Source organism: Megascapheus bottae, chromosome 12 (genome assembly GCF_031878675.1).
Source record: "Megascapheus bottae isolate mThoBot1 chromosome 12, mThoBot2.hap1, whole genome shotgun sequence".
NCBI classification, from domain to species: Eukaryota; Metazoa; Chordata; class Mammalia; order Rodentia; family Geomyidae; genus Megascapheus; species Megascapheus bottae.
The window spans coordinates 7,621,664-7,693,752 of record NC_143520.1 but is presented as its reverse complement, the minus strand read 5'-3'; the positions used below and the strand labels follow the sequence as shown (position 1 = coordinate 7,693,752).

Here is a 72,089-nt window from a genome sequence, read left to right as displayed (position 1 = left end):
ACAATAAAAACATATGAAAAAAAAAGAATTTGCCTCTGTAGTGATTGAATTGGTTGAGGAGAAAAAAGGGGCCTGGATAAGCTGGTAAGAGTTGTTTTATTTTCTTCTCAACACCCCTAAACTTGTACTACAGGTTATTCGTCACTAATGGAAAAGTCCCTTAGCTAGACACTGAAGCTCCCAGAAATGTGTTTCTCCTCTGTGAGATTTAAAAGCATTGTGCCGACTGTGTTTATGTCCTCAAAGTTCCAGGATGTGAAATGCAATTTTCAGATTAGTTGCAGATGCCCCCTCCCCCATCACTTTGGTAACTGGATGTGCTTTAATTCAAAAAGAAACTTTTCAGGCCATTAAGCTTCAATACAGTTTAATGCCTTTGGGCTGTGGGGCTTGAAATCATAGAGATGCTAGAATAAATGTTTTCAAATAAAATCTGGAACACGAAGTGTGCTCTTTACTGCAAATTTGTTTTTAGCTTTGTGATTGTCTGCTTCATTCAAATAAAAAAAAAATCTTGCTCATATCCAGGCAGCAAGCACCCCAGTGGATGGCCCAGCCCATTTTAGGAATGGACCAGCCGGGTCAGCAAGGGTTTTAGTTAAAGAGAGAGAGGAGGGCAATGACCCTGCCTCTTCCTGCTTGTTGTGGTAAAGTAGTCCCAAATGACCAGTTTGCATTTTAAGCCACAGTAATTCTTTTATAGAATGAATAATATTTTCTTAAGCACTTTTTAGTTGTCATTCACAGCCTATTTTAAAAATGATTCAATGAGTTAAAAACTGGTGTTTATAAATCCCTAAGTGCATATTTCTTAGAATGGCTGAAAGAAACAGCTTTGTTTACACAGTGGCCAAGAAGATGCTGTGGTGGTCAGAAATCCCTTAAAATGATACACAGAGAAAAGGCCAATGTGCCTGGACGTTTCTGTCTTTAATTTTTTCAGATCAAGTTACTATTTATTTCTATTATCATTATTGTGTGTGTGTGTGTGTGTGTGTGTGTGTGTGTGTTGGTTTTGGAGCTTGAACTCAGGGCCTGAGTGTTGTCCTTAAGTTTTTGTGCTCAAGTCCAGTGCTTTGCCACTTGCACCAGTGGCTCCACTGTCAGATTTTTAGCCGTTCACTGGAGTTAGGAGTCTCACAGGCTTTCTTGCCTGGCCTGGCTTTGAACCATGTTCTTAGGATTACAGGCACAAACCACATGTCTCCAGTTTGAGACCATTATAGTAATTATTTTTTTTAAATAAAAGATTCACTTGAACTTGTACAGACCCTCTGCATACTTCTGATTTGGAGATGAAGTCTTGCTGATTCCACTGGCTCTGAGGACTGCTGTGACTGTGAGCTGATAAGACTCAGCACTCAGGAACATAGTAGTTATTTGGAGATCCAGCTAACATGTGAGTAAAACCTTCTTTGAAGAGTTCTGATAAGTGAGACAAGACTCTAGAGTGGAGAAAGGATTAGCCAAGCAAATTAATAATCCCAAGGAGGAAAGTTTAGTGTACATGCTATTTTAAGTCTGGCAAAGAAGCCAGTATAATTGACTTGCTAATTATGAATTATTTTACTAGTTGTCAACTGGATCTCTAAATAATCTCTTGTGAGCATGGCCTTGCTAGCTGTATGAGTTATGTGTGGTTTTAAAAAATAAAGCTACATTGATTTCATATGTCCTCTAATTCAGATTAGACTACATTATGGAGTAGTATAGTATTGCATGTCATTTGTCATGAAGCAGAAGTGCTGGCTCTTAACTGTCCTAATTTGAAAAATCAGCTTTACCTCTGAGTTTGCTGCTATCTAATCTTTTTAGGGCTCTGAATGCTTTTATTGTACAAAATTAACAACAATTCTAATCTTAAACATTGCTTTTAAAATCATTATCCAGTATAAAGAAAATCTAACTTTATTCTGGCAACACTGGGGATTGAGCTCAGGGATCCTATCTCTTTTTTCTTTCTTTCTTTCTTTCTTTCTTTCTTTCTTTCTTTCTTTCTTTCCTTCTTTCTTTCTTTCCTTCTTTCTTTTCTTTCCTTATTTCTTCTTTCTCTTTTTTGTGCCCCTGATGTTTGAATTCAGGGCCTTGTGCCGGCTAGACATGTTCTATAACGTTTGAACCACTCCTCCAGCCCTTTACTTTACTTTTAGAAAATATCTTCATGAGCTTATCCCATTAGGAACAGTGTTGGCTGAAATGAAATTTAAGTGTAAGCTAAATTAGCTACTAAAACTATCATATCTGATTTTTAAATGACAGTATTCACATTTTGTTTTCATTATAGTTGGGCTTTTAAGGAATAATACAAATCCTTTCAATGAGCTTGTGAAAAGATGTCCCATGACGTATTTTGTGTGTGTGTGTGTGTGTGTGTGTGTGTGTGTGTGTGTGTGTGTGTGTATCATGGGGCTTGAACTCCGCCAGGGCGCTGTCCCTGAGCTCTTCAGTTCAAGGCTATCACCCTACTGGCCTGGGCATTGTTCCTGAGCTCTTCAGCTCAAGGCTACTGCCCTACCCTTGAACCAAGCCCTGGGCTGGCTTTGAACTTTGATCCTCAGATCTCAGCCTCCTGAGTAGCTAGGATTACAGGCGTGAGCCACCACACTCATATGGAAACGGGATGAAGGCTACTGTGACTGAAGTGAAGAGAGGGAAAGTGTGGGAAGATGTGTGAGATGGAGTGGAGAACCAAATGGCATTGACAGGCCATGCTGATGATTTGGATCTATATTCCAAGAGCTGAACAGAATTTTTTTTGTGGGGAATGGGTCTTGACCTCGGTGTGGGCACTGTCCCTGAGCTTTTCAGCTTAAGGCTGGTGCTCTGCCACTTGAGCCACAGCACCACTTCCATTTTTTCTGGTGGTTAATTGGAGATAAGAGTCTCAGGTCCTTTTGTGCCCAGGCTGGCTTTGAACCTTGATTCTCAGAGCTCAGCCTCCTGAGTAGCTAGGATTACAATGTGAGCCACTCTGTCCAGCTTCCCTTGATATTTTTATCAGCATGGCGCTTTAGGATCCCAGAAGTCTATCACTTCTGTAAATGAAAGAACTATCTCTATATATCACAGAAAAAAAGGACCCAGTATTATTACAAGAGATTGTGGTTATCTAATAAAATTGAAAAATAATTGAGTCCTGTAAGCTCTGTCAAAATGCAGTTACTATTTGGCTTAAGTTTTCAGGCCAGATTAATTCAAGTTATCAGGTACAGTCTACCACTAAAGATTATGTGGAGGAATTTAGGAGACATTCTACATAAGCTAGTCATAAGAGAATCCGAATTATTTTGAAGATGTAAGATTTTAAGTGTTTAAAATAAATGAACTAATTTTTGAATGGGTAAATGGAGGTCAAGCTAGAGGAATTCAGTGAATCTTCTCAGCAGAGAACACTGAATGGGTTGACGGTGGGAATTCCTGATGGTTGGTTTTCAGATAGGGATGTCATTCTCTGGAATCCTGCATTAAACCTGGTTTCATCATCCCCTTGAAGAGTGGTTATTTTTATCCAACAGAAAGTATTTCTTGTGCAGCAGTAATAGCACAACGAGATTCTATCATCTGCCTCAGTAATGGATAGCCATCAATGAATCTAACAAGGATACCTTTTATAAGAAAATCAATAAAAGAAACTGATTATATTGTTGACTGGAGTCAGCATCCAGAAATGAAAAATAGAAAGAAAAATATCACTTTGCATCGGACAGGGTTTCAGTGCATGTAATGTGCTGGGATCGTGTCTTCAAAGTTATTAGCTATCTTGCGAAACCACAGACAGCAAAGGGATAAAAATACTTCAGCCCTTTTCAAATGTCAAAAACAACCTTAAAACCACTATTTCATGCCTAATCTATTGTTTGAATAAAGTGTAGTTTCCTGTCCCACCGAAATGTTTATGTGTACAAGTTGAAAGGCACTGGGACTTACTGTTTGGAGACAGAACAGCACGTGGGAAATACTACTGGGGAAACAAAAACACCCAGCCAAGAGCATTGAAGAATTCTACTAGATAAACATCTGGAAAACGAGAGAAATGAATTTTTTAAACAGAGGAGCTTTGGGGATCTTGTGCCTACCGGTCATCTGTCCATTGTTTTGGATACAAGAATGAACACTTGGGAAGAGCAATGGATAACTTGTTTAAAAGAAAAGTGCAGAATATATAGCTTGTTTCAGCACACTTAATCTAATTAAGAGTATTTTATGAGCTAATTTTCAATCCGAGGTCCAAATAATCTCAACCTAACAATCTTTTTTTAGTTAGTTTTGAAAAGCATACTAAAGTTGTAAAGCTTGAAAGATGAATGAGTTTTGTCATTACATCTAATATATATATGTATATCTGTATATATATATTTGTGACCATGACTATATCAGCTTCTAGGATTTATTTTGATAAATTATTTTATTTTATGCTTTTATTGTAAAGATGTACAATGCACAGTTTTTTATTTAAGTTCTTTTTATTGTAATTAATAGAAGGGTCACAGTTACATTCACCAGATAGAAGGTGCATTACTTCACATACATTGATACCCCTTCTCATGTTTCTGTCCCCATTTCCCTCCTCTCATTCCATCCCCTCATCTTGTTTTACCCCCTTCCCTTTCCTATTTCAGATAAACAAATAAACGTATATATAATATACCAGATAACAAGGTAAGATACTGTAACAATATGAGAATAACCAAGGAGCAATAGAAGAGATGAGAAATAACATAGTACATTAAGAATAACAATCACATATTATATAGCTCTTGTTTCCATATCCTGGAGGTCCTTTCATTTAGCCTCATCCTATATGGCCTTTTGTATCTAGATTTTTGAGCTACTGTAATCCTCTGCTGGGAGAATCCAAGGTTTGTACTAATTATTATAAATGAGGGAAACCATTGAGCCTATGTTCCTTTGGGTCTGGCTTACTTCACTTAATATGATTTTTTCCAAGTCTTTCCATTTCCTTACAAATGGGGCAATGTCATTCTTTCTGATGGCAGCATAGAATTCCATACAATGCACGGTTTTAAGAAGTAAATTACTTTAAGGTTTAAAATGAGTAACTTGAATCTGTATTGAGTCCATCTCTTTCTTGGTTTGCCTTTCTCCATATAGAATCCTGGCTTCCATTGCAATAAAAAATATGAAAAAAAATCCTTAATCATACCTTCAAAAAAAAAAAAAAAGAATCCTGGCATCCAGGGTCCTGAATCTCTTTCTTGTCTCACTATGTGTTTGTGCAGTATGCCTCTGGTCAAGCAGGGTTTTTTTTTTTAAATTTTTTTAAGAAGATGCAATGAAAAGGCTTTTGTTGATCTGTATTTCTAAATATATTTACAGTTGATCAATGGTTTGGCTGAGAGAAGGGAATTCTAATAGGTAGAGGATTTCCCCTCAACATTTTGAGGGACTGGCTCTGGCTCTATTGTCTTCTAGTTTCCTATCTTGCCATTGAGATTTCCTCTGCCTTCCTGTGTGTGCGGTCCTTCCCTGCATGACTGAAGCTTTCTGGCTTCCTCTGTTTCTAGAGTTGGAGCTTCATGATGATGAGTCCTCACACCAAACTTCATTTACTCTCCTGGGGGACTGAAGAGCCCTTCGTCTGGAAGCTAATGTCTTTTTCTTCTGTGTTCATTTGGTGGTGTTGTTTCTTTAATGATTTTGTCTTCATCTCTTGCTTGTTGCTTTTTGTAAAGTATGTATTATTTAGAAGTTAACGTTCCTAAACAGGTTATCTCATTCATCTTCTTTCATCTTTACATTTCTTTCAGTATCTGTTTTATTTGATTTCTTGGATTTTTCTTTAATGTTTTCTCACCATTCTCTTTCCTTTCTTTTAATTTTTGATCATAATTTCTTGAGCTCTTTACTGTTCTATGAATCTTTTCCTTGAAATAGAATATTTCCTAAGAATGAACAAGACCTTAGAAGATGTGTGTGTGTGTGTGCATGTGTGTAAGTAATTGGAAATAAGACTGTCATAGACTTTTCTTGTACTCTGTGTGGAGCTATATTTGCTCTTGCACTTTCCTGCATTTTTTGACATCATCTCCTGCTGCCAGGACTCTGCCTAGACTGTAACTATTTGTCCACCTGCATCCAGCTTCCAGAGTTTTATTACCATCACTTCCCCACTTGTTCTTGTGATCCTTGCTTATAAATGCTTTTTGCAAAAAATCATTTACTTACAATTTAAGTAGTGAATTGGGAGGAGTAACAGTAAGAAGTTCGGTTAGATCTGCCACGTTCAAACAAAAATATCCATTTTCTAATTCTAATTGTCCTTACCTTAGGCTTCTCTGTTTTGGAAAGGCGAGCTCCCTAAGTCTCAACCTTGGGTCCATCCTGGTCTTTGGTGTCTAGTTTAAATACAACAGTAGCTCAGATGCTGCTTACTTTGGAAACCGTATCTCAAATCTTGTTTCCTATCTAAACTCAAGTTCCACATTTCCACCTGTCTAATGGGTCAGGGGCCAGGTGCAGTAATTGAGGTGCAGGCGCACAATGGAAGAAGGCACTCACTCCCATGTGGTTGCATCTGAGTAGGAGCATCTTCTTGAATTTGGCACCTGAGCCATTTTACTCTTCTCACTCTAACCCCATTCTTGCTGCCATGTATATGTGTCCATTTTGGCTATCACAATGTCGCCTCTAACTTACGACCTCCAAAACCAAATGGATCCTTTTTTGTGCTCAGCATCCTGTCCGCCTTCCACCATCACTTGCACACATTTCTATCAGGGACAACCTCTCAGCCAGGCATACTTCTCACATTTTCCAACTCCCTGATATTCAGACTCCAAGTTTTACTTTTCCCTTAAACTATGTCTTTTATCTGAAATGCCTACAACACATTCAAAACCTTACGTGATCTGACTTTGCTTCACCTTAAACAAATTTATTTCTTTCAAGGTTCAATTCAAGCCATAACTCCTTCATGGAACATTGAGCCACTATTCATTCCTCTGCTGACTAGTCTGTTTACTTTCCTCTAGTACTAATTGTCCATTTCACACTTAATTTTTCACTGACTTGTACAATTCCATGCCTCCTAGCCATCTTCCATTCCCTGGCCCAAAGCCAAGCTCACGGTTTTCCCATTCCTAATGCATTTTTCTTTTGCTCACTTACTTCCATTTCTGCCAGCAGTACTTCTCATCTCTAAACAGGTTTGTCTCCCTTACTTGCTCCCTGAAGTTCTCACTTCCAGTTGCATCATTCATTCTTCCTGTAAGGTATAGCTCATGTTTCAGTGTCTGCCTCTGCTTTTAGGCAGCAGGTTTCTGAAAGATCTGTGTTCATGTAATGCAGTGTCTTGCAAAGTGGTAAGCAAACAAAAGGCTTTCAAATTCTTTTTGATCAGAAAAGCTTCTCCAATATTTTGGACAATAATTATCCATGAGAATAAAAACTAGTTTCTTTTTGGCTCTTTGGGACATCCTGAGTTTATGGTAAAAGTCTTTCTCCTCCTGCTTCTGACTTCCAAGTGCTAGGATTAGTACTGTATTTCATTGCACTCTGTCCTAATTTTTTTTTTTGCCAGTCCTGTGACTTGAGCTCAGGGCCTGAGCACTGTCCTTGGACTTTCTCAAGGCTAGAGCTCTACCCCTTGAGCCACAGCACCACTTCTGGCTTTTTCTATGTATGTGGAGTGCTGAAGAATTGAACACTAGTCTTCGTGCATGCAAGGCAAGCACTCTTCCCACTAGGCCAAACTCCCAAGACACCTTTTCAAGCTGGAGGCTCATGCCTATAAGCTTAGCTACCTAGATAATTGAGACTGGGAGAATGGAGATGTGAGAGCTGTGCAGGCAAAAAATGTTCTACAAAACATCTCAAGCAATACCATTCTGGAAGTGAGGGAGGCAGAAACAGGAGGCTCATATTGCAGACTGTGATTACTATAAGAATGGACTGACACCAGTGAGGTGTTGGTAGCCTACCACTGCTTCCCAGGCTTTCTTTCCTCTCTCTGAGTGAATGCCTATGGGGTTCTCTTTTTTTTATATCATAAATAGAGGTTTGTAAGGATAAGCTAAGATTCTAATGGTTCTCTGATAAGTTTTCAAGTCTTCCCCAAAATATTAGAGTAGCTGAAGTCAATTATTCCAGACTTTCCAAACAGCCAACATCTTCAAAGTAACAAAATACTTATTTCAGAAGTGAGGAATTCAATTAGGAAATGATAAATAGGGCTGAATTAGTGCTTCTCTGGGAGAATGTGAGACCTGAACTTAGGATTAGGCCTTAGAGATTCTAGAGTCGATGGAAAGTGGTGAGACAGGCCCACAGATTTAGCTGAATCTAGACAGTGCCACTGAACACACACACACACACACACACACACACACACACACACACACACACACACACACACACACACTATGGTGCCGACCCTTATCAACCCCAAGATACGCTGTCTGCAGTCACTCGGACCGGCACTTAAGACTGTGCTACGTTTATCCTTAGAGCAATACTGCTTCATTTTGATGCCCAGGAATAACCAGGGATGCTATAACCACGTTATCTATTGTATGAATGGGTCTAGAGATTCTCATTTTGCAGAAGCTCCCAGGTGACACAATGCTACTTAGCTAAGAGGCATGCTTGGAGTATAAGGACTTGGGGATGTTCAGAATAATTTGTTCATGTCTTGAAGCATGTTTTGAGTAAAAACTTGCCGCAGATGTGCCAAGCTTCCTTCAGATGAATCATCTTTGTTAGGAAGGGGGCTCTGGTCAGTTCAAGGTATTAAAATTTTCACCAAGAGGCAGAGTAGAGAGCAAGGAAGCAGTGGATAATTTAAAAAAGAGAAAAGGGGTGGACACATAGATGGTTGAACAACTGGAGCCACGTTTTTAAGGGCTTTACTAAGGTGAGGCTTTGGGGAAGGTGAGTTGGAAAGGTGTTGTCCATCCCTTTGACTGGTGGTGGTACATGTATGTCCTGATTAGGAGGGAGTGCTAACCAACTGCGATTTGCTCCAGAGACATGTCAATGTTTCTGGGTACAGGGGCTTCTCAGAAAATAGCGAAGCAGTTCCTAGCTGGGTCTGAGAAGGAATAAGCAAGGCAAGGTGGTAATGTACACTAAGTCAGTGGCTCAGGCCTGTTGATGGGCTTATCTTCTTGATCTCTTACAGGAAATTACTCTTATTTCCATGTCTTCACATCCCAGTGGTTACCTCGTTCTACTCAGAGAAGGCTAGGCTGTCGTGTAGACAGCAATGTTCCTTGAACTTCAGGAATCAAGGGCTGATCAGAGCTCTCAGGAAGCTAAGGAATGAGCCACAGACCTTCTGCTCGCTCGGGGATTTGAGGCATTTCCCATGCCATCCAGCTCTGAGTAATTGGAGCTTTACACTTAAGAGCGCAGTTCTGAAGTACTTAGCTTTGAAGAATATTCAAGGGGCTCGGTACTGGCCATGGAGGCTGCCTGTGGACTGCAGGCCTCTGATTTATGGAGCTTTTCTCCTCACTGTTCAGCAGGGAGTCACTTGCCAGACACTCTAGCAGAAATATGACTCCTGGTGGTGATAAACATCCTGAGGAGAGGGCAAGTAATGTGACTAGGAAAGGAACTGGCAGAGAAAACCACACTATTCACTGTGCTATGCTGGGCCTCTCTTCCTGAGGTGGTAGAGCAATTCTGTGGAGGGGAGATAGCAAAACATGGCATTCTGGATCACCAGGCTTGGGTAGAGTGAGAGGCTCTTAAAAGCCGTGTCTGCGCGGGCACTTCTGAAGAGATTTGTTTTAATATACAGAGCCGATGGGGATCGCTCCCTTTGCACACTGATTTTCTTTTTATGTATTCTGGGAACAGTTCAGTCACTGTGTATTTGAGCTGAAAGATACTTTATCTGAACTGATGATTGCCTGTTTGAAAGAAATGAAATTTGAAATGACAGCTCGGATTCATTTCATCAATTATCTAGCCAAACACCAGATCAAAGAACATTTTTACATCTGACCCGAAAAATGAAATTAAATTGATTTTCCATTTCCTTTAATCAGTGGTTCTCAAAGTGAGGGTTCTAGGACAGCAACATCAGTATTAATTAGCAGTGCAAATTTTACACCCACTGAATTCACACAGTCTATGTGTGGAGCCACCAATCTGCATAGGTTTCTGCTTTCCCTGAGATCTGCATTAATAAATACATAAATTCAGTTTAGCCATTCATGGAATCGTGCAACGTAAAAGGCAAAGAACTCCGCTCATCTCTTCAGTCCTGCATCCTGCCTTTTCCAGTACCTGATCTGTTTTTTTTAAGCATAGGTTTATTATTATCAATATTAAAATTATTATTAAACTTTCTATTCAGAAACAATTGTAGATTCCCAAGTTGACTCCTGACTATCTATAATACAGTGTCACACTAGGAAATTAGTACAATCCACAGTTGAGTTTTTTTTATACCAGTTGTACATGCATTTGTGTAGCATGTGTGTGTGTGTGTGTGTGTGTGTGTGTGTGTGTGTGTGTGTGTGTGCATCTCTAGCACAGTTGTAATCAAGACATCAACTCTCCCTCCTGGCCCTCTTCCCCACCCTCCTCCCCACCCAAACCAGTCCTGGGGCTTGAACTCAGGGTCTGGGAACCGTCTGTGAACACTACTGCTCAAGGCTAACACTCCACCACTTGAGCTACTTGACACTTTTTCTGTGTATATGGTATCGAGGAATTGAACCCAGGGCTTCATGCATGCTAGGCAAGCACTGTATCACTAGGCCAAACTCCCTGCCAACACCCAACTTCTCTGTCGCATCTCTGCTCTCCTGGAACTACCCCTGTCCGTTTCTTCCTACTCAAAGCCTTAACTACTGGCAACACGAATGAATGGGCTCTTCTCCATAATTTTGTTGTTTCAAAGCACTTTTTTTTTTGTTAAACTTTCTGTTTAAATGGAATCATACAATATGTAGCCTTTGGGGGTTGGCTTTTTCCATTTTATTCTGTGTAGACTCATCCAGTTAATTGCACAATCAATAGTTTAATCCTTTTAAATTCTGAGTAGTAGGGCATGGTAACAATATAATACAACTTGCTAATCCATCCACTTATTAAAGGACAGCTAATGGTTCTCTTTCTGGGTTGGTTTTTGTTGTTGTTATTTTTCAATTGGCAGCTCTGAGGGTTCTTGAACTTAAGGCCCTGTGCTTGCTATGTTTATTGATTTTCTCTATTGTTTTCCTGTTTTCAGCATTATTGATTTCTTCCCTTTGTTATTTCTTCCCTTCACCATAGGGGTTTACTTGACCTTCTTTTCTGTGACTTTGTTGGTTTGTTTGTTTTTGAGATAGGAACTTAGAGACTATTGACAGCGTTTTTGATTTTCTACTATAAGTTTATGCTTCTTTCTCCAACCTGAACAAATATAATTTCTTCTCAGAATCAACCGGTAGTTTATTTACCTTTTACCTTCTTTCCCGTGTGTGTGTGTGTGTGTGTGTGTGTGTGTGTGCTTCTAGTGTTAGTTGGGATTTCATTTTCTTCTGCTAAATTGAAAGCTTACTGAAGGCAAGGCCTCTGGCCTTTTTTTTTTTTAATTTTGTAACACATGGCACTGCTCCTGAAAAATACGTTAAAAATGGTTGAAATGAATTTTCTAAGTAATTAATAACAATGTTCCATTGCCTTGGTCCTCTGATATTAAAGAAGATTCTTTGAAATGAGTTAAAGGAGTTTTTTTTCTTCTTTTATGGATCTTGAAATTAAAAGACATTAGAAATTTTAAATCATTTTTAAAATTGATACATAAAAGCATAAGAATTTTATGTGATTAAGATTTCATTGTTTAATGGAGATTTTGTTAGGAATTTATGATACTTTGAAATTGACTTTATATATCCATATTTATATTTTAAAGAACTTTTTAGAGTAAGGGTAGCATAATACAATAAGCAGACTCATAAATTTTACAGCCAATATCTGTAAGCAGTTCTAATGTATAAGTGTGCTTAAGTTCAACCCTTCTTTTCCCCCCCTCTCGCTAGCATTCTCACAGGCTCATCCTAGTGCTCTATTTGTTGTTTCACTACAGTTTTTCCCCAAATTGCCTGGTCACAATGATAATCAGAATGCTCACTAAAATTCAGATTCTTTGGCTTCCTATAAGATTCCAAAGAAAGATCTGGCAATCTATATTTTTATGAAATATCTCATGTAATTTCAATGATCAGCTCATTGCTTTCTAATAGCTATAATTTCTAATCTCCCTAATCCATCTATCATGTTACTCAACTATCAATTATCTTGCTAAGTACTTCTATAAAATACTTGTAATTGAGATGAAAGTGTTTCTGAGTACCTGAGTTTTCTAAATGAAAGGGATTTTTTTTTAATAGTAGTCTGGTATATTTATTTATAAAATGCTCAATTTTCTCAGGATGATCCCCTAATGCTATCTATTTATTCTCTATTTAAAATACAAAAATACTTTTGCAGTGTACTATATACAGCTAGAAGCAATATGATGTTTCATTAGCTGTGTTTTAGGGAACACTATTATACTACATAGTGTATTATACTGAAGAACTGGTGTAAAAGTATCTCATGAACTTCTGGGAATGTGATGGAAAGAATCACTCAATACTATAGTATGAAGAAGCTGGCTAATTATAAATAGCAGGAAGTAAACGTACTTCTTAGCTTCTATTATGGTTACTGATGTTGCTTTGAAATCACAAAGTAGCAACTCTGAGAATCATGAAACATAATAGGAACATTACTACTTTACTTTTAGAATGAAAAGAGACCTTAGAAAGTATCTCATTTAATTTTCTCATTTTATAGACAATAAAAATGGTGAGAACTTGAACAATTCTAGCATGACAGACACTACTTTAAATATATGACATTAGTTAATGTCACTGCCTCTGAGGTGGGTTACTATTTTGGTTTACAGCTAAAGAAACAGAGAGTTAAGTAGCTTGTGTAAAATCAGACAGCTCAGAAAAGTCTTGAACTATTTGCTTGAATGTCAAGTCTACTGTACTTCAGTGCTATATAGGTAGATAAGTAACAACACCACTCTTTGGTTAATGGAAACATAAGAACATTATGAGTAACCAAAGCCAATATTACACTTATGAGTTATGTTTCTCATAAGTGTATGTTATAGGCTAAATTATGCCTCTTCCAAAAATTCAGATATTGATGTCTCAACCCTTGGTACTTCAGAAGGTAACTGAACATGAAGACAGGGCTTTCAGAGAAATAATTAAGTGAAGTGATATAACCAGTGGTGTCCTTATAAGAAGAGGAAATTAGAATAGAAGCAATATAAGCAGAAGGAAGAGCATGTGATAACAGTGAGACAGGTATTCACAAACCAAGAAGAGCTATCTCAGAGGAAACAAGACCTGAAAAAACCAAGTGACATCCTAATCTTGGACTTTTACCTTCCAGAAAGATGAAAAATAAATTGCTGTAGTTCAATCTCCCAGTGTGTACTTTGCTACACCATCCCAAGCAAACATATACAACGTAACTGTCAGAGCCTGTACCGTCCTTAGATTATGGAGATTTGCAGAATCACTTTGGTCATTAAGAGTCATCACTTTAATTTTGCTTACTAAGTATTTTCTTTGCATAGAGGAATTAACAAAAACAGTTTAACTTAGGATACAGTATATCACCCTCCTCCCTGAGCTTTTCCACTGTGTACAAATGAAGGTAAGTTCAAGTACAATTCCATTTTTAAGGGTTCCAGAAATATTCCTTAAATCATCAACATGTAAAATCCAGGGCAAATGTTATAGCCAGAGTAATACTAGCTGTTCTGGCTTTCCATGCCAGCAGCCAAGGCTGAAGCTTAGCAGAACAGCTTGCTGAACAGGGCAAAGGATTTTTGTCCTAATAAATAGCTGGGCAGTATTTAAGTCATATCAGCTTGAACTGGTCATCTGAAAAAATTTCTGTTCTTGTGTACCTGATGGGAATTTTAAAAAAGAAAAAGCAAGCACAGTTTTTAAAAATAGGACTTTGAGCTGGGCACCTATGGCTCATGCCTATAATCCTAGGATTATAGGAGGCAGAGATCTCAGGAGGCTGAGATCTGAGCATTGTGGTTCAAAGCCAGACTAAGCAGATGTATCCGTAAGACTTTATCACCAATTATACACCAAAAGAGCTGAAAGTTGTAGAACACCAGCCTCGAGTGAGAAAACTAAGAGACAGTACCCAGGCAAAGAAAACAGGGCTTTAGAAGTCAGTTCTAAACCTCACAAGGTGCATCCAGGAAAGTGGCTCTTGATCCCCAGAATCCTACAGCAAGGGATCGCAACCGTGCAGCATTTTTTAAGTTTAAGATGCCACTATCTCAAACATATTACCTGCATTTATTTGAAAACTATTTGTTACCAAGTCTTTATACTATTATCCTCAAACTCAAAGGAACATTAAAATCTTTTCAGAGCTTTTCAGGTGGCTTATACCTGTAATCCTAGCTACTCCAGAGTCTGAGATTTAAGAATTGGACAAAGAAATGGGCAAGACTCTTATTTCCAATTAGCTCAAATAACCAGAAGCAGCAGCATGGATCAAGTGGTAGAGCTCCACCTTTGAGTGAAAAAACTACTCAAGATACCCAAGATTTCAAGCCTCAGTATTGTCACAAAAAACAAAACAACAAGCAACAACAAAACAAGAACTGTTTCATATCTGACCCAACAAAATTGCAAGAGTGAGAACATCATTTTTCCTTTGGAATGGAATATGAGTGTGTGTGTGTGTGTGTGTGTGTGTGTGTGTGTGTGTGTGTGTAGGGGGGAGTTTTGACACCCTAAATGTTTCTGTTTTGTCATAAATATCATTATATCAGATAAAAATGATAGTGCCAAACCTTACCATCAGAGAATTCCTGCCATAGAGTTATAATGGGACAAAAGGCTAACTGTCAAAAAAAAAAAGCTGACTGTCATTTAATGTGTTCAAATCCATGAAGCCTCAAGAAGTAGCAAAATGACACTTGTAATAAAAAAGAAAATTCTGACATGTTGCAGAATTTTCAATCATGCCACATTTTGAGATGCTTTGGTATCTATTTTAATGTAGTTGTTCAATTTAGTAAAGCATTTCTCATAATTACTTTAAAACTTCTTAATGATGCACATAGCTATAATTTATATGTGCTTATATGGACAATGTATGACTTAAAACCTATAGAGTCTATTATTATGGATAATAGCATAATTTGTTTTTGTTTGGTCTTATCTTCCTTTTGAAACTGCTTTTTGGCTTCAGCTTCAGGTATGGCTATCTTAATCCATAAAGTTCTAAGAGATGATGAAAAGGAAAACCACTATCTCCCTTCTGAAGTATTTCAGAAGTTTTTGCTTTGTTTAATAGGCAATATACGCTTAATAGTTATGCATATGTTTTGGTAACTATCATTATATGCTGATGGATGAAAGACCAAAAAAGCTCTACCTAATTGAAGCTCTTTACTGTAGTTATCAACATCTGAGAGCAGGCACTGAAGAGCAAAATTATTCAGTAAGTGTAAGTAGGATGATATGCCATTTTCTTTTTTCCTTGCCAGCTTCAGTGTTACACAAATGCTGCTGCAGCAGTAATAATGTTGGGGACATAAAGATTTCTTTGTCTAACAGTCCTGCGAATGCTTGATTGGCCAAAAGGAGCCATTTGTATGTATCTTAAGTCTCGTAGGGATGCTGTGTCACTATTTGTCACATAGAAATGTCTGCATCAGTGTGTAGATGTTCTCAAAGGTATTTCTTCAAATGTTGATTTTCTGCAGATAATCAGCAGACAGATCCTACCAGGAGCAAGCCAGCACCAAATCCTCAAATCCACATGTTTACCTGCCGTGCGCTGAGTGAGCTTTGCACTGAAAAACAGAGGGTGAAATCATAGACAGATTGTGTTCAGGATCCATTTTCTCCCTCCGACTCAGTAATGCCCTTGAAGTGGTGACTTAACATGTGGGAAATGCTGTGAAACTTGGAGAGAATAAGTCAAATTGAGGGTGAGGCTCCAGGGATTTGTAAAGGGATATGGACTCTTCTAGTGCCGATTACCAGGTCTCACTCAGTTCAAATGCAGCTGTGCTCAGCTATGACTAAACATCAGTGCGGACAATAGCTGCCCTGGCCTGCTGGCAAGAGGGCCAGGTGCTCTAGGTTCCCTTGTCAACAGCTGGGCAGCTGAAAACTCGGCTAAGAGAACCACCACTTCAGCTGGCACTAATGGAAATTTGAACCCATCAAGAGACCCAGATCCACCCTGAGCCCCACTGCTTTCCTTCTTTCCCGAGCACCCCCAGGGCCCTGCAGACCCATGGCCTGGGCTGGGAGAAAGCACATCCCTCGACTCTGTGAATGTCACCAGTCCTGACAGCCGGAGGAAAACCTTAGGAGCCACTCCAGCTGTCCAGGAATGGTGCTAGTGAACAGAACACTTCCTTTCCTGGGTTGACTTCATGTCTGAAAGACAATGTAGCCCTAAGCTTCCTCTTGGTTACTACGTTTACTCCAAAGCACCAAGGAAGATGCAGGGTAGTGCCCTGTGGGGGCTTCCCTCCAGGAAATGCATACTTCAACCCTTGGATTTAGGTCATAGCAGGAGAGTTCACATGAATTTTTACTAGAGTCACAGAGTGTCTGATTCCATAGCACAGTATCTAGGAATGGGACTGCATTGGAAGCCAAAAGCTAGGGCTTAGCCCCATAGGAAATAAAGACCAAGTCTTTAAAGGATAGAAATGTATTCCCATCTGGGAACGTGGTAGCCAAGTTGTCTATGCTCTTCAAGCCAACCCTGCTAAGAAGCAGCAGATGCTGGATCCTCCTTCGTTGGAAAATGTGACAAGCAGAGGGCTTCTTTCCAGGACTTCTCTCTAACTGAAAGCTCACCCTAGACTCAAGAAAGATGAAGGGTTGGCAGGAAGCAGCTGTGGCTGGGAAGATTGGTCTAGGGTTCTGGAACTTGAATTATAGTCCTGGATCTGCCAAGAGCAATCCAGGCTGGCCCTGTAACCTCTTGAGAATTTCAATTTCCCTACTTATTAAAATAGAGCACTGCTTTAGGAGCACTTTGGAGCTATGTTGTAGTTTTCAGGGTCCTTTTATTAATGAAGTTTGCATTCTAAAAAAAAGACATAGATGATTAAAATCAAAGGCATTGCAGTTGAAACAGTTAAGAGTGACTATGTAGACTCAGTGAATGGATACCATTTGTTCATTCTGAAGAAAACTAGGGACTAATTGTTCACTGAATTGAGAAAGCAGAGTCCACAAAGGCATTGAAATAACAGGTGCATTGTGAAAGTACATTCATATGACGGTGCAGCACAGAAAGCAGTCATAGTACCCACATGACAGGGAGAAGTATGCGTATGGCTTCTCCTAGAAATTTGTTCTGACATTTTATTTACAACATCCATTATTTTTTTTCTCAACAACTAAAAACAGACTTCGAATTGCATCTGTCTTTCGATTTACTTTATGGAGGTCCTCATGCTACCTTTAGGAAAACCCTATTCGAGCTGGGCTTTCGTGGCTCATACCTGTAATCCTTGCTACTCAGGAGGTGGAGATTTTAGGATTGTGGTTCAAAGCCAGCCTGGGCAGAAAAGTCCATGAGATTCTTTTCTCCAACTGGTCATGAAAAACCTAGAAATGGTGCCCTGGCTCAAGAAGTAGAATGCTAACCCTTAAGCAAATAAAACCAAGGGCCAATACTCAGGCTCTGAGTTCAAGTGCCAGTACTGGCAAAAACAGCAAAGCAATACAATACAATTCCAAAACAAAATCTTCTTAGATTGAGATTATTCCATAATCTAGAAAACAACATGCTTATGGATTGTTCTTTTCCCTTCAGACAACACAAGCGAAAAAAATCTAGGTATCTGGTTTTTTGGTTTTTTTGGTTTTTTTTTTTTTTTTTTTTGGTGGGCCGTGGGGCTTGAATTCAGCCTGGGCGCTGTCCCTGAGCTCTTCAGCTCAAGGCTAACGCCCTACCCTTGAGCCAAGCCCCACTTCCCGTTTTCTAGAGGTTAATTGGAGATAAGAGTCTCAGGTCCTTTTGTGCCTGGACTGGCTTTGAACCTTAATCCTCAAATCTGAGCCTCCTGAGTAGCTAGGATTACAGGCATGAGACACTGCACCTAGCTCAAAAGATCTTTTTTTTTTAATTGTATTTTATTGTCAGGGAGGTGTACAGAGGGGTTACGATCAGGTAGTGGGTACATTAGTTCTTAAGCATTGATACCTCTTCCTGTGCAAAAGCACTTTAAGTGCAGGAAAGTGGCATGTTGCATGCGTTTCTATCTTTGTGGCTTCTTTCCTATTAATCTTGTGAGAATTGTTTTTTTTTTTTGGAAACTTCCCGCTTTGGCTAGGTGGGTTGGCCCTTGTTAATTACAATTAGTTACATATATCTTTTTATTGCTACACCTTATTGAACACATCTTGTTAAAAGCTGTTCAATTTTAGTCACATCCTGTTACTTAATCTACTTCCTTTTGTGGACTGTGAATTTGCACTCTTCCAATGTGAGCAGAGGGGCGGAGCTGCTGGGTTAGGGATAAAAAGCTGCTTGCCATGGGTGCTTGCTTGCCAGATTTTGGGCTGATGGTGCATCTTTCTACAGATGTAAACTTTGCCTTGCTGAATTGCTTTTGAGTTGCTTTTGTTCATGTCCTTATTCTCACGTGACGTCTCAATGTCCTGAGTGTTACCATGGTGTACCAGGATCCCAAGAGGAGGTTAAAATTGCTATTTATCAATCCACAGAGAGCTATGGTTCTTTGAATTTTTATGTCTCCAGCATTAATGCAGTTTAGACAATTCTAAAGTTTGAGTCTTCGTCTCAGAACTTTAGTTTTGGAAAGCTTTTAGTAAAAAGAGTAGGTAGAGGGCCGGGAGTTTGGCCTAGTGGTAGAGTGCTCGCCTAGCATGCATGAAGACCCGGGTTCGATTCCTTGGTACCACATACATAGAAAAAAGCCGGAAGTGGTGCTGAGGCTCAAGAAAAAAGAGTAGGTAGAGTACAGAAGGTAGACTATAGACAATAGAAAATGGGGAACAAAGACAAATGACAGGAACATGTACTTTGCATAACTGCATGTGGAGTATATGTTTATAATCCTAACAATCATGGCTGAAGCAGGAAGATTGAGAATTTGAGGCTTAGCCTGAGGATGCCCAAAGAGATTTGGTTTCTAGTATGTGTATACATATTTGTGTATATATAGTATATATAATAGCATATTAATGTACTATTAGTATGCTAATATACTATTAGTATAATATATACTATTAGTATGAATATTAACAATATTCGTACTAATATACTACTGGTACATATACTAATATATACACATATAGTATATATATTTACATTTATACACACATGCATGTCTGTATAACTATATATCTATAGCATAGTAGAAAGCAAATCAGGGTTTCTTGGCACTAGAGTAAAACAGGGTGTTAGTGAAGCATGATACTTTCCTTTTCTATCCCTCCCTCTCTCCTTCCCTTCCTTCCTTCCTTCTCTCCTTCTTTCCTTCCTTCCCCTTCCTCCCTTCATTCTTCACTCCCCTCCCCTCCCTTCCTCTTCCCTTCCCTCCCCTCCCCTCCCCTCCCCTTCCCTTCCCTTCCCTTCCTTTCCCTTCCCTAAGGTTTCAAAAACATTCTCATTGCCAAGGTTAATAGGCGAACAGAAAAGCAGGATACATTTATAGAAACCTACCCTATTCTATGCACATAGCAATGTGCTTTATGTATTTTATCTCATTACCTCAGTCATGGGCCACCTGAGAACTTGTTTTCTCCCCAGGATACAAATGTGCCTTGCATAAGGTCACAGAGCTGGGAGTGGAGCCATACCTGAAAGGGTATGGGGTCAGATTTTATACACTATAGTTCTACTTGAGGAAACAAGTAAATTCATTTCTCAAAAGATTTTGTTCTAAGCCATCACTTAACTGATGATGGGAGAAAAATGTATATACATCAGTTAAGGGAAATATGAAAGAAAAAGTACTGCTCTGGAAAAGACTCCTTGAAATAAAAAGAGACAGGGTGACCTCAACACCTCAGAGTTATGCATAATAATGGAAGTTATAGTTTTGTGCATTGGAGTCCTTGTGTGGGAATTCTAGCTCTGCCTGGAGAAAATTTGGTGAAGACTGGTAGTGGTGTTTCTTTGGGGAAAGATGTCATTCCTTTCCTCTGCGAATTCTCATTCAAGCTTGGGTTGCCTCTCTACTCCAAGCTGTGTACCTCAGAGGCTCCCACTGCATCCTGAGCAACTCATTTTCAAACCCCATCACCATGTTATTTACTTCTTCTTCATCTGCCTTCCCAGTGAGATTGGAGGCTACTAGCCTGTTGGGATCATCTCTCTCCTTTTCTACTGAAGACCTGTCAGGTAAGGTCTATAGCAAAGCTGAGGAGAAGCCCTGGCCTTGGCCATCTTCCTTTCTTTTCCCACTTTGGACCCCCCGTATTATAATCAAGGAACATCCTCTTCCACCCCATTACTGTGAGCTCATCCTTTGCCTCCTTCTGAAAGCTGTTTGATACAGGGAGGTTGGGGTACTGGTGCATGCTCTAGAAATGGGAACAGGGGGCCACAGTAAGCCCTGTGGATTGTGGGGCCATGGGGAGTCTCATGTCCCTAGGTCTAAGGGGAGAAAGCTGGGTAGTGAGGTTTCTAAGAAAAGAGGGCCGATCTGAGGCCCACTATAAAAGCTTGTTATTTTTTATTTTATTGTTGCTAGTATTCATTCCTATTTTTGTGTGTGCCAGTACAGAGGCCTGAACTCAAGGTCTTATACTCTTGCTTGGCTTTTTTGGCTCTAAGCAGGTATCAACCACCTGAACCACATCTTTACTTCCAGCTTGTTGCTGGTTAATTGGAGATAAGAGTCTTTGGTCCTTTCTGCCAAGCCTGGCTTTGAACTGGGCTCCTCAAATCTCAGCCTCCTTAGTAGCTAGGATTACAGGTGTGAGCCACCAGCACAAGGTTTTCAATTTCTTGAAGGACAGAAAAGTTCTTTTCATTGCAGAAAACGTTCTGGCTACTTGAAAATCTCGAGGAGATAATCTAAGGCTTCTCAGTAATGACTTAAACCAACAAAATTTGGACACCACAAGAGATATTCTAGAACCTCAGGTTTTTTCCCCTTTGTCACCAGCAATTTCTAGGTCCACACAGCGTGCCTGCTTCATTCCTGACAACATAGTTAAGGCTCAGAGCATTAAATGAAATTGCAAGGCAGGTATGTTTGTGTTTATACATCAGTGCCTGTGGGGCTAAGGCCAATGAAAATGGATGATCCCAATAAAACTAATATAAAATACAAACAGAAAGTTCTGCAATGTGAAAACAAAATCATCTCCCACAACTAGGCTAATACTACAGGCCATTTTGAAGTTAAAATTCAGATATGATGCAGTAGCCTAGGGAATGCAGAGAGGATCTGAGAATGAAGAACATTTCTGGGGATGAATCAGAATGTCATTTATTTTCTACCATTCTTTTATTTCAAGAATACAAGTGCAGTTCAGGAAGAAGCAGAAGGAGAAAAGCACACCAAATAGGGAATTATATCAGGACCTCCATTAAGAAAAAGAATTGACAATTACTTAGAAGTCAGGAAGCCAATTTTGAAATCAATACATTGCTCAAGAAGGATATGTGGTGTCAAATTAGGAAGCATTATCTAGCTGCATTTTCTGTGCATCAGTCCTTAAGTAGCCATGATCAACATCTGAGAAAGGAAGGTCAAGATCAAGCAATTAACAGCCAGGCTGAAATCTTTATGCTCTACCAGCCAAAACCTGGTGATAAAGGACAAAGACGAAAATTAGACTCAAGTCCCTTTTCCACTCACATTTGCTTTGTTTTAACCTAACTGCCAAAGACCATCCATACCCAAGCCTTACCTCTACCCTGAGAATAAACAGCATGACTCTAAACAGGAACAACCACAGAGCAGAGCCCCTTGTGTCCTAGGCAGACTCATGGTGGCACTGCAAAACAAAATCTGAATATTATTAAAGGGGAAGTGGAAGACAAAAGGAGACTTCAAGTAAATGAGATGAAACAAATTTTCATCATCCCTGCTTTACATAGTGTGTGAGAAATTTAATGTCACCCACATATGTGCATCATAAGATAACTTTTGCTCTACCAGCTGAGGGGAAGGGAAAGGTTTAATTTATAGAAAATGTAGTTAGAGTTTGTAGCAATGGTATCAATATTAAGGAGATGCCAGCAAAGAATACTTCAATATGGGAGAGAGCGTAATCATGTAGCCTATTGGAATGCAACCAGAAAGAACAAAACACAAAGTCTTTTCCCATTCATTTTAAATTACTGAGGAGAGTAAACATTTTGGTATATGTGTCAGATGGATTTGGAAGTGACTTAAATGCAATGTTCTTAGTGTGTTACTCAATTTGAATTCCTTTGGTTCTTAGCTGTAGAAAGGGTAACTTAGATAACTTGCCTAACCAAAGGTTGTGCTTCCTGCCCTCCATCAACCAGGCTGGGACATGTGAGAGTTTTTAGAGGCTCTTTAGGTCACTCTCTAAAGTGAGTCATGCCTGCTCAGTATCTGATTAAAGGACTTCTGTAATAAATGTTATTAGTAGGTGATTAGCTAGGGATCTAGCTTTTCCTGGTTTAATGAAATGCATGCTAGGGGCATATCACATTCGTAAATGAGCCAAGTAAGCATAGGCAACTGGGAGCTAGAAAGCTGAATGGTAATATGCTTCTAAGAAGTTTGCATATACATATACGGGGTCATGTGCAAATATATACAAACATATTGACTTAAAGTATAGCCCACAATGGTATGGTGTAACTCCTTCAAATAACAAAGAGAAGTTAACAAAATAAATACCAGGAAACTGAAATGAGGGAAAAGATCAAGGGGACGGAGGGCAGATGATTGGAGAGAGGAAGAGTGGGTGAGTACAGTCATAATGTTCAGTGTGTGTGTGAAAATGGAACCAGATAACTTGAGGGGATGGGTGAGACTGGGAGAGATGAGTGAGAACAAAGGAAGGGATGACGCTGATCAGGATGAATTGTAGAATTGAAATCTCTCTGTATAAATAAAGATAATAAACATAAAAAAGAGTAGTAGAGGTGAATTTGGTTGAAGTACATTCATTATATGTATGGTTATGTATACATATTATAATGAAACTCCTTTGTCCAATTCATATAAAAACAAAAGATAAAAAGAAAACCAAAAGATAAAAAAGATAAGCAAAAGCAAAAAGAAGGTTCCGAAGTGTTAGCTGCTTTCTTTTTTTCCAGTGCCCTGAAAAGTTTTGTTCTTTTGTCCTGGAAACACAGAACACCATATTTGTACAGCTTTGGTCCCTCAGTTCAACACCAGTGTGAAGGGCTCTCCTCCTCTGAGGTCTTTATTGACAGAGGACCCTGCCAAGCAGGTGCAAGAAGCGAGCACAGTCTCTTATGCTCTTTACTTGCTGAAGATTCATACATATTTTCTTATCCTAAATGAGGAAACTGAAGCATAAAGAAATAATTTGCCTAAGTGAGGAAATGGCAGTGTCAGCATTTGAACCCAGGTAATCTAGAATCTGTGCACATAACCATGACCCAGATCAACAAGATAAGACTTGAACCAAATGAAAGTGCCCTTCAGAGGTGTTCTGGTGTCTGCAAGGTCTTTTTTTTGGATTCTTCTTTACAGTTAGCTTTCTCTTGGCCCTCAAATGCTAATAAACTGGACTCTGGCTGCCACTTCAACTCAGTGCAGAGATCTGCTATCTTAATTTTCTGTGGTGGCACTGATGTGGCACCTTACATGAGTGTCTTTGAACTTGTTAGCCTGCCCAGTTCAGTCTTATATTCCAGGACTGTAGTGATTTGGCCATGCTTTCCAAGCGTGTCATCATGAGGGAGCAATGTCAGAAACAGATGGACTTGCTAGTGTCAACAGGTATTATATTAAAAATGTAGTAGCTGTTATAAAGGTGAAGTACAAAGAGTTACAGTTATCTAAGTCATTGTTCTTTCTGAACAATGTCCTACTTTTCCTTGCTTAATCATATCTATTAAGTTTATAAGCTAGGTCAATGTTATTGATATAATTTATTTACCAGGTACTATTGATGATCTTGATGGTCTTGAACCTGGCAAAACAGATTCTTTGATTCCAATTTTAGTTTCCAATTTTATTAATTCACAAATCACCAAAGGTGCTTCACACAGTCACATTATAGATGGGTAACAGAATGCTAAGAAAGGGTTAAAGAGGTTGCAGAGTTCAGAGGGCTGAGCTGGAGGCCAAGGCTGGAGCAGAGAGGTTGTGCAAGGAAATGTCTCTGTAGGGGGTCAGATAAGAAGTTCTATAAAGCTCAAGCCCAGGGGAAACGCTGTTTAAAGCAAGATGTAAGCAGAGACACTGATCAAGATGTATTGTGCTCATAAACTGACATCTTGCATTGAAATCCCTTTGAACAACTAAATAGAATAAATAAAATAAAGATTCAGAGGTTTCAGTTTGAAGGGGATAGTGTGACACAGCAGGAGGGACTGTGCTGAGCTGGTGTCTGGGAACAGAGGCAGAAGTCCTCTGACAGTTTTCATGGACAGGGCTTAGGATGAGTGACTTGGTGACATGGTCAGCACGTCTGCCATGTCTCAGTCTTGGAGCATTTCTTCTTTTATATAGTGGCCGATGAGGAGGTGACTTCTGATGTGACTGCTAAGTTTACATGTCTGCTGTTTCTGATATGATTTGATATGTTTGCAGATGTAATTGCTTATTGGCACAAATAAATGATAATTTTATGTCTCATGGTGTGTTGGCAGATGGTAGCTGTTTAGTTGTATAAACAACATGCCATTCTCTTTTGGCCCTTTTCCTCAAAATGGAGTAACTTAGATTAAAACCATTGCTTTAGAAAATATAGTAAGTCTAGGCTAGCCACAGCCTTAATGCTACTGTTCTACACCACAGGAATTAATTCTGATAAGATCCAACCTGTTCTTCATGTATCCAATGAGGGTTACTTGAAAGGTTTTTCTTTAAAACCCAAGTTTGAACTCAGGGCTTTCCCAGCTACTCAACTGATGCTCTACTGTGGAGCCAAGCCTTTAGCTTGACCTTCTGACAGTTAATGTGGATATAAATTACAAGTTTTTTTTTTTTTTTCTGCTTAGGCTGCCCTTGAACCTGTATCCTCTGGATCTTAGCCTTCAGAGTATCTAGGATTATAAGCATAAGTCCAGTTTACCTGGTTTAGCGGTACTATATGAGCTTGGTTGATTGGCAGTCTGCTAATTGCCATAACTTTAATCCTAAAAGATTTTTGAGAGAAAAGATTCTTGCTTATCTAGCTTTATATGAAGCCAAGAGGTGGTGAGAATGCAATAGCTGTATCATTGGGTCCATGTGGATCTGGTGAAGGGCACTGAAACACAAAGAAGAGCAGAGCTCAGTCAAGAGACAGAGAGCAGCCAGGTCTGTGGACATTTTTTAGTTCTGAGGCAGCTGGATCAGAGGCTGGTCCCTCCCATGGACCTCCGAGTCTGTGACCCAATAAATGCCCTTGTTTGCTGAAGTAGTTTGAATTGATTTTCTGACATTCGACTCAGAAAGGAGTCCTATGTCTGAAAATAAAACTTGTCTAGTAGGAGAGAAAAGAAGCACTGTGACTCTTTACAGGGCTGGGTGGGTATGGGGGCAAGGGAGGAGAAGAAAGTGACCTATGAAGAAACTGAATCTTAGTTGGGGCCTATCACTTCTTTTCACCTTGCTTGGTTGATCTTTAAACTGCTCCATTTGGGCTCAGGGCCTGCGTGATTGATGCTAATCAAAGCTGTACTGTGAAAGGCAGCGACCATAGGAATGGAATTGTACTGCATATCCAACATGCCCTGGTCTTTGTCCAAGCACTCAGCATGACATCTCGCTTGCTTTTCCCATGGGTGAGGTGTGTGGATGTCATCTACTCCCCAAGATGGACTCCTATCATGTTTTGGTGACAGAGATTGGGAGGAGAAGAAAAATTAGGCAAGTGTAATGTGTTGCTCAGTTATTAGAGGACTTTTGGAAGTCATCGTGAAGTTAACAAGATTCTTGGACTTTTATTTTTTACCAAGGAGGAGTCTGACACACCATAGTTACCAAGGGAATAAGGAAGTAACCACGGTGGTAAGTTGGGGAAGGAAGAGAAAATTTTTTTTAAAAAAATGTTTCACATTTAACTAATATCAGGGGAAATATTTGTATAATAACATTAATTAAAGCATTGCTTATGAGTAAAGTGCTGTACTGGGGTGCTTTTGAAATAGTAAATAAAAGACAAGAAACTTTGTAGAGAGATCCCAGACTCAGAATCTCGGAGCCCTTTGATAGCCACACAAGACTAAGTGAGGTTAAAGCACCCATGTGCCTGAGATTGGAGTACATCACGGATAATAGAAGTGATAAAAGAGTTCACTTTGTATCTCCTGAGTTTTGAGCTGAGATCCTAAGAACGAGCCTGGTCAGCAGAAGAGCTCTGGGGAGACATCATGATGGGAACAGGTTTGAGCCAGATTTTCTTTTATATGAGAAGCCCATCTGGGAAGATAGAAAAGAGCAATTCAAAGAAACCTACAAAGATTTTTGTGGCCTGGTTATTCCACAAGAAGTGCTTCACATTTGCTGTGGGTCACACTGAGTTATAATCATATCCCTAGCAGATTTGGGGGTCATTCATTTGCATTGGATGAATGAATGAATGAATGAATGAGGAAGTCAACTGAAAATGCCTCTGTAGTAGGAAAAAGAGAATAGCTATTGATCAATGCCTGGAATCAACTGTAGAGAGGTGCAGATGGAGAACAGAGTAGAACTTCGTTGTGTGTATGCGACAAAGGGAAGACATCATTAACTGGATGAAGATTGTGGTTTCTTCCCTGCTGGTGTAGGTGGAGGGATGGTCTCCTTGACTCAAATTAGATGGTCTGCTTCTGCCAGATCTTCAGCTCCTCCACCAGTCAATCTTCATATCCATAATGCTTCCTGATTTCCCCTCACAGCACCGAGCCACATCACAGGCTGACTCCAGGTGTCATACTTTCCCTGGACATCCCTGTTTGTCTTAAAAGTCATTTTGTAAACAACTCTAAGATTCCACCTCACTCCAGTTAGAATGGCCATGATCAAGAAATCTAATAGCAACAGATGCTGGAGGGGATGTGGCCAGGAGGGATCACTATTAGACTGTGTGTGGGAGTGCAAACTCCATATGGTGTGTGTGTAAAGCAGTATGGAAAGCAGTATGGCAGTTCCTCAAAAGACTAAACATAGAGCTCCCCTACAACCCAGAAATTCTGCTCCTTGGCATTTACCCAATTGTCCAGAAACAAGGACATACTAAATCCAATAGCACAACAATGTTCATTGCAGCACTATTTACCATAGCAAAGATATGGAACCAACCCAGATGTCCCTCAGTTGATGAGTGGATCAACAAGTTGTGGTATTTATACACAATGGAATTCTATGCTGCTGTCAGAAAGAATGACATCACCCCATTTGTAAGAAACCTTGGGCTCTCCTAGCAGAGATTTACAATAGAACAAAACCTAGGTACATAAGGCCATATAGTATGACACTAAATGAAAGGACCTCCAGGATAAGGAAACAAAAGCCATGTAATGAGTGATTGTTGTCCTTAATGAAGTTTCTCTCACCTCTTTTGCTGTCCCTTGGTTATCTAATATTGTTACAGTATTTCACTTTGTTGTCTGATATAGTGTATATATGCTTATTTGGTTATTTGAAATAGAATAGGGAAGGGGGTAAAACAAGATGAGGGGTAGAGGTGGGGGGGAGGGAAATGGTGACCAAGACATGAGAAAAGGTGTCAATGTTTGTGAAGTAATGCACTTTCTATTTGGTGAATATAATATAACCCTTCTATTAATAACAATAAAATACACGAAAAAAAGTCATTTTGTAGTAGTGATGTGATTTTTGAGTGAGCAGGAGCTGCTCCCACAACCTGCTTGGAGTCTTCAGCTGACATTGTCTTTCCTCTCAATTTTTTCTGCAGCACCTACACCAGTCACTAAAAGCAAAAGTCATCTGTGGCTTCTGACAGATTTTGTGACTTTACACAAGGTTGAGTCACTTCCTGCATGTTCTCCAAACCAACATAAGCTACCCTCATTTTCCCTTGTTCTTCCGAGGGCAGGAAATTGTTCTGGTAAATGGAGTTCTTCCCCCATAGGCCCAGAAGGCCAGAGCCCCAGGCCTCCCTCTGATCCTTCCTTGGCTCTTTTGGTGTGCAGGCTCTCTGCACTGCTCCAGTGAGCCCAGGAAATGGAATTCCTTTTTCAAGCTGAAGCCTCCCCTTTACATCTTCTTGCATTACTTCATAGATAAACAGAGTTAATTCCTTCAGGGCTTCTATGCATTTAGCTCTTGCCTCTTAGGCTGTTTCCCACTTGAATACCCAAGGCAAATTCCCTAAGCTCATTCCAGTATAAAGCCTTATTTTCTCTTATAAAGAGATCTGTATTGAAATAGAATTTCTTTGAGAATCTTACACACACAGCATATTTAATTTTTTTCCCTTGTATTTTCTTTGATAATGTCTAATCCTCTCTAAGTTTTTCAAAGTGAACCTTTCTAACAGTGATTTGGGGGAAGAAACCTTGTGGCATTTTAGGGTAAAGGATGCATACACCAAGAAGAGGATGCCTTCTGTAAACAAACAAACAAACAAACAGAGTTTCTATCTCCTTCCTCTTTTGGGGAATCAAGCCACTTGGCACAGGAGCATCCTGAGGCTCCGTCAAGAAACAGCTTCTTCTGTGAGTCAGTTCATCAGGTCCTTGATTTCGGTCACATTTATCTTCCTGACTTAATCGGAAACTTTTTGAAAGTGGGGACTGATTCTTTCTTCGTGTTTTCTTTTCCCCCACCTTCTGAGCTAACTTCGCGATTGGCTTCTCCATCTTATCCCGCCTCTCATTTCAGACGCTTGTGGTTGGCATCAAGGTTGAAATAGCTGTTAACTCATGTGGTGTCAGCTCTATGTTTGTTTGTTAAAACCAAGGTCTGAAAATTAAAGCATTGCAAGAATGCAACAGATGCATATTTTAGAATATTTAGTGTAATTATTTAGGATGCTTTTGGCCACAAATATTAGAAAACTCAACTCAAAGTGATGCAAAACCATCTGTGGGACATTACCAGAACAATTTGCCTCTTTTTCTCTTGGATGTATTAGGTTTGAATTTAGGGCCTTACAATTGCTGGGCAGGCACTTTAATTGGAGCCATACTCTAACTCTTTTGTGTTCATTATCTTGGAGTTAGAGGCTTGCATTTTTGCCCTGGCTATTCTCAGACCATGATTTTCCTACCCGTAGCTTTCTGCATGGGTAGGCTAATGAGAGTTGGGAATATAAGTATGGGCCACCACCCTTGGCTTACTTTGTTGAGATGGCATATACTAACTTTCTGCCCAGGTTGGACTTGCATGGCAATTCTCCCAATGTCTGTCTCCTCAGTCATTTTCACCGTCATCATCTTCCTCCTCTCCCTCTTGGTCCTCCTTCTGTTGTTTTGTTGGTTCTGGGAATTCAACCCGGGGCCTTAGGCATGCTAAGAGGGTACCCAACCACTTGAGCCCCATCCCTCTGCTAAAATTGTTAATGGTTCACCTTTCACTTTCCCAGTGAGAAGTGCCAGAGCTCGATGATAAAGGTTGTGGGGACCTGTGTCACTGCTGGATGGTGAGGGCAACCAGTTATCATCAGCCTAATTCAGTTACCTAGTAGCTCAACACAGGTGGCACTGAGTTAAAATCAGGGTAGCAGTATGTCTGCATTCCTTCTGGGTGATCTCAGGAAGATCACTTCTTGTCTTTATTGATCTTTAAAAAACAGTTTCATGAGATACAATTCACATATTATACCTTAACTCAAAGTATATTACCCAATAGCTTTTCAGATGTTTACAGAGTTGTGTAGCCATAGCTGCAAACGGTTTTCCAGCATTTTCTTCACTCAGAAAAGAAATTCAGCCATCATTAGCAGTCAATCCCAATTCCTTCCAGCTTCTCACAATTTCCCATGGTCTCACTCTGTCAATTGCTTTGCACTGCTTCGATCTGTCAGTTCGAGACAGCTTTCCTTCTATTTTAACAGTAATTATGTATCATTTAGCCAATATGTCTCCATCCTTTCCCCTCCCTAGCCACTCGTGCCTCTAGAAATCACCATTCTACCTTGGCCTCTGTGAGATCAGCTTCTTTAGATTCCGCTTGAGTTCATGCGGTACTTGTTTTGTAGGTTCTGCCACATTGTCACAAGCAATCATGATTGCTTCATGTCCCTGCAATAATCTAGGGAAATGACATGCCAGCACCAGAAAACACAGAGCAACTCTTTCTGCCTACAGGAAGTTAGCTGTGAGCACCTAAAAACATTACCACGGAGGTGACTAGAAGTAAGCAGTGAGGTCTGGAGTGAAGTGTTCCCAGGCAAGTCTTCTTGGGGCTGTGGACAAGACCATGGCTTCATCAAACCATTCCATGGGAGAAAAACTGGTCAGAGGCATGAATATGCTATTCGTTTATTTGTCCAACCTATTTTTTCATGAAACTCATTTGCTTAATCAAGAACTGTTTATTGAGTACCTATTATGTGCTTCTGGTCAGTTCAGGCATTGTGGATAGATTGGTGAGCCAAATAAAAGAGATTTGTGGCCAGACATGGTGGTTCACGCCTGTAATCCTAGCTACCCAGGAGTCTGTGATCTGAGGACTGCAGTTCAAAGACATCTCGGGCACCGAAGAAAGTAAGACTCTTATCTCCAATTAATCACCTGAAACTGATAAGTGGGGCTGTGACACAAGGGGTAGGGTGATAGCCTTGAGCTGAAGAGCTCAGGGACAGTGCTCAGGCCAAGTTCTAGCCCCACAACCAACAAAACAAAAACAAAAACAAAATAAAACAACAACAAAAACCCACAGTGATTTGTGATAGAACTTATACCCATACGGGAGCAAACACAACCAATGAGTACATTACACGATGTGTTAGAAGGTGACAAGCGTCACAGTGTCACTTACCAGAAGCTGGAAGTTAGCTGGGTACAAGTGGTACAGTACTAGCCTTGAGTGAAACAGCTCAGGGACAGTGCCCAGGCCCTGGGCTAAAGCCAAGGAAGGAGGGAAGTGAGAGTGGGGGGAGCTAGGAGGAGATAAGGAGGTACCAAGTGCCAAGTAAAAGAAAAAGCAGAGCAGGTGCAAGTGTCTGGACGTGTAAGGAAAGGGCTTATGTGGGAGGGTTAGCGCTGACAAACTTAAATGAGGTATTTAGAGTAGGATTTACTGTGATATGATATTCCAGAAAAAAAATCTGGAGGTGAGGACCTAGCCAAGCAGACAGGAGAAATATGATTTGGATTATGTCTCCCTCATACCCCTGCTCACACCTAAACAAAGCCTTTCAAAAAGTTCCCACAGCTCCTACAGAGATGTCTATCCCTTAGACAGGATCGAGTATAAAGCAACATGTCCCTCCATTTAAACCGTGTTTCTCTCGTCTGTTTTCCCTTATATGGATGAAGCCACACGACCAACCTTCTGTTCTGTTCTTGGCTGCTTCTCACCCCTCGGGTCTCAGCTGAAATGACACCTCCTCAGAGGTGCCTTCCAGAGTGCTCTGTTTAACCAGGTCAGTTTATCACTGCTGATGATCTCCATAATGCTTCTAATAACAAACTGACATTTCCTGTCATATCTGTCTGTCTTCTTTCTTTAGATTATAAGTGCCATGAAAGGATCTTACACATGGGTAAGGGAACTTACCCTAAGAACTCAATACGTTTGTTAGGTGAACTAATGTTTGCACTGGTGTATGGGCTGTTGAAGTCTTGCTGGTTTCTATCAACTAACCCATAATCCTAACCCTAACCCTAACCCCTAACCCATTGGCCCCAAGGCTTGGAGTTTTCCCCAACATAATCCAGAATAATTGGACACCAGTAAACCCAATGGTCACTTACAGAATTTGTAATTACACTGCTGCAGGTGGGGACACCCGCTTTATTTCCTTTGTTTTAAAAACAGCTGTTTGTGAATTTTTTCTTCTTCTTTGTCTATTGTGGGGCTTGAACTCTGGCCCTGGGTACTGTCCCTGAGCTCTTCAGCTCAAGGCTACTGCTTTACCCCTTGAGCCACAGCAACACTTCTCATTTTTCTGGTGATGAATTGGAGATAAGAGTCTCATGGACTTTAGTGCCTAGGCTGGCTTTGAACAATGATCCTCAGATCTCCTGAGTAGCTAGGATTCCAGGCATGAGCCACGGCTCTTGGCTTAAAAAATAATGTATTTTTTTGTTTTATTTTTTAAATTAAAGAATTTATTAACATTGATTTTTGCATCATATTTCAAATGTCATGTTTAGCAAACAAGTATTCAAGAAGGGAATCGCTACATAAAATCACGGGCACTTAGAAGTAAGTCATACTCAAAGGAACATAGGCTCAATGGTTTCCCTCATTTGTCATAGTCAGTAGAAACCTTGGGCTCTTCTAGCAGAGATTTGCAATAGAGCAAAACCTAGAAACATAAGGCCATATAGTATGACACTAAATGAAAGGATCTCTAGGATATAGAAACAAAAGCCATATAATGAGTGATTGTTGTCCTTAATGTACTATGTTATCTCTCATTTCTTTTGCTGTCCCTTGGTTATCTCATATTTTTACAGTATTTCACTTTGTTATCTGATATATTTGGATATATGTGTATTTGGTTATTTGAAATTGGATAGGAAAGGGGGGAAAACAAGATGAGGATGGGGTGGGGGGGAGGGAAATGGGAACCAAGACATGAGAAAGGGTATCAATGTATGTGAAGTAATGCACCTTCTATCTGGCAAATGTAATGTAACCCTTCTATTAATTACAATAAAATATATTTTAAAAAATCACTGGCACTTAGATTTTTAAAACATAATTAAAATTAAGCTGAGGGTTTGTATGTCATAGGTGCATATTACTGTATGTAATAAAACATGTCTATAGAGTATATAGCTCATCATAGCTTTTTATGTCTATGTAGTTATGTTTATATCTCCAAGACTATGTCCATAACATTGGGTACCCAAATATTGAGTCATTGCTTTTGTACTGTTTGGATCTAATATCCACATATTAAGGATACCATGGGCCTTTTGTTCCTTTGGCCTTGACTTATCTCACTCAACATGATTTGCACATTTTTTTATCCATTCATCAGCAGTACTGCAATAGGGCATCTGGGTTATTTTCATCACTTGGCTATTGTGAATAGTGCAGAGATGAACATAGCTGAATAGGTGTCCTTATCATATCCTGGGTTATGATGCTCAGGGTAGATGCCCAGGAGTGGTATGGCGGGATTGTAGGGAAGTTCTATTTTTAGTTCTTTAAGAACCCTCCACGCTGCTTCCTAGAGTGACTGAACTTGCTTACATTCCCACCAGCAGTGCAGTAGGGTTCCTCTTTCTCCACAATACCGCCAGCATGTGTCATTGTCTGAGTTCAGAACCTTGGCCATTCTAATTGTGATATGGTGGTATCTTAGGGTTGTTTTAATTTGCATTTCTTTTATGACCATGGATGATGAGCATTTTCTCATATGCTTTTCTGCCATTTTAACCTCTTCTTTTAATAAGTCTGTCTTTACTTCCCTTGCCCATTTAATGATTGGTTTGTTGGGTTTGGGGGTGGGGGGATTAGTTTCTTGAGTTCCTTGTAGATACTGGATATCAAGCATTTGTCTGATGTATTATTGGTAAATTTCTTTTCCTATTTGGTTGGCTGTCTTTGTACTTTAGTAGCTATGCTTTTATCTGTGCAGAAACTTTTTATTTTTAGATAGTCCCATTTGTTGAGTGTCTCTGCAATCTGTTGTGACCCTGGGTCTCTGTTCAGGAAGTTTTTGCCTGTGCCTGTGAGTTCCAGTGTCTCTCCTACTCTATCATGTAACAGTTTCAAAGTTTCAAGTCTGATATTGAGGGCTTTCATCCATTTTGAGTTAATGCTTGTGCATGGCGAAAGGCTAGGGTCAATTTTTAGTTTTCTGCATGTGGCTGCCCAGTTTTGCCAGCACCAATAATGAATAGGCTGTGTTTGTCCCACTGTATATCTTTGGCTCCTTTGTCAAATACGAGTTAACTATAGGTATGTGGGTTTTTTTCTGGATCTTCTCTTTTTTTTTCAGCATTCCCATTTTTATTTTTTTTGAGAAACCTACATGCAGAGATCCACAGTAATTACATCAATCTACATTTCTACCAACAATATACAAGTTGCCGTTTCCTTTTCTTTCTTTTATATCTTTCTCTCTTTTTCCTTTTTCCATATATATTTTATTGTAATCAGTAGAAGGGTTACATTATATTCACCAGATAGAAGGTGCATTACTTCACAAACATTGATACCCTTTCTCATGTCTTGGTCCCCATTTCCCTCTCCCCACCCCACCCCTCATCTTGTTTTCTCCCCTTCCCTATCTGCTTTCAAATAACCAAATAAGCATATATATGGATCTTCTATTCTGTTCCAGAGATCTTCTGGTCTATTTTTATGCCAGTACCATGCAGTTTTTGTTATTATGGCTCTGTAGTAGAGTTTGAAGTCTGGTATTGCCCCTTTTGCCTAGAATTGTTTTGTCTATTCTCGGTCTTTTGTTGTTCCATATGAACCTTTCGATTGTATCTTCTATTCCAGTAAAGAATATCTTTGATGGGGATTGCATTGAATTTATATATCAATTTTGGCAGTATGGCCATTTTCACTACATTGGTTCTCCCTACCCATGAGCATGGGATCTTTCCATTTCCTGGTATCCTCTTTAACTTATTTCATTAGGCTTTTATAGATTTCATTAAATAATTCCTTTACATCTTTGGTTAAGTTAATTCCCAAATATTTTATTCTTTTGGGGGCTATTGCAAATGGACCAATTTTTTGATTTTACCTTCTGTTTGCATAGTGTTGGTGTACAGAAAGGCTACTGACTTTTGCAGGTTAATTTTGTTTCCTGCCACTTTGCTAAAATGGTTTCTTAGTTCTAGGAGTTTGGGAGTGGAGTTTATTGGGTCATTCTGGTATAGGATCATGTCATCTGCGCACAGGGACAGTTTAATTTCTCCTTTCCCTATGTGGATCCCTTTGATGTCTTTCTCTTGCCTTATTGCTTTATTTTTTAAAATGACTTTTGCTATTCATTTCAACATTTTACAGACAAAACAATAAAAATGCTTAACAAACTCTATTGTTCTGGATCTTCAAAACGAAGAGACAGTTTTACATACATAGATATAGTAAACATAAATATGTACAGGATATGTAACATCTTGAATCTCATTTAGATGGTTTTTCATATATACTTAACATGTATCAATATTATTTCATGGCTACATACCAGTGTATAGGAGCAGTGATATACCAAAATGTACTTATCCAGTTCCCAGTTGTTGGGATTTTTATTTGGCAGTACTGGAGTTTGAATGTAGAGCCTTGTACACAGGTGCTCTACCACTTGAGTGATGCCTTCATCCCTTTTTGCTTTTATTATTATTATTATTATTATTATTATTATTATTATTGAAGAGGATACCTTGTTTAGCCTAGGCTGGCATGGAGAATGATCCTTTATTCATATTCTCACATAGTTGGAAGGACAGGCTGATGACACAGTCCCAGTTTTTCATTGATCAGGATGCGGCAGGTCTCATGAACTTTTGGTTCTTGCTAAACTCAAACTGCAACCCTCCTGATCACTAGCTCCCAAGGAGCTAGGACTACAGGCCTGGGAGCCCACAGTTAGACTTCTAAAAAAATCTCATAGGATGAAACTATTTCTTTGAAATATTTTTCTGAGCATACATTAATCAAAGCATTATGAGAAAGGATAGGTCAGTTACAGAGCTCTTGTATTCTGACTAGCTCTTTAAGAAGGCTACTTATATACAATGCAACTGTCATGCTGATGCGGGCAACTTAAGAAATGTTTGCTAATATGAGAGTATTAACTAGGTCAGAGTTGTTGCAATTTACATTAGGAAATCTGAGCCGGGTTTTAAACATTCCCTTTTATTTATATCTTCACACTTGTACTCTATCCAAGTTGACCTAGTAAAAAGCAGAAAGCCTTGCATATTTACATACACTTGAAGAGATTAGCATTTTATTCATAGGAAATGCAAATTATTCATTCCATTTCTTCTTTGTTCTTTCTCCTGCTTAAGGTACATTTTCCACTTGTCCTTTAGTGGATCTCATCTATCTTCTCAATCATGTTCTTTTCAATTGCCATAATGTTTCCACTTTTGGAATTAGAAGTGCAATCTTTTTATTTTAACATTTAAAATTGACATCTTAAACCCATCCGAAATGAGTTGTGCCATTATATGTAATGTGTACCTATTTTAGTTTTTCTATACTGATTTCCAGTTAGTCTTTTTGTCAACAAATATGCAACATTTATTTCTTTGCAGTTGGTTTCTTAGTCTTTGTTAAACTTCCCATTTGCACAATAGAGTATTTAGAAACTGGTTAATAAGCAAACAGTGCTTTCATTAGAATTTTTTTTTACATTTCTCTAAAACTTTATTTCAGAGTTATTAATCTCACTGTGAAGAAGGTGGGTGTTTTATGTTTGGTGCCAAGATTACCAGGCTTGCCCATTGCCTGCAATGGACTTTGAGAAAACCCATTTCTTGGCATCCAATTGTTAAATTACTCTTTTCAAAACACAGAGCTTCCGATACTTGCAAATTGTTACCTGCACCATTTCCCCACCATTTTTTAAATCAGAGCTTGCATTATTAATCTACATCAGTGGATGTTAAAATGAGGTCATTTTAACAAGCTACAACTGTACAAATCAAAATACTACAGTTAATATTAGACAAGCGTATCTTACAAACACTACATACATATTACCTTGCAACCTGAAAGATTACATTTTCATTACAGATTTTTACTCGTCTACTTTTCCTTCTGGTTCCAGTACTGGGACTTGAAAGCCTCATGCTCTTGCTTGACTTTTTCACCACTCAAAGGTGGCACTCTATTACTTAAGCCATACCTCCACTTCCTCATTAGAGGCTTTTAAATAATGGTAAAGTAACTGCATTGTTAGAAATGCTTCTTTAGTATGTTACCCTAAATAGTAAATTATTTCCCAAGCCTTTAAAATGATAATTTTTAATAGAAAAAGACAAAATTTGAATATAGTAGAAAAGGTTACATAGCAAGTCCTGTCTGCGATCTGTTCTGTGTAGTGTGCATGCAAGTAGTTTTAAAAATATATTTATTGTTATTATAAAGATGCTGTACAGAGGGATTTCAGTTGCATAAGTCAGTTGAAGAGTACATTTCATTTGAACAGTGTCACCTCTGCCCTTGCTCTCTCCCAGGTTTTCCCTCCCAGCCCCACTGCAAATTGTACAGTTCATTTTCAACATAGTGTCTAATGACTACAGATTGGCTAAACAATCACAGGGCATTTTAGTGACAGTTTGCACAGTTTATGAAGGGACTTCTTATTGTTCCCTACTTCTTGAAGGGTATTTTGAAAACTGCGTAGTGTGTCTTTACTGAGTTCCCATTTTGTACTCAGCCCCCTCAGGCATTTCCTCTTCAGGCCCCAAATCTTTATTCCTGCAGGTCTCTGTCTTCTGGCTGCACCTTTTTTATGAACAAAGGGTGTTCTAGGTTACTCAGGTTATAGCTGGGTTTTGTTGTTGTTGTTTTGTTTTGTGAATATGGCACTAGGGATTGAATTTAGGGCCTTCTAATTGCAAGGCAGTTGTTTTACCACACAAACCATGTCTTCAGCCCCTTCTGAGTTGGTTGCTTTCAAGGAAGGCTTTTTGCCTTACGCTTGGACATGTCTGGACTTCGATCCTCCTACTTGTGCGTTCCTGCATTGCTGAGAATGACAGATGAAGGCCACCACATCCAGCCATTGTTGAGTCCCACAAAATTCTTTTTGCCTGCCTGGGTCAACCTCCAACTACCATTCCTGGAACTCTACCTCCCAAGCAGCTAGGACTGCAGGTTTGAGCCACTGAGCCTGGGTGGGTAGAGCTGTCTTTAAGAGATGTCATTAACAGTGACTGGAATGAGGCAGAAGAGTTTTTTTCTGTCTTACACAGTGTGAGCTGGTGGATGGGCTGAGGGTAGCCTGCTCTGGTTCATTAGGCCATTCGGGGCTGATGTGACTTGTGTTTTGTTGTTTTAACAACCTTTTGGCTTTTTTTTTTTTTTTTTGATGTCCACATGGTCTAAGTCTACTAGCACCTGCATTTCAGCCCATGAGAAGAAGAGCTAACATAGGCAAGGAGAACAAGAGGCTTCCTGAAGTTGCTGACATTCCATTTTATTCTATGGTCCTCATTAGGAGAAAGATGGGTTGGAAAACACCCTCAGTAGTGACCACATGTTCAGTGAAAACCCATATGAGAGGCTAGGGATATAGCCCAGTGGCAGAGAGCTTGCCTAATGTGTATGAGGTTATGGGCCTTATCCTCAGCACCATGTAAAATGAAACAAGTAAAATAAGATGATAAAAATTAAAAACTTATGTGAGATGGCATATGGAGAATATATTCTATGAAAAAAGAGACAGAGTAAATGATGTGTAGTTCTCCATATATATGCATAAACATACACACACACACACACACACACACACACACACACACACACACACACACACCAGGGCCTCACTATTTGCATGAGCTGGCATGGAACTTACTATGTATACCAGACTGGCCTCGAACTCCTGGTTCTTCTTCTTCTGCCTCTGTGTACTGGTATTATAGATATGTATCATAACCTGCTTGCTTTCTATAGTTCCAGATGCTGCTTGATTTTTTTATGTGTCATGATTTATTTCGAAAGAATATTTTAGCACCTTTTTTTTCACTGTTTTTATTTATTTATTTATTTTTGCATCATGGAGTTTGTACTTAGGGTCTGGGAGCTGTATCTGAGCTGTTTTGTTCACTATTCTACCACTTTGAGCCACAATGCTGCTTCGGATTTTCTGGTGGTTAATTGGAGATAAGAGTCTCATGGGGACTTTCTGCTGAGGCTAGCTTCAAATAGTGTGATTCTCAGATCTCAGTCTCCTGAGTAGCTGGGACTATAGGCACGGGCCACTGGCACCTGGCTTACGATACTATATCTTAACACAAAATAGTTTTCTTCTGTGTACCTTAAATGACTTTTAATCCTGGAAATTTATGTCCTTCACTTATTAAAGTTGTTCCTGAGTTATTTCTTCACTGTCTCTTGAATTTCCTCTTTTATTTTCTCTCTATAATTTGTATTATTTGGATTTTTGGACTTCCTAATCCAGGCCTGAAATTTTCTTTCATTTTCATTTAAAATTTTAATTTCCATTTCCTTCCGGCTTTTCTTTTTCTCTTATTCCCTAATTCCCAAATGTTTATGTTTTACATTTTTGTCATCATTTTTAGATTTTCCTAGAAATTATATGTTCATTGAAAAATGTGAAAGCAAAGCATATGTTTTCTAAAAAGAGTTTCTTTACCCTTGCACAATCTCTGTTTTCTCCCACTTTCTTTTTGTTTGCTTGTTTGGATTCCTTTCTTTCTGTGATATAAAGGCTTTCGTCAAGCCAGGTGCGATGGCTCTCACCTGTAATCCTACCTACTCAGGAGGCTGAGATTTGAGGATCGTGGTTCAAAGCCAGCCCCAGCACTAAAGACTGTGAGACTCTTATCTCCAATTAACCACTAGAAAACCAGAAGTGGTGCTGTAGCTCAGTGGTAGGGTGATAGCCTTGAGCTGAAGAGCTCAAGGACAATGCCCAGGCCTAGCGGTAGAATGCTGAAGCTAACAAGTCATAGCTGGCCTGTCACTAACACATAACACATGTGAGAAATAAACTTTGGTGTTTGCCACTAAGATCTACAGCGTAATTCAGTTGAACGCAGGGCATCTAGTGCCTTTTCTGCTAGAATACGTTTTTTGGAAGTCATTTGTTTTGAGGCATAATTTATAGACAACAAATTGCATGCCTTTAAGATGTATGCTCATTGAATCTGAATGGATGTACATCCGTGAAGGCAATTCTACTGTCAAGATATGGAACATTCCCAGCATTCCAAGCATTCCTCATGTCTCTCTATAATATATTCTCTATACTTCGTTGCAGGCCAGCGCTGATGGCTTTTGCCATTGTAAACTAGTTTGTGTCACACAGTACGTGCTTTGGGGTTACTCTTCTTTCAGCCTAATGATTTTTGGATCCCCCCAAGCTGTTAGGCATATTAGTACCTCTTAGCTGTTTTCCTTGCTGAGTATTATTCTGCTGTAGTTGTACAGCTCTAACGTTTTTGAATAAACATTCATATTACTAAGTTTTTGGAGTATTTGATTTTCTGTACAGATACTTGGGATATTGGTGTTACCATACTGTTTTATGCGTTGCAAAATGACAGCAGCAACTAAAAATCTTAAAAGGGTGAGATAAAATAAATACAACTTATTTTTATCTTGCAAATCAGTGCATGGTTCAGGTGAATGGGTGTACACATCTGGGGGCCATTATTATGCTATGACACTTGGATGGACAATTCCATGTGGATATATCCTAGTGATGCCCCCAGAGTTACATACTATCTTCTCCCTAAATTCAGTTCCTCCTTATTTTCCTGTATGGGAAATCCATCTTTTCATTCAATTAAGCCAGGTTAGAGTTACCTCTATTCATCCTTTTCTCACCTTTTATGAACAGTTACCAATCCAACATTGCCTCTTGGGTTCATATGCAAGTTGCTCACGACCTCTTTGTGCTCAGTCTGTTCTTATTTACTATTTCTTGAGTACACTATGAAAAACTGTATTTTCTAGGAAATCACCTATTTCCTTTAGGTTTCAAATGTATCACATACTTCTAGTGTAATATTCTGTTATATTCCTTTAGGCCTTCCTGGAACTTGTTATTCCCTTTTCACATTCACATTATTGTTAGGATCCGTGATCAAAGGAATGAGTCTGACACAAAAGCGGAATTTGGAAGTTAAGTTAAACAGAGTTTTATTCCGCGCCTAGCATCGAGAATCATACTGACCGGTCAGGGCCGCCTCTAAGATGTGAGTGAGACAGCGACCCCGCCTGATCTTACAGGCTACTTTTATAGGCCCCAGCCATGTGGTTGGGCTGGCCATATACAGGTGGCCAATGGAATTCAGCATGGTTGATTGATGGCTGGGGCAACCACTGACACCTTTGCTGTTTGAACTGACCTATCATCTCGGTGGGCTTCTGGTGCACTGCTCTGATGACAAAGGAAGGGGAGGGAATTCCCTGGCAGGCCAAGGGGGTGGGGTGGGGAGGAATTCTGGTAACTCCACCTGGCTTAACTGCTCTTGTAATCTGAGCTGTTATCAGGGATTCTGCAGCCCCCCCCCCCCCCCCCCCCCCCCCCCCCCCCCCCGACTCAGGTCAAGTCCTCCTTTGTCATAAAGATGGGAAATGCCTAGAGTGGATGGATTTGGGGGAAGTCAAGAAAGGGGTCCCTTCAATTATTGCTTCTCTCTTTCTTTTTTTTAAAATTTCTTCTTTAATCAAACTTGGGAGTTGTTTATCCATTCCATTAGTCTTTTCAAAGTACCTGCTTTTAAATTTGTGTGGTTTAGTTCTATAGTTTTGCTAATTTCATCTTAAATCTCCCCAAGGTATAGTTTAGACCACTTTCTCTTTTTGCCACATGCTCAGTGACTCCCCATGGCCTGGTGATTGAAGGATACACACACACACACACACACACACACACACACACACACACACACTTCTGTCACCCTAGGAGATATGGATTAAATTCTTTCTCCACCATCTGAGGAGAGCTACAGTTGTGTGGAGAAGAAAACCTTGTTGCAAACTGGCCCATAATCTGTTTAGCTTTGTTATACAACACCTTTTATGTTTAACATCAGGGGAAGATCCCTGACCTCTGGCAAGTTTGTGAAATAGACCTTGCTTTCCTGAGAGTTGAGGATATAAATAATATTTATATATAAGGTCTGTAATACCATGGGATCAGTTTCATGAGCTGTAATTAAATAGGTCTCTTGTCATAAATTCTTTAACTTTTGATGGCATGCAACAGCTGCTAACTTTAGTTTTCAGTGGTGTTTCCCGGGGACAAGGAAAGGAAACGAGAGTCATAAATGTGGTGTAGCCTCTGAAGACTTGTGTGAGTATGTTGATTTTGTGTATATCCCTACCCATTAAGTGAAGGACATCTGTTCCTCTGTCTATAGCCATTGGTACTGTTGGTGGAGGAAGGCTGATCCAATGGATTCTCTCAGCCCTGGTTTATTTACTGCGTGGTTGAGAGACATCCATTTTGGTGGATTTAGCTAAATTGGCTCTCTGTATGTGTGTGTGTGTGTGTGTGTGTGTGTGTGTGTGTGTGTGTGTGTGTGTGCTTGTGCATGCATGTGCCAATCCGAGGGCTTGAACTCAGGGCCAGGGTGCTGATCTTCGGGACCTATGCTCAAAGTTAGTGCTCTTCCACTTGAGCTACAGCTTCACTTCTGGCATTTTGGTAGTCAACTGGAGATTAGAGTTTCAGGGACTTTCCTGCACAGCCTGGCTTTGAGCTATGATCATCAGATCTAAGCCTCCTGAGTAGCTAGGGTTATAGGCACAAGCCACCACCTCAGGCTAGAAACTCATTTTAATCACTTGCAGGCTGGTGTTTATAATACCTACTTCAAAAGATTGCTCTGAGAATTAAATGAGGTTTAGTATTAAAGTGGTAAGCAAAGAGTGGTTATTCTAAGGGTAATTGTCACCTCTTATAATTACTTGTTGAGAGTGAGACAATAATGCCCAGATTTCATTTTCTTTACCTCCTTTACCTTCTCAATGATCCTGTTTGCCTCCTATTACTTACCATGGTTCCGGTCTTTGGCCTTGCAAAGAGCTAGTCAATCAGTCCTGAGCGAGTGGTAGCAGACAGAGAGTGAACATATACCCTTTTTTTTTTTTGTCAGTGGGGATAATTTTATTTTTGAGATCCATCCCGAAGATCAGTGGACTGTGTCCCTTCTTGCCAGGACTCTTGGCACCTGCCTTGCAGAGGGAGCACATGTTTATGGGGAGGAGGACCTTCCTGTCATCAGACTCTTCAATCTACCAGCCCAGGACATTTCCCATTGCGAAACTGACTTCATTCTCAGGCAACCTGGAAGGGACAGCTGGCTTTCCTTTCCAATGGAGGGAAGTGAGAAAACCAAACCATGAAGATCGTTTCTTTCACATTGAGTTTGAATTACTTTGAGGAGGAACCACATGAGCTCTGAGAAGTTTGTGAAGGAGAAAGTAATCACAGATGTGAGGCAGGCAGAAATGGTGGCTGTCCAGGCTCTTCAGAGTGTGTCAGCTATGGATAACTGGGGGAAGGTTGAAGCTTGCAAATGGTGGTAGCTGCAGACTACCAGCAGATGAACGGAATGAATGACGTGGGAAAGATTTTCTGAGCAATTTATATTTTTCTCCCTCTTTTCCTTCAGTGAATCCAGAGAGCTGGATAACCAGAGGGGTAAACAGGAAAACTTTGCCACCTCAACTTCAACGAAGCTTTTATATGGGAAGATGCTTTGGCTGGAAAGATGTTTACTTGCCGTGAATTTGAATAGTCTCATTGCAAGTTCGTTATTATGAAGCAGCTGTGAAACCTTCTTTCTTAGCAGCAGGGACTAGGCAAGATGCTTTTTATTTAAACTTTTTTTAAAAAAATTCAGAAGTTAAATTAGTCCCATCTTTTGCATTGTTGCCTATATGTTTATGTTGAAGCTTCACACATTTTCTCATAATATACCCAGATGGGTAAAAAGTGATGTTTTTGTTTATGTGAAACCCCATCTGTATATTGGTAGTGTGAAAAAAATAGTTTAGCACTAGATTTTTGCTCACTGGCATATTTAGTCTGATGCAATAAGTTAAATGGTTGTTAGTTAAATGCCTAAGCAGATACTTTGGATGAAGTGGGCTCTGATTCATACTTGGCCCTGTTCCTCTCTCATTAGGATCTAAAATGTATTACTATATAATTTCAGAGACTGGAAGTCCAAAGTGAAGGCACCAGTAGAGCTATCCTCTGTGTAAGATCTGCAGGGCAAGTTTCCCATTTTTCCTGGCTTCTAGTGGTTTGTTGGTTATCTCTAGCATTCCTTGGCTTGCCCCATTCTTCAGTCTTCTCAACACTTTCTCCCTGTGTCTCATAATTTTCCTCCAGTAAATATTGATGTATGTAAATTACTCATTATATACATAAAAGCAGTCAAATTGGATTAAGAATTCAAAGATCATCTTGACAATATTTGCAAAGAACTAATTTCTAAATAACGTCGCATCCAAGGTAGTATGGGTTAGGACTTAGTCTTTCTTTGGGAACAATTCTATTCATAGCATGTTTGGTTTGTCTTGGTGGTGGTGGGGCCTATGGTGGTGATATTATTATAGATAAAATTGCTATAGACATCTACTGAAATAGAATGCTACAATTTAAAAGTAGTAAAGGCAGGTTAGAAATAACCCTCTTTAACTTAAATGTTTGATTTTCTGGTTTTTTGGTTATCTTATTTTAATGTTAATGAATGAAGCCCAGCACCTAAATGTTTGATTCTTATTTCTTCATTACTCATGCATTTCCAATGGATACTATAATCAGAAGTGAAAGAGATGTTTTAGAGCTTAGACTCAGTTCATTTATAAATGTAAATAATAGATTCAGAATAATGAAATAACCAGAAGATAGTAAGGTCTCCTGGGAAAAATTAAGGTTTAAGAATTGGAATGTTTTATCTAAAAACAATCTTTTTCTAGATTTTTCTCTAATGATCATGTTACTTCATCATGTATGGGAGAGTTTTTCTACCTATTTTTTCATGGACAATAATTAGCAATCATATTATCAGTCAATCATATTATTAGTCAAAACTTTAGCATTGCCAAATTCTGTTTTTGAAAGAGTTGTTAGAGAAAAAAGACCCTTACAATGTGGGACAGTAAGTTCTTAAATCCCCAACCACTACTCTTCTCAATAGCACACTCATCCAGATCTCATTTATTAAGTGTCTGCCTGAGGGCTCAAATTGATTTTATTTTTTATTGTTTGGGTAATGTATAGAGGGGTTACAGTTACATTCCTCATACATTGATACCTCTTCTCATGTTTTTGTTCCCATTTCCCTCCCAATCATCTTGATTTCTCCCTTCCCTTTCCTATTTCTTTTTTTTTTTTTTTTTTTTGCCAGTCCTGGGCTTGAGCTCAGGGCCTGAGCACTGTCCTTGGACTTTCTCAAGGCTAGAGCTCTACCACTTGAGCCTCAGCACCACTTCTGGCTTATTTTTCTATATATGTGGTACCAAGGAATCGAACCCGGGTCTTCATGCATGCTAGGCAAGCACTTTAACCACTAGGCCAAACTCCTGGCCCCTCCCTTTCCTATTTCAAATAAACAAATAAATGAATATATAATCTACAGGTAACAAAGTAACAATACAGTAACAATATGAGACTAACCAAAAGGCAACAAAGAGAAGAGAAATAAATACTACATTAAGAATAACAATCACACAAGATAAAGCTCTTGTTTCCTTATCCTAGAGATTTTTTCATTTAGACTCATCCTATATAACCTTATGTACCTAGGTTTGGAGCTATTGTAATCCTCTGCTAGGGGAGTCCTAGATGTATACTAAGTATTACAAATGAGGGAAACCATTGAGCCTATGTTCCTTTGGATTTGGCTTACTTCACTTAATAAGATTTTTTCCAAGTCTTTCCATTTCCTTACAAATAGGGCTATGCCATTCTTTCTGATAGCAGCATAGAATTCCATTGTGTATAAGTACCACATCTTCTTGATCCAATCATCTACTGAGGGGCATCTGGGTTGTTTCCATATCATAGCTATGGTAAATAGTGTTGCAATGAACATGGTTGTGCTAGTGGCTTTAGCATGTCCTGGTTTCTGGATGATTGGGTAAATGCCAAGTAGTGGAATTGCTGGGTCATAGGGGAGCTTTATGTTTAGTCTTTTGAGGAACTGCCATACTGCTTTCCATAGTGGTTGAACAAGTTTGCACTCCCATCAACAGTGTAGTAGTGATTCCTACTGGCCACATCCCCTCCAGCATCTGTTATTAGATTTTTTTGATCCTGGCCATTCTAACTGGAGTGAGGTGGAATCTTAGAGTTGCTTTGATTTGCATTTCTTTTATGACTAGAGATGTCGGGCATTTCTTCATGTGTCCATAGGCCATTCTTATTTCTTCCTCAGAGAAGACTCTCTTCAAGTCTTTGGCCCATCTTTTAATGGGATGGTTGTTTCTTTGGAGATTAGTTTTGGAGTGATTCAATTTTTTGAGCTGTTGATATATTTTAGGTATGAGGACTTTGTAGGCTTTCTATTTAACTTGCTGGTTATGTTCTTTGCCATACAGAAGCTCTGCAGTTTAATGTAGTCCCATTTGTCCAAATTCTCTTTAATTTGTTGTGTTTCTGGGTCTTTATTAAGAAAGTTTCTACCTGTGCCAAGGAGACCTAGTGTATCTCCTATTCCTTCTTGTAAAGTTTTTAGGGTATCTGCTTTTGCCACAAGGTCTTTGATCCATTTGGAATTAATCCTGGTGCAGGGTGACATAGAAGGATCTAATTTTAGTTTTCTGTCAGCACCACTTGTTGAAGAGGCTGTCTTTCTTCCATTCTATTTTTTTTTGGCTTCCTTATCACAGATTAGGTGGGCCATAGGTCTGTGGGTTGATTTCTGGGTCTTCAGTTCTATTCCATTGGTCCTCAGATGTGTTGTTGTGCTAGTACCAAGCTGTTTTGGTTACTGTTGCTCTGGAATAGAGTCTAAAGTTTGGTATTGATATTCTTCCTGTGCTGTTCTTTCTGCTAAGAATTGGTTTTGCTGTATGGGGTCTTTTATTATTCCATATGAAATTTTGGATTGTTTCTTCTATTTCCTTAAAGAATGATATTGGGATATTGATGGCTATTGCATTGAATTTGTAGATAGCCCTTGGCAGGATTGCCATTTTCACAATATTAATTCTTCCAGTCCAGGAGCATGGGAGGTTTTCCACTTCCTCAGTTCTGCTTTAAATTGCTTTTTCAGGTTTTTAGAGTTTCCATCATAAAGGTCCTTTACATTCTTAGTTAATTCAGGTCCTTTACATTCTTAGTTAATTGCTAAGTACTTTATTTTCTTTGATGCTATTGCAAAAGGAGTTGCTTTCCTGATTTCTGCCTTGCTCTTTTAGTTGTTGTCATACAGGAATGCTGTTGATTTTTGAAGGTTAATTTTATACCCTACTACCTTGTCAAAATTTCAAATCAGCTAAACTTGGGAGTGGAATCTATAGGGTTCTTTAAATACAGAGTCATGTCATCTGCAAAGAGTCAGGGCTCAAATTTTGACATGTGTGTTTGTATCATGAGCTTACAACTGATAACCTCAGACATTTTTAGCTTTCTCTTGATTTACCTTCATGCATAACTAGAATTCAGGTAAATGCTTGATCCTCTGGAGGATGGATTTCCTGACAAAGCTTAGTCCTAAATTCTCTGAGAGAGGCAGCTTCAAGATGTGCATTATGGCTCCACCATATTTCCATTGGTAAACTCTTTTTCTCTAGTAGTTTGGATTCCATGGTTAATGAAAGGAGGTTAACCTTGTGCTTTTCCCATATGCCAGATATTGTGGTGTGTTTTTACAGACTGTTCATTTAATACCTCCCTGGAAGCACATTGTAATTGAGAACATGGGGCTCAGAGAAATTAAAAATAGTGTCTAAGGATCCTCAAAGAATGAGTGTCAAAGACATGATTTAATCTAAACCTTACACTCAAGACTCTTGCTCTATCTAATTCACTGTGATCCTTCAATAATAATAATAATAATAAATAGGCTTGTCTGTGATGGATCTTCCTAAAACAGGCTTGAATATTTTGAGGGTACTGGTTTGGGGCTCAGTAATCATTAGGTAATCAAGGTAGGTCTAGATCAATGGGATTCAACTGGGCTGACTTTGATCCTAGGGAATATTCTGCAAAATATGAAGCTGTTTTTGGTTATCAGAACTGGGGAGGACTGCAGGTATGGCTCAAGTGGTAGAACATCAGCCATGAATGAAAAACTTAGACAGTGCTGAAATTCCAAACCTTGCTCTGGGAGTCTGGTTTCTCAACTTGACTTTTCCAAAGAGTTGGGAATTTGAGTTTGTTATTTTGCTTCACCCTGCCTCAATATTTTTAACTGTAAGATGTGTTTTTAGAGTTCCATGTAATCTATGATTCTAGGATATGCTAAAAGGAACCACTGAAAATATTCATACCTGAAGGAAATAAAACACCCAAGATGATTCTCTTTATTAGATCTAGGTAAGCATTAGTGTGCTTCAGAATTGGCATCAATGTTCTATTCACAATTAAATGAATTACTAAGACTGCTTCATTTTTCCCCCCAACAAGTGAGTCATTTTTATTCTTTTAGCAATCTTTTTCAGGGTTAATACCTCCACTGAAGGTGAAGAAATGTACAAAGCTCCACTTCAAATATTGGTGATGTTGGGAGCATGGTCACTCAGTGACTATGAGTTACTTTACAGTAACTCAATTGATTCTTGATTTTTACATTCTAGTTTAATAAGTAGTTTCCAGTGCAGAAGTTAACTGAAGTCAGTCACATGTTTTCTAGTGGTAGTGAAATACCCGCCTCTAACTTCTTCCAGGCATACTATGGGATGAATTGTGTTTAAACACAGACGAAACCAAGAGGCATTCTCTTGAGGCCAAATGCACTTTATTCTTAGACAATCAACGTGCATTTTTTTCTTAAAAAATGCAATGTCTACATTCCAAATAAATCACAATCATGTGGAATAAAGAATTCAAGATGTCATCAGTCCCATTTGTCTTCAGTCTTGGTATGTGCATAACAAAAAAACCAGCCAATTATGGTAACAGGTGATAGGGCTAAAGTAATTGTCCAATTTGTTACCATTTTTCTATTTCTAAGCCATCTTTAAAGAAAACCATAAATGGGGTCGTTCACACCACCCTTATGGTAATCCAGGGGAGCAACCATGTCATCTGGATTCATGTTTTCACTAATGTAAATCTGATTGAAATTAGCAAAGATGCACTTGATTTGCACTGTAAACTGCCATAAAAAGCTTGTGCTCTTTCAGTTTTCTATTCTTCAGTTTTCTTTTTAGTGATTTCATGTAATGTTTAATGTACTTTTTGTAGGCTTCCTTTGTGAAACTTCTGCATGCCATGGTTCATGACAATACCCACACCAGTGACTATCGTGCTTTTGGCACCTTTGCTAGGATCTCATCTTTTGCTCAAGGTACACTTGGGAGAGCTTCTCCTGGGAAGTTGCTTCCTGATCTACTTGTGGCATGTTCAAATATGCTATGATCTCCTGAGAGCAATTTCTCAGTCGCTGTTATCTTTACATTATACCACTTAGAGGGCCTGGATTTTGTCTTAGAATGTATTAAGGATTCTTATTCTATTTTTAAAAATCGAGTTAGATTTCAACAAAAGTGAGGTTACAACATTAGGTTATTTCAACTATTTAGTTCAAATCTTTCTAGGTTTGAGACAAGAGCCTGGAAAGGGAAGCAGAAGACAGAATCCTGTTTGTGTACATACAAAACCCTCAGTCAGTTTAGATAATTATGAAAACCCTGTGGGTCATGGACATGTATTTTAAAATATTATTATTATTATTTCCATAACAACTTCATTGGCCCCAATACTAATCCTAACTAAAAAAATGTCTAGAATAGAATGTTTAGAATAGACGACAAATTATTTAGTGTTCTCCTAAGAACACTAAATAGGAAATACTATGTAATATTTTCCCATGCCCCAGCAAGAGGACACATAATAGAATTTGTGAAAAGAAAATTTGCTTTCTGTATGACTGCAACTAGCCAAATGAAATCACATGTCTGCCAGTCAACTAAAAAATCAGGTTATGTCAGGAAAAAAAAACTTACAATTATCATGGATTTATTTTTTCCTTTCTTTTTATGTTTTTTTATGGGAGGGATATTTGCTTAAGATTGGAACATATACAGTGCAGGTTTACTAACAGGCTTAGCAATGTATTATTGGGGTATATGTGGTGCCATAATCCATTTTGTCTGGTGGGGCTAAGGTAAAGTCGTTGCCAAGTGATCACTATTTAATGATTGCTGCCACAGTAGCTAGTGTTCTGCACCCATATACCAGGCTGGCAGAGGTCTCCATCAGGGAAATCATCTGTGGTAGGTTTTCTTGTTACTAATCTAAGTAAGGCATGCGTAGCAATGTTCCAGTGAGACTGATGTTTCAGCAGAAAGATTCCCTTATTAACAAAGAGCAGTCAAGTGTCCTCTGTACTGTGGGGTAAAAGAGAAGAGAAAGTCTGTTATCCATAATGTACACTGGCTTTGCAGACAACCAATCCCCAACCCTCACTCTACAATAACATGAGCCTGGACAAAATTTTTCCAAGGTTTTCGGGGCCTTACACTGTCATTTAGCTTTCTTGCTTATGGATGATACCTACCACTTTGAGTCAGCTTTGAGTCCAACTTCTTGCTATTTATTTTGGAGATTTTGTCTCTTGGACTTTTCTGTTTAGATTGTCCTTTAAATGAGATTCTTTGGCTATCAGTCTCCCAAATAGCTGGGATTATAAGCATGAGCCAGCCAGGAAGCACCAAGTTTGATCCTTTGTTTCAGTTTTCTTATCTGTTAGATAGAAGTATTAGCATCTCTACCGAGATGCTAATTTAAAAATGATTTAAATGAAGGAGATCTTCAATTTTTTAAATCTGAAATAGTTGCTTAGTAAATATAGTATTCTTTCTACCCTCATTTATCTTTCACCTCCTGTATGACCTATGATGCAGTGGGAGAGAAAGAGGCCTTCATTGTAGGGTACCATTCAGGGATATGCAACTAGTGTCATCTGACCTAGACAACCAGCACCCTAAAAAAGGAGAGGCCACTCCAACTAGGCAAGTCAGAGAGATCAGTGACTGATCTCAAAAGTTCTTGCTTATTAGTAAACTTGCATCCATCCCAGATTTGGATTAGATAAAGTCCACTGGTTCCTCTGGATCAATTAGAATTGTAGCAAAGCCCCTTGCCCTGCTGCTGGTGTGTGTGTGTGTGTGTGTGTGTGTGTGTGTGTGCGTTTGTGTGTTGTTTGTAGACTCCAGATGTAAATGATCTTTCATTATATATTGTAATACCTTAAAAATGATCTTGGAATGAATGAATGAATGAATGAAATGGGTGGGCACTAGAGCTGTGCTGAGAACTACATATGTTAGAAATATGTCAGGGAAGTACATCCTGGTGTGGGGACATATCTCTTTCCCCACTGAAGGTAAAATCATGTCTGTCATATTGTGTTATTTGTTTGTGAAAGGTCTAAATGGCCATTGTAATGATAGATTATTTTCCTTTGATCTCAGACCCAATAGAGGAACAGGTCAGAGTGCATTTCACTAAGACTCTGACAGAGTTTTTCTTCCAGGGAGGAGGCAGAGCAGCCCTAAAGACTCATTTTACTGATTCAGCGCCTAAGGTAGCCAGGAATACGTGTTCCATTGTGCCTAGGCCAGTGTATTGGGCAGAATAGTCAGAAATGAGAGCTGATTCTACCAGCTCTGCCAGCTTAAACAAAATAAAGCGAGCAAACAAACATTGCCATTTGCTTCCCATGAACTATTATTCTAGTCATGTTTGTTTACGGCCAAGCAGAGACCAACTGGTCAATATATCTCACTAAAGGCCTCCTAGCCAGCAGCTGGGTTGTCAGGCCCAGCAAGAGTGTGTCGATACTAGTAAAAACGTCCTGCTCTGGTCATTGGCCCAGTTATTTACATAGATACATCCCAACAGGTTTCCCATGACCGGAAGCTTGCAGGGAAAAGTTAGGAAATGCCAGTATGGCAGGCACAGCGATTTCACCCTGTGGATAAGGATGCTTAAACTATCAGGCTCTTGCCTCAGCAGAGAGCACTGGTGGAGAGCCTTCATTGCCTGTTCTAAAGAGTGTGTGGTTTTTTTGGTAATTATTGTGTTGAAATTAGCTGGTACTCTTTTTCTTGATAAAGATAATTGCTCTCATTCCCTTTCTGATGTCAGACCCCAGAAAATCTAGATCTGATTCTAAGTATTTTTTGTCTCAAATTCTGTTTGCTCATACAAAATATACAAATGCTCTTTGTGTCGGAAATAGCATGTTTCTTCCTGAGTTTTAGGTGGGCACATGTGGCTCGGTCTATTCCCCAGCTGTGTTTGCAGTTAGGTGTGGACGAGAGACAAAACACGAACCAACAGAGGTTGGAAGCTAAAAGTGAGAACCTAAAGTTCTGTGATACAAAGCCTAGACTACTTGTTTTACATTTCTCTTCCGCTTTCCAATGGTGGGAACATGATAATGACCTTAAGCTTTATAGCTTAAGGGCACAGCCCTGCTTGTCTCAGCCTCCTCACACCAGAGTCAGGAGAGATAATTAGCCAGTGTGAATTTTTTAGTTATGAAGTTTTTGGTTACACACTAATTATTATTTTTCCTCTTCCATGTCCAAGCAAACAAGACAAAAATCTAACTCAGTAAAAGTTTATCATGATTTCTGGTTTACCTAATAATTAAAAATGAGTTCAGATAGTCAAAGCACTAGAAATATCTTCATTAATAGATTCCATCAAGCTGTGTTGGCCTTACAAAGTAAAGAGCACTGGGCAAGCAATTAGCAGAGGAGGATGCCATTGCCTTCAAAAACAGGACAGTACATTCCCTCTCTGTGTCTACATCCTCAGCTTATCATGAATGATTTCATCTGTGTCATAGGAAATCCAAATGAGTCCATACGTAAAACATCACTCAATGTTTGAATTTATCATTCTATTTTGTTCTTCTTGATTTGGCGAATTTGGTAATAATGTGACGTAGCTGGCTTGTTGTGAGAATTAGAAATAAACGATTCAAATGTTAGTCCTGTCTTAGTGCATTATAAGCACAAACTAAGTGGTGATTTAATATTAGAAAGTTGGCAAATATTCAATAAATAATAGTTTTTGTTGTTTATGTACCATTAGGGGCTGGGAGTTTGGCTTAGTGGTAGAGTGCTTGCCTAGCATACATGAAGACCTGGGTTCAATTCCTCAGTATCACATATATTAAAAAAAAGCCAGAAGTGGTGCTGTGGCTCGAGTGGTAGAGCTCTAACCATGAGAAAACCCAAGAACTACTCAGGCCCTGAGGCCAAGCCCCAGAACTGGCAAAAAGGAGAATGTACCATTAGTAATAACACACTGAGAATTTTTAAGATGGTAAAAATCGCGTAAATATCTGACATTATAATTATGGAGCCTCTTCCAAAAAAAAAACCATAGAAACATTTCCCATTGGTAGGTGTGATATAATCAACTCGCTTAGGGGTTGTTTACAAGCCATATAGAGAATCACGGACATGAAGGAAGATGTATGTGTGATTCATAGTATCCTTAGCAACCCTGTCTGTGATTTCTTCCTCAGCTCCTCACATTCCCTATCCTGACAGACTGGAAGTTGGTGGAGTTGAGTCTGTCTGAAGGGGAGCCCTCGGGTCCTGTGTGGGTGCTGCGCTCCTCTTCCATCCTCGGCCAGACCTTCCTATAACATACTTCTTGTGTTACTCAGCCATTTCTCTGGAACCTCCACTGATACCTACAGAACAGCATTTGTGCTTCTCAGGTGATTTGCTTGCTTCCACTCTTTGCAGAAAGGATAAAAAGCATAGGAGACAATCAATGAAGCCAATAAACTTACAGACTAAATGTAGTTAGCGTAACTAGAGCTAAATTAATGTATTTTGTATAGAGAAAAATAAGCAAATAAATTTTGAAACGTACTTTGTTTCATGAGATCCTTAAGACCACAGAGCAGGACACCCTTGACTCAACAGTCCCAAGGTATGAGCTGCCAGATTTCCCACTAGCACTCCTCCGTGCTTCAGGCTTGTGCCCTCCAAGGGGTGCTTCATCTCTAATGTGCTCTGTGTGCTAATTACAAGGCTATTTTCTCTTTGAGGCAGTCCCAGAACACAGACTCCTGGGAATACTCTACCTCTGCCACTTGTACAACTGCTATCAAGTGGGTTTTGAAACATAAACAATTACATGGATGATACATATGGGAATAGACTATTGTAAAAAATTTAAAAATGACATTAACCTGTAGTGAAATACAATAGAATGTGTCCTTTGCCTTGGCCACTATTTCTAGCCCTTCATTTTATTAGGGGGCTCTTTTCTTAAAGAAATCATTGCCAACCCCAATAAAAATCCCATTGATCCTTTCTTTGGAGACATTCATAACCAGATCTTTGATGAAATGCCCTATAATTGTTCTAAATGAGGTGTATTGAACTGTTTTACAATTCATCACAGAAGCGGCGGCATTGCCAATATTAACTGTGAGGTAAACAGGTCTTATGAAAGTATTGGATTAGCACAGTAATCTGTGCCTTTTATAACTGTGGTTTTATATTTCAAATCCCTTAAATATGGTTTGAAAACCTTTAGCACTCTATTAAGTAATGGGAGTTAACCAGTCTTGGCTATTTATATGAAAGGCACTAAGAGATTCCTGTTACGCTTTATCATAGCTCCTCAGACAACACTCATTCATTTCTTCATTCTACTCCTTCCTCCCTTCCTTCTTTCCTTCCTTCCTTCCCTCACTCTTCCAATTATCCCTTCATTCATTGAATTGCTGTGGCTGCCCTGTCGGGTGTCCTCAGGTGAGCTTGCTGTAGCAAAAGTCTAGGTGACAGATAGTCCGAGCCTCACAGCAGAAATCTGCCTGTGGTTTGCTTCTGCAGGCTCCAAGTTGAAATCCGACAGAGCAATCAGAATGGCACAATTTGAGCCTTTGTCAATTGTGAACTACCTTCCTAGGTTCTTGGGTTTAAAATGAGCTTTGAATCTATCCTCCAAGGGGCCCTGCAGGCAGGTATTGATTACTCTCAATGGCCTCCCCTGTGTCTCTGGGACTCCTGGGCCTGTTAAGTAAATACATCCCTGCTGTGGCCCATGCTGGAAAACATTATAGATGGGGCTGTGCGAGAAGCAGCAACATCCCAACCAACTGATGCCCGCAGCTGGATTCCTGAGTGGGTTTCAATTTGGGCTCACATTTGGCATTCTATTTCCTCCTGCCCTTGCCTTGTAATTGGTAATCCCTCACTTCTACTCCAAATACCAGCTCCAATGACTCTCCTTTGTACACCCACCCCCCATCCCTTATCTTTCTGGAACTGGGGTGCTTCCTGAAGTGATTTGCTTGCTTGCAATCTCCTTCCTTCCTTCCTTCCTTCCTTCCTTCCTTCCTTCCTTCCTTCCTTCCTTCCTTTGTTTCTTTCTTTCTCCCTTTCTTTCCTTCTTAAGTGAGGACACCCTCAACATAGCCTCTCAATCCAATAAAAAACTTATCTAGTCATTTTGGTATGATATGGTGACAGAAGAAAGTTAGAAACTTAATTTTAGATTTATGGAACAAAAACAAGTCATCTTAGTATGCTAGAGAGAATTCTGGCAGGTTCAAAGTGAGTTCAAGTGTGTGGCCGCAAGGCTTTCTCTCTTTCTCTTTTGATGTCTACTCAGGAATTTAGATGCCGTGAATTTCACAACATCAGCTTGGTTTCAAGTGCCTGGTTCCGCAGCCCCCTCCTCCCCACCAGATGGAATCCCAGGGACTTAGTGAAGAGGCCGAATCTCATAGCATTGTCTTCTCCTCCACTGTTCCCATGGCGGGTCTGTTCACATGAAAGCCACATTCCACAGGAGGGCCACCCTGCACCAAGGAGAAAAATGGCATCAGTGGCAAACTTTGACTTTTTTCATATATTTCCCCTAAGTCCTGTTTTCAGAGAATTCTTAAAAAAAAATAACAGGATTCAAAGGAAAAGCTAGTCTCTACCTATCTCTAGTAGCCACATTCAGGATTTAAAGTTGTGATTACATGTGAAAAAGTCTGACCATCCTATGAATTATTCACTAATATTGATATATCGTCAATCAGGGCAGTGCATTTATAGTTAGCTCTGAGTTAGAGAAAGTCAGGCTTCCTAATTGGCACTCTGAAGGGAAGGATGTTCAGACAATCCCAGCAGAAACCCTTTCTCCAGGAAGCATATGGGGTATATTTACCCTCCAGACAGTATTCATTCCAGCTAAGCACTGGGTGGCTTGCTGTTTCCATGCCAGATTTCACAAGTCACAGTAGAGAGGAAGACCAGTTATCTATTGTTGGGTGATTAACCAGCAAAGGCAGGGTAGCTCTGGATTTTGCAGTTTGGGTTGGGTACAGGCAAATATTTTCTGCTCCTGTGCCAGGGTCATTTGTGTTGGGCTCATTTGGGCAGGTGGGCTGGAGGCTGGCTGGTTGAGGATGGTCTTATCATAAGGAAGGGGTTTAATGTCAGTGCATCTCTGTCTCTGTCAGGCAGCATGTGTGTGGGGAGTGGGGGATAGAATAGAACCATTGGCTTCTGTAAGCTTAGACTTACTGGGAGATGAATGTTCACGCTAGCGAAGGAGTGAGTGGCTGAGTGAGGTAGGTGACGGCCTTTACCATTAGATGAACTTGTGATAATGACATGTTGCACTCTGGTTAGAATGATTTTTCTAAGATCTTAATCTGGTGACTCACTTTTCCTCTCATCTGGAGGATAAAATTCTTATCGTGTGTGTGTGTGTGTGTGTGTGTGTCTGTGTGTCTGTGTCTGTGTTGTATGCCATTCTAGGATTTGAACTCAAGGCCTCAAAATTACTAGGCAAGTCATCTATGGCTTAAATCACCCCTCTCCCTCTGCCTACTTGCTTCTTTTCTTCCGTATTTAATGCACTCTTTTTTTTTTTTTTTTGCTGGTTCTGGGGCTTGGACTCAGGGATCTACATCCTTACTTGGCCTTTTCACTCATGATTGGCACGCTACTATTTGAGCTACATCTCCACTTCTGGCTTTTTTTTTTTTTTGCTTTATTTTTTTTTCTGGGTATATTTTTTTATTGGTCATGAGATTTTATTTATTTATTTTTTTATTGTAATTAGTAAAAGGGTTACATGATATTTGCCAGATAGAACGTGCATTAATTCACATACATTGATACCCTTTCACATGTCTTGGTACCCGTTTCCCTCCCCCTGGCTTTTTTTTTTAAATAAGAATTTCACTAATTTGTCTGACAGGCTGGCTTTGCATCTCAATCCTCAGATTGCAAGTTTTGAGCATCTATGATTGTAGGTATGAGCCACCAGAACTAGCTTTGCTTGTTATTTATTTACTTTTTCTTAAAATAAGATCAACAGGAATATCCCCTTTCCAACCCAGCACCAAGGTCTCTTGTATCTCATCCTTTTGTGTATTGGAATTATGTGATCCTCACAAGTGAAAGGTACAAGCCTTGTCTGAATATTACCCATGGAGTCCCTGAGACTCCCTGGGAGACAGACACTAGTGGGACTTTACAGTGATGTGTGTGGCCATTGGAAACACTGGCCAGGATGCTGTGTAATCAAGAGACAAGTTTAATGTGATGGGTAAAATGCAACTCTCAGCATTAACTTTTCCTTTCCTTTCCTAATAGCAAAGACTACCATTCCATGAAGATGCCTGTAACCTTACACATCTATGGTGGTCTCCAGGAAATACCTTTCCATGTTCCTCAGGGCAAGATTTTCCCCTGATTACTCAAGGAAGACACTGGCCTTTGTTATAACCTGGCCAGCAAAGGCAGCTTAATATAACTTTTCAGTGGTTTGCAGCTGCTCCAGCAGCAGGTGAGGCAAGAAAGAGTTGGAACATGTCACAATGAGGTGACAAGATGGGGATATGGGAACCAAGAGAGGGAAAGGCAGGTGGGAATAGTTTCCTTCTGTTACAATCATCATGGTGCATCTGAGCATCTTTTCTTTGGGCCTGTTAAGGGCAGGACTCCCTGCTTTCTCCAGCAGATGTTAAAAATATTGGCTACAGCTGGAAAATATGGAACTTGAAGCACTGTAAATTTTCAAATACTAGTCTTCAACTGATTTTCTAATAGTATTCCTAATCTTTTTTCCCTTCAGAACCCTTAATCAATGCTGATTAGCAACTATTTCTGTGTCTCACCCAAAAACTTGACATGGCTCATTTTGGGGAGCACTTTTGTACATATGTATTCTTATATGAAACTATAGACTAAGTCCTTACACAAAACTGGATCTAAGTGAAACCAAAGAATTGCCGCTGTTTATCTTGTGCCAGACACTGTGCTGCTATTTTAATGCCTTCCTTCACTTATCCTGACCTCAGCTCTCTGAGGGGACTCTGTTTCTGGATAGGGAAATAGAATTGGGCCTGAGGAAGTTGGTTCAGTAAGACTCACAGAGACTGAAAGAACTAGACATAACCTAGTTCTACTTAATCATTTTACTAAGTGAACTATCTGTCTGTCCATCCATCCATCTGCCCATCTATCCATCATCCTCCCTCACCTCCAATTTTTATTACCTACCACATATCAATGACTAGATTAGATAACTTCTATAGTTTATGAACTTTGATTAGCCATTTGCCAGCTGAGTGTGAATGTAACTACTCAGAGTCCTTTCTTACTGTAAGATAACATAGCATGGTAGGCAAGCTCTAGACCATCTGAATTCAAGTCCTGACTCGATACCCCAGTTTAATCCTGAGTGACAGTACATGCTGTGGTTCATAGAGGACTTGGAATTTCCTGGGTTCCTAGAATGATGATGGATGCCACCTCTACACTGTAAGAATTTGATGACTCAGTGGACTGGCTTCTCACACATGGCTGAGAAAAGCATAGAGTGAAGCCTGTGATCACAGATGAAGCCTTGCTAAACAGGGACTCTAGTCAGATTATCATTACAAGAAAATAAAAAGGCACAATGGCTTTACAGTGAAAATAGTGTCTTCAGAGCTGTGAAGTAAAAGTGTAATCAACTAAAAGTTGATACTTTTAGTCAAAAAAGTAAAACAAATAGATTGCTTGAAATGCTTAGTTAGCAATACCTGGTAACACTGGATCCTGGTTTCGAGAGAACTCTACAGTGTTTTTCTGAATTATTTCCTCCTAGGACATTTTAGGATTGTGTAAAACAGAGCTAATTGTTCTGGCTAATAAGTGGATTATTTGTCGTGATTATATATTATGTGGTGTTAAGAGAACATGAGAGTCTTTCCACACAGACATAAATTGTCAAGTAACAGTTTACCCTTGAGAAATTAAATAGCAGGAGGCCAGTTTTATATTGTGCACTGTTGACTCAGACTTTTATGAGGCAGTCTAAGATTCTCTGTGCCCTTTGAGTGGGTCGTGAAAATCAGGCAAGACCCATCTTTAAACGTTCATGGGCATGGATTTCCCCCTTTGTTAAAATGTGTTTTCCTTGTTCCAATTTTGACTTTAATCCTCACTATGAGAGCCACATCCCATCAAAATGGTCATTTCCACTAGAGGACTGAGGAAGTCTGCTTTGAAGGAAGAAGCTTAGAGTTAGAGAAACCAAAATGCCACCGATCTGCATGGTCTGCGGGTGAGGAGCAAAGCTACAAAACCCAGAGAGTTTACTGCAGACGGGCTCCCCATTCTGGAAGCCTGTTGAACTGCAACGCCAGGGACTCTGAAACGCAGCCCTAAATCCTAATGCAGCTGCTGGAGAGGGGCCTTGCTTCTGCAGATGTTTCTTTATGACCGGCCAAAACGTTTGCTAAATATCATCTGTTAATTTCCCAAACATCCCGGCTCTAGTTCTTGGTATGGATAACCCAGCTCAACATCTTAAAATAGACACCAACAAAACAAAATATAAAATGAAATACACATCCACTGAGGTGCATTTGCCTTGACACACCCACCAGCCGGACTGTTCAGTAGGAGTTCAACTTCAAGGGATAGTTCTTCCCCCTTCTCCCCCAGCCCACTCTTTATGACTGTGAAGGTGCGTGGCATCACCCCCAGGCTTCAGCTTCTGAACCTAGGAAGGATCACCATTTGTAGGAGAGCTCCGAGTAGCAGTGTGTGTTTATTGTGGTCAAAGTCACCCTCCTGCTCGCCCTCAGAAAGTCCCTGGCAGCCAGACTCTGGTGCAACTGTGTGGGAGGAGCAGTTCCTGCCATTGGCCTTCCGGCCTGCATTGAGGTCTGGCTCCTCCCTCTGGGCTTGGTTGGTACAAGATCCATTTGAGAAGGAAAATTCACGCTCTTTCCAAGGGCTGTTTGCCTTCTAAGATGGAATTTCTGCATGGAAAAAAAAAAAAAGAAATATTCACTGAAAGGAAAAAAAGAAAAAAGAAAAGAGTTCATGGTGGTGAGAGACTTGTCCTTTGGGGAAATGGTGGAAGCCACCCATTAAATCACGCACTAGGGTTCCCCGCGGAGAGAGGACCAGTTGTCATGGCAACCAAACCTTCAGCAGTCGCCCTTGAGCCAGTGGGGAACCAGCCAGAGCTGGTTCTGGGAGGGGAGCTGCTGTCTGGAGGTGGAGGAAGTCCACCCACACAGCAAGCCCGCCAAGCTGTTCAGGTCCTTACCACACCCACGGTCTCCTACGCAGCCAGCGGGGAGTGGGGCCAGCTGTGGCTCTACTCCACGACGCTGGGATGCAGCTAGGCTGGGAACCCTTTGTGCTAAGGGAGGTCTGAGAAGACAAGCAGCCAGTGATCACAGGCCATTTCATCAGAGCAGCTGCAACCCATCAGCTCCTGACTCAGTGCCTCCCAGAGGGTCCGCCCTTAGGAACTTTCCAAGCTGTGTGCGGTGAACTTTATCTGAAGGCCTCTACTACCGTCAGAGTACTTTTAAAGGGAAAGGTAGCCTTCTTTTTGTCGCTATTGCTTTCCCGCACAACTGTTTGTTATGAGTCGACAACTGGTTCCCCAGCCCTGCAGGATCATGTCACCTGGGAAATTGCTGGAAATATGTCCCATCCCAGACCTCCTGAAAAGGAAGTTCTAGGGGATAACAGTCTGGATTGTCACCGACTTTTTGGGTCTCGGATGATCAGCAGGGTTTGAGAACCATAGCAAGTAGGCGAGGGGTTCATCATGTAGACAGAGGAAACAGAAGGGGAATGAGAAAATGTAGGGAAATGGTCACCCAAAGTGCTTCGTTAATATGAGGGCAAATTCTCACTCTTGATGCATATGGAGTCTATTGGCTTTTTTTTTTCCTGCTCTTCTGGAACTTAGCACGTCTTCAGTGTCTTGTTGAATCTGTACAGACATGCAAAGGTGCAAGAAAATATAGAGACACCACCTTGCTAGTCAGCTTTCTAGAGAGTTCCAGGTGAGTTATTTCAAAGCAGCTTTCATAAAGGAAAGTTTGGCATCAGAAACAGTGATGACCTTGAGAAAGTCATTGTGGGGCAGGGCATTCTTGTTGAGGATATTATAATGCAGCTTCCTCTCAAGGATGGGTCCTTGAGTTACACCTGCCATTGACGGGGAAGCTATGCTAGCTACAGAGAACCTGCACATAACATGTGACTTTCCATGACTTCTTGCAACAACCTCAGAACATAGGTACTCACAATCCCTCCCATTTAACAGTAAGAAACAATGAGTCCAGTGAGAAGTAACAAACTCTAAGTCTCAAAGCTGGTGAATGCTCTCCAGGACTGGAATGTGATGTGATTTCAGAGACTATGAGCTAGCCCTTTGACCTTTACCAGAAGGACCACCACTACCACCCCTGGTCTCTGTGGAGATTTCTTTTTCTTTGTTCCCTTGCTAATCTTGCTGATGATAATTTTCAGAAGCTTGTATTAGTGATCATGTCTTATTGTTACAATAGCCCTATGGTGGCAAGACCCTTATGCTACAGATGAGGAACAGAGACTCCCAGAAGTCCGGCAGCCCATCTGAAATTATAGAGTACACAGCTGAGCCAACACACCGAGCAGGAAGTACATTCATATTTAATACATTCCACTCTGCCACTTAGCACATCATGGCCCATATCCAAACTATTTATGTCCAAACCTGTGGTTATCAGCTATCAGTGGCAGACTTTTTGAGTCATTACTTTTTTTTCTTTCGAATATTCAAGAGACCAGGATTTTAAACTTTTAAAAACCGTTACTTATTTTTGCATAAAAAGTAATACTTAGTTGTTGTAATAACTCAAGCAATTAAGATGCTTGTTAATCTTTCCATATTCCCTAGAGTACCCAATATATTACCTAGCATAAACAGGTGCTTAATGAATAAAGTAGATGTAAACAAATATTGGATTTTTTTTTCACACACAGCCACTAAGTTCACAGGTGTTTACTGAGAACCAAAACCAAAAACTCTCGTGTGTGTGTGTGTGTGTGTGTGTGTGTGTGTGTGTGTGTGTGTGTAGGGAGGTGGATGGAGCCTTGCCTTTGTCCTTCTGGAGAACATGAATGGTACAGAAGGAAAGGGGCAGAGAATGGGAGCTGAGCCATGACCTAAGTTCCATGTCTGTCCTTTTTTCTTTTTTAATTATGGTCTTTAGGTAGTTATACAGAAGAGCTGCCACTTAACAAAGCAGTTTATGAATGCAATGTATCTTGATCAGTGTCACTCTTTCAACCTTCTTACCTATCCCTGTCCTACCCATCCCTCCCCTCACTCTTCTTAATCTTCTTTTGGTATATATATATATATTTTTTTTTTTACTAAAGAATTAATTAACATTGATTTTTACATCATATTCCAAATGTCTCTTCTTAATATTTATCTCAGCTTGTTCACCTTGTGACATTAACTTACTCTGCCATGGAAAACTTATCATTCATTCTCTGAACAAATATTTAATGAATACCTACTACATGCTAGGGTTTTGACCCTGAAGATTTTGTTATTGTCTTGAAATAACACCTTTCTGAATAGAAGTCATGTGCCATGTGGTTTATTCACTTAGAATGTACGCTTGAGTGTATTTATGGAGGTGTAAACCCCTTAGCATAACCAATTTTCAAGATCACCCCAATGAGAAATCTCACAATCATTGCAGTTATGTATTATTTTACCCTCAACCCTGTCTATCCTAGGGCAACCATGGATCTGCCTTCTGTCTCCATTGATTTGCATGTTCTGGACATTCATGCAAGTGAAACCATAGATCGCATGATATTTTGTAACTGGCTCCTTTCACATCAGGTTCACTGATGTCATATGTGTTAGTACTTCATACATTTTATATGAATAAATGAATAACATTTCACTGTAATGTACGCACACATACACATATATGTCACTTTTTTTTTGCCAGTCCTGGGCATGAACTCAGGGCCTGAGCACTGTCCCTGGATTTTCTCAAGGATAGGGCTCTACCACTTGAGCCTCAGCACCACTTCTGGCTTTTTGTTATATATGTGGTACCGAGGAATCAAACCCGGGTCTTTGTGCATGCTAGGCAAGCACTCTACCACTAGGCCAAACTCCTGGCCCCATATATGTAACTTTTTAATTTGTGTATTCATCCATTAGTGGACATTTGAATTGTTCCCACTGTTTCAGTGATTATAAATAGTGTTGCAATGACCACCTATGAATTATCTTGTGTGGAAGTATCCTTTCAAGTTGATTTTCTCTTGGGAACGGAATTCCTGAGTTCAGGTCTCCAAGCCTTGTTGTGAGAAAGCTACTGGGTTGGGGTGGGGTTAGGGGTGGAGTTAAGTGAAATGACCCAGAGATTCCACACCAGGAGAGAAATAGAAAGAGAAAAGATTTTAAGCATTTGAGGAACTGGGTTGTTTTCCAAAACAGCTGCATCATTTTGCATGTCCACAAACAGTAGGAGGCTTCAACCCTCCACATCCCCACCAACATGTGTTATTATCTGTCTTTTTGATTATAGCCATCCCCATGGGTGTGAAGTGATATCTCATTTGGTTTTGATTTGATGGTCAATCTGCAGAGTTTTGAGCATTGTGGTGACACCATTTGGCTTGGGTTGAAAAGGATCTGTCTGGCTAAGAATACACTGGAGTGGGGAGAAGGGAGGGAGCATCTTTTTGGTGGGTTCTGCACCTGGGTCAGATGCTAGAAAACATGAGGGTGATCTTGGATCTGTCAGAGAGATTGAGCTGGGGACCCGCTCCCTTAGGGCTATTAATAACTCTGGACATACCATTTAGGGTCTCGATGCTCCAATTCTAAGCTGAAAAATGGAACGATTTCTAACTGTTCTAAGGTTATTTGGGGGGGCTCTTTGGGTCTTTTTCAGAGCTTGAGGGAAGTGTTTTGAGAAGGAGGGATTGGGAAATAAGAAAAGTTCTAGAATGTCTAGAATCACTTGTTTCAATTCCCATTTCTTCCTGTCAACTATTGATTTCCTTCAACTTTCTAGAAAATGCAGAAGTTTTCTTCAAAATTGTCATAAAATATAAGATCACTTTTTTTAGAGACCGTAGGCCATCTGACAGTCAGATGATTGAACTAAAGACATTGGTGGGAGGTGTGTATCAATGAGTCTAGGGGCAGTAACAATGTCTTCAGTCCAACCTTATTCAAAGTCACTTAGACACTGTCAAGTCTCTGCAAGATGTCATTGATCAATCAAATTGTGACTGATGCATGAAAGGCAAGGCTAGTTACAGTCCCTGCTGATAAAACTGTCTGTAGTCTGAAGAACACAAACACCCAATTGGATCCTTGGATGGGAGGGTGACGGGGGGGGGGGGGGGAAGCATGGTCCTACTATACACCTGTGTAGGTTAAAAAATGGAGTTTATATGTGATGTATATGTATAAACATGAAGTTTATAAAATATCCATGGAGTTCACCATAGAAATTTAAAAAGTGTTAAAGAACAGACCTTTTGTTTTTCAGCTGAATGTTCTGTTGCTTGACCTTTGCTTTTCATTTCCCATTTAAATGCATACTTTGATGTCTATATCATTTATACATTTATTAGGCAACATAAAAATGCTTGAAACTGTGTCTCACTGTATAGTTACTAAACCAGCAATGGACAGGCCATGCAAGTAGGGGTTTATTCTTCCTCAGCTGGTAAGGTATGCAAAGTGTAGATTACCTTAACTGTTGAGCTAATCACAAATTCATCACAGAATCTTGAGGTGTGAGCTCACAAATTAGTCTTACTCTTACGAGTCTTAAGTTTGATCAAGACCCATTAACTTAAAATTACCTCTATTTCTTGATCTGAATCTGGAACAAACTGGAGAAAAGAGTATCTAGCCCTTCCTTGCCCTTTGTATGTCCAGAGATGGCTTGGCTGGTGATTTTGAGACAGGATAGCTATCTGTCCAACTGATTTCCCTTTCTATTCGAACTCCTAAAGAATCTGCATTTCCCATAACTGAATGTAAACCGAGCAATGCTAATGCCAAAACTGAATAGGTAGTTTAATACATATATATATATATATATATTTTTTTTTTTGCCAGTCCTGGGCTTGAGCTCAGGGCCTGAGCCCTGTCCTTGGACTTTCTCAAGGCTAGAGCTCTACCACGTGAGCCTCTGCACCACTTCCGGCTTTTTTCTACGTATGTGCTACCGAGGAATTGAACCCGGGTCTTCATGTATGGTAGGCAAGCACTCTACCACTAGGCCAAACTCCCGGCCCCGATAGTTTAATATTTTGAAATTGGTTGTTATTCATCATTTTGTCCAAGAGGTGAGAATCATGAGCCTTTTTGAAAGATGTTGGGAAACCATTTGATACATTTCCATATGCATTTTTAGTTCAGAATCAAGGCAAGAATTTTCTCAGTGTCGCATGTTCTTTACTCAGTGAAAAGCAGTTCGTGCCTGGGAAGAACTGAAGCGCAGATTCCAAAGACAGAAAGATGGAAAAATATTTTCCTTCAGTTGAACTTCACTCCCCATTGGAAGAAGAATCTTGGTTCTCACATCATCCTTAGTTGACTTTGGACTTAGTATCTGCAAACCTTGAAGGGCCCGAAGATTCCCAAGCTTACCTTTACTGTTGATAGAGGTGGGCCTTCTTCAGGGAAGGAGAAACTCATCCATATCACCTCTGACACTTCCCCACAAGAATGAACTATGTCCCTGTGTCTTGAACCTCTAAAGAGCCTCCCCTTCCCGACAGTCTAACTCAATCCAATTCACAAAACAAACTTTCTTTGCATCACTTATTTAACTTCCTTTATAAACTTCTCCTACGGAGTTAAAAATTATTAAGGTTCTAGGTTTTATGGTTGGTAGTGAAAGTATGCTTCATTTTTTTTTTTTTTTTGCCAGTCCTGGGCTTGAGCTCAGGGCCTGAGCACTGTCCTTGAACTTTCTCAAGGCTAGAGCTCTACCACTTGAGCCTCAGCACCACTTCCGGCTTTTTTCTATGTATGTGGTACCAAGGAATTGAACCCAGGTTTTCGTGCATGCTAGGCAAGCACTCCAACCACTAGGCCAGACTCCCGGTTCGGTATGCTTCATTTTTAAACTTCTAAAAATATTTCTGTAGTCATTGAGTTAGCTAATATTTCCATTTATTCAGGCATGGATCATTCAAACTTGGTGTACTTAGTGAATGGTAAGAAAATAAAAGACATTAAACTCTGAGCCCTGTAAAGTACCATGGGGCAATACTTTTATCCCCTGAATGCAAAACTTTGCACAAGAATGTATCTCATAATTAGCTGGTAGACCCAATTACTCAGAACTCTTTTCTGGTCTCAGAAGTAAATAGCATTTCTTTGTTGTAATTATGTATTTTCCCAAGAGACTGAAAAGGCTACCATAATAACAACAACTTGATCTATTTCCTCCCTCTCTGTAAGGATTTACTGGGGAACCTAAGAGACTGCAAAGCATCTTTGGGTTTCCCTAGTCCAGGCTTCCAGAAGATATTTCTCTTTTAAAGGACCCAGGTGCTAAGTCAAACCCCCTGTTTATAGAATGTTAAGGTTATGACACAAGTCAATAAAAGACTGCAAGTGCCCTTACAGCTGACATTGCACCCCTACCATTGTGCCTTTTATTTCTCTTTCACAATAGATGGAGTTAAGGAGGGAGTGTAAAACTTAACTTTGAATTTCCTGGCTTTTGTTGGTTTGTTGAGCAATCCTAATGCTATTGAATTTTCCTTCCTTGCTGGGTGGTTGTTTTTCTGGTGTGTTAGTTGTACATTGTATTTTTCTAAGAATGGTTTAGACGAGTCATATTGGTATGAATGTAAGCCATAGGGCCTTTGGCCTGGTGAGTAGAAGCAAAGGAATGTATGTAAAATGTGTGAATTCATTTGAACCTGACAGTTATTTCCAGCGGGACAGGGGTCTTACCTATGAAGTTCATTGGGCATAAACTCCCTCTTCTTCTCCCTTGGATTGCAGCAGCTTGTAGAGTTGCTGTCATTACATGAAGACAAGCAACCAGATGAAAGGGAAATCTACTCATTATCTTGGTCCTTTCGTGCCCAAGGATCCCAAGTTATCTATCCTTTAGGATCAGTAGATGCCCTGCCAGCTCATGCCTTCTAGTGGATTTACTGTTGAAAAGTGGCTCTGAGTTGATTCATGTGACAAAACTAAGTCTCGTTGGCTTATTTCTTTTTACAATCCTTTTACTTATTAAAATATTAATTTATACTGTTTATTTTCATCACTGTAAAAATATATAAATCCATTGTACAAACACTTAAAAATCTGCAAAGAGAAAGACAAAAACATTGCTTAGCCACTGCTAACAATCTAGCAACTATTATTGTGGGCATTTTTTATGCAAAATTATTTTTAAGGAAAAAGGATGGAGGATTGTAGTATATACATTGTCTTATAAATGATTTTCTTTTTAAATGGCCACTTAAAACATAATAGCTCAGCAATTGTTGCTCTTATGTTTTGCCAATTATGAAGGTAATAGAAATATTGTTCAGAAAAGAGGTATCAAGTGAGATGAATTATGCAGTTTCTAAGTTTGTATCTTTTCAAAAATGTATTTATGTATAAATAGATCTTTTTCCTACTTAAATAATATTCATTGCTCTGTCAATTATAATTTAGGTCAATGCTCATTTCATCTCTGCCCTGGATTGTCAGATCTGTGTTTTCACGCCCGTGTTATTGAATTATAGTCCCAGCATGAACATTGTTACTGATGCATAATAGATTCTCAGGAAACAGCAATTACATACTTTCTTAGGCTATTTTTTTCTCATTATATATATTTCTGTACATTTAACTTTAGACATGCACTTTGTGAATTTTGTGTGTAGCCCTAGAAATAGAATTTTGAGCCATGAATATGTGCTGTGAAAGCCAAATTGAATTGACATCCCGATTCTACAAAATGTGAGGCTGACATGTGAAAACAACGTACACATCTCTTACCACCTCCAAGTTCAGTGATGTCTCAATGGTAGCTTGCAATCAGCTGTGGTGGAAGCATTTATACCACAGAAATTGGCAATGATATGGGAAAGGGCTTTTTCTCTCTCCCTTCCTTCCTGCTTTCCTTCCTTCCACAGCCCTACGAGACATTGTTCACACAGAAGTTTCTGTGAACTACATCTCTGAAATTATAGAGTGTACCATGCTGTTTAGAGGGCCTTGAGAATTAAATGTTTAATATGTGTAAGCAGCCAATAAATGAAAATAATGGTCATATTTTGTAATTACAGCTACTTGCATTACTTCAGAGTTTCTCCAAAAATGCATCAGCTTAGACTTTACTTACTCCCTTGTCATAAGGGAATATTATTCCTTCTCTTCCTTGTCTAATTGCAGAAAAATCTAATTATTATATTTGTTTGTTTTTCACTGGTTATTGGTGAGGCCAAGCATCTTAATATTTGTTCTTTGACCATTGGATTTCTATGAGTTATTTGCTGATGTTCTTGTCTGTTTTCTCATTAATATTCTTCCCCTCTTCCCTTCTTAAATCAATTCATGAAAGATATTCCCTTTTTTCAATATGTGTCTTACATTTTCTTTTGGGCTGTCTTTTAGCTTTGTTTATCCTATTTTGTTTTTGTGTTGGCTGTACTAAAGGTAATATTTGTATGTAGTAAAAATCATTACTATTGTCTGGAATTGGTGTCCTGCTTAAAATTAAATATTAAAAATTATAAATGTCATCTCAAAAAATGAGTAATTTTGCCAATGTTTCTATTGATACCCCTTTTTAGCTCCACCCATCAATATTCTTGTTATTTATTCATCTATAATTGTTCTATTAATATATTTTTCTATTAATGATACTTCTAATACATTAGTACACATATAATTATAAGGACATAGAATTATAAGCAATTCTGTTACCTTTATGCACAGTTCAGTTACAACATCTTTGTAAGTATACTTTGGCACACCACTCAGATTATTCATCTAGAACAGAGCCAAATTATCCTTTAGCAAGGTTGTACTATTTTTCATTCTCACTACCTGCATATGATATGGCTATTATGTGCTGGGAAAATAAGAACTCTGTGGAGTAAAATATTGTTCACATTGAGAAGTTAGGATGTAGTCTGCAGTAATTTTTTTTCTCTCAGATAAAATGTTTCAATCTCTTTTCAGTTCTGATTTTGTTACGTCTTCACTTCATGAATTATCCTAAGACAAAGAGTGAAATGTATTGTTGAGCTCTTGATCAGATCTGGGGACATGGCAGTCTGAGCTGCTGTAATGCACATTGTGAAGTCACCAACAGAGACCTCGCACAAAAGCAGAGAGAGGGATGCTAAGGCAAGTGAAGGTAGGGCTGGGGTGACTGTGAGGGAGCTGATCCCACAATAGCTCTGTGAATCAGAGACGATAGGAATGTGAATCCTGAAGTGTGCCTAGCTGGAGTGCGGGAAGGACCAATGTGGTCTAAAGATGTCCAATATATTTCTGCTGTGAGCTGTCACACTCAAAGTCATCAAAGGGTGTAGGAATGATTTCACACAACAGTTCACTTGGTGATTTACGTGGGTGCAGGCAGTAGGGTCACATGACTCTGATAAGCCAATAGACAACAGAGCTGATTTGCTACTGACAATCAGCCTTGCTGAAAGATGTCAGCAGCCAATATGACTGAGAACTGGGAAGGCATAATAACATTTGCATTGATGTTCTCAGTTACGATTGCTACGTGTTCTTTTTTTCCACTGCTGTTGCAAAGATGCAATATGTTGATCATACAATAAATTTCCCTGCCTTCATTCTTTAAAACGTTCGAACCCAAATTTGATCATTTCACAGCAGTGCTATGCTTTGCTGTTACTCTAAAATGAAATCAATATCTATTTCATATATATGGGTTTTTTTCAGGGATCATTGTTTCTCTTTCTTGAATACTAGTGCCATTTAATCGAAAGAAGAAAATTCAAGAAACGGCATGGTTATATTGTCTTGAATGTTAAGCAATACCTTGCATGCTTTAGACATTGATGAATATTTCAAGGAGCATCTCATGACTAATCCTTGTCTCTTTTAGATTAAAGATCCAGTTGTTACACACACGCATATTCTCATCCATAGACCAAAAAAGAAGATAATTTGGCAAGGTTGAGTTCTGCTGTGCGGATGCATATTACCATCTGCTTTAGGAAGAAACTGAAAATAAAGGTTAAATTTTAAAGGATGCTGGAATTATGCTTTAATTTTCCTTATATTTAACACATAAAGACTTCCCACTTTCTTAAACCTCAATGAATTTTTGAAAGAAGCCGACAACACCCATCATAACCCCAAATTACCCAGAACTTTGAATGTTGGTTAAAATGGCAACAAGGCAATAAAAGCAATTCACTATCCATGAAGCCCATTGAAGACTGGCTTGCTGAAGCACCTCTCCAGGGAGGGATAAAAATTCTTTGCCCTTTCTTATTCCCCACCTGGATAGCAAGTTTTGGGGGAGAAGATATAAGATAACAGAAATGCCACTAAATGCAGTGCAAAGGCACTGGCTTTTTCTTTCCCTTCCCTTCCCTTCCCCTTTTCCTTCCTTCCTTCCTTCCTTCCTTCCTTCCTTCCTTCCTTCCTACCTACCTTCCTTCCTTCTTTCCTTCCTTCCTTCCCCTTCCCTCCCTCCCTCCCTCCTTCCTTGGATTACAGGTGTTAGCCACCAGCACCTGGCTCCCTTTTACTTTTCTTTCTTCCTTTTCCTGTCCCTATACTGGGGCTTGAAATCAATGCCTGGGCTCTCTCCCTTAGCTGCTGCTGGAACACTTAAGCCACACCTCTGTGTTTAGCTTCTTGCTGCTTAGCTGGAGATAAGGGTGTCACAGAGTCTTCTGCCTGGGCTGATTTTGGACCATAATTCTCAGATCTCAGCTTCCTGAGTAACCAGAATTACAGATGTGAGCCACTCGCACCTGTCTGGGAGCACTGGTATTTATCTCAGCCAATAACTCCCTCTCTGTCTTAGGTGTGTCCATCCACTCTGAAACTCATGTCTTTATATGTAAAGGTGGTTTCAAATTCTGAGAAGAAAATTCCATGTATCCTTATAGAAACCCTCAGTATAGTAGTCTACCTTTCCTGTGGGGAAACAATTGAGAGAGTCTGGGTTCTTCATAGAGTGGGAAGAAACTGGAAAAAACACTGGTGTTTAAGGGGCATCACTTATGAGATGGACCACGGAACATGTGGAACCTGAGGAAGGAAGGAAATGTTCACTGTTGTCCCAGAATTACCAGACTGCAAAATTCACCTTAGCACTCATTGCCATGCTGCTAGAGCCTTCTCTGAGCTGGCATGCCGTAGATCTCAGATGCAACTGTAGGATCTTTTATATTCTTCTCAATACCTAATATTACTAAGCTTGCAATTTTATATTCTTCAAATGTTGTATCACGCCCTACAGAACCGTTATCTGCCTTTCACAGGTATATAATAAATATTTATTGATGTAAAGAGTTAGACAAATAGGAAGGAAGGAAAGAAAAATAAAAATTGTAAACAAAAAAATGTCAGATGCAATCTGAAGGATCAAACCTGTCCTTAATCAGTCTACTCTGAAACAGCAGCAAACCATGATTTACCTCATTTAACTCAGTTAGC

General features: G+C 39.6%; 2 long non-coding RNA genes across 2 annotated transcripts; both read left to right on the top strand.

Moving 5' to 3' along the window:
* The first annotated feature begins 31,608 nt into the window (after positions 1-31,608).
* LOC150056155 (uncharacterized) lies at positions 31,609-55,917 on the top strand. The gene is made up of 3 exons (XR_016537299.1): positions 31,609-31,706; positions 53,638-53,835; positions 55,746-55,917. It is a non-coding gene; the product is annotated as an uncharacterized LOC150056155 (long non-coding RNA).
* Positions 55,918-60,101: 4,184 nt separating this feature from the next.
* LOC150056154 (uncharacterized) lies at positions 60,102-70,666 on the top strand. The gene is made up of 3 exons (XR_016537298.1): positions 60,102-60,962; positions 69,621-69,788; positions 70,522-70,666. It is a non-coding gene; the product is annotated as an uncharacterized LOC150056154 (long non-coding RNA).
* The last annotated feature ends 1,423 nt before the right edge of the window (positions 70,667-72,089 follow it).